Here is a 72,089-nt window from a genome sequence, read left to right on the forward strand (position 1 = left end):
ATGACCGCTAAGTCTTGGGTTCGAGTTACCTTGGAGGGGAAGTGTGGAAATATAGAGTTTTGATGGTTCCGATAGATCTGTATGGTGATTTTGGTCTTAGGAGCATGTCCGGATATTGAATTGGAGGTCCGTATGTCGTTTTGGCATGAATTGGAGAAAGTTGAAAAAAAAGAAAGATTTTGAAAAGTTTGACCGAGAATTGACTTTATTGATATCGGGGTTGGATCCCAATCCTAGAAGTTGAAATAGGTCCGTAATGTCATTTTTGACTTGTGTGCAAAACTTGGAATCAATCGGAGTTGTTTTGGTAGGAATCGGCGCTGGTTTTAGAATTTAGAAGTTAATAGGCTTGAATTTGGGTTGCGATTCATAGAATTTGTGTTTTTTGATGTGATTTGATGCTTAGAAAGTGTTTGTATGATGTTTTAGGACTTGTTGGTATGCTTGGTTGAGGTCCCGGGGGCTTCGGGTGTAATACAGACCATGTTCGGCGCATGTCGGATCACTGAGGAATGGCTGAAGTTCTGGTGCCTCTCAATTCTAGTTTCCTCTTATGCGATCGCGAAAGAGGGGCCGTGATCGCGAAGCTCTGAGACTGGAAGGCGTGGATTGGTTCTATGCGATCGCGAGATGGCTTATGTGATCGCAAAGCTTATAAGGTCAGTGCATCGCGAACGCGTGAGTGGTGCCGCGTTCGCGATGAAGGAAGGGGAGGCCTGGGATGCAGATGCATTGCTCTATGCGGTCGCGAATTGGTGCACGCGATCGCGTTGCTTTGGAAAGTTTCTCACCGCGTTTGCAACCAGTCTTTCGCGTTCGTGTATAAGGGTTTTGAGTTGATGGAAGTTTTGTTCTTCGCGACTGCGAAGGGAATTCCGCGATCGCGATGTGTAAATCACTGGGCAACAGACTTAAGTTTCTAAATCGAGGGTTTACTCCATATTTCACATTTTGGACTTAGAGAGCTCAGTTTGAGTCAAAATTTCGAAGGATTTTCAGAGAGATCATTGGGGTAAGAATTCCTAACTCGTTTTTGGTTAATTCACATGAATCTATTGTTAATATAATCATTAAATTAGTGTCTTGGAGTTGGAAATTGGGGAAAAGTGGTAGAACTTCTTAGACTAAATTTTTGTGTTTTTGAAGACGAATTGAGGTCGAATTTGGATAATTCTTGTATGTTGGACTCGATATCGAATGGGTATTCGGATTTTATAATTTTGGTCGAGTTCCGAGATACGGACCCGAGTTGACTTTTTGGATCAATTTTTTAATTCTTTGCAAAGATCTTAATTTTATTTTTTGAATTAGTTTCCTATAGTTATATTTATAGTATGAAATTATTTTGGCTAGATTCGAGCCGTTCGAAGTTTGAAAATTGAGGGAAAGACCTTCTAGTTGATTGATTTAGTGTGGTTTGAGGTAAGTGGCTTGCCTAACTTTGTGTGGGGGAATTATCTCTTAGGACTGGTGTTGTTTGTGATAATTGCGATATGTGAAAGCCGTGTATCCAAGGTGAAGTGTGTGTACACGGGCTAAATATGGAAATTTCTGGTTTTAGCTATGTAGACCCCTTCCTTGCCTTAATTGAGTTGCCTTAACATATTATAGTCATCATTTTTAGTCTAATTTCACATGTCTACCTGCCTTATCTCTTACTTGCTAATTGACCTACATATTTAGTTGAAGTACTTGCTTTTTTTATTTCATATTCATTATTTAACTGTTAAATTCCTTACTTGAAATTGCTATTCTTGGAATATCTTGTTGTTGAATTTGGTATTGAGTTGCAAAGGCCGTGATTGCTATTGAGGCAAAGTGTTTAGTTGTGAAATATCATTTTATTGAGTTACTCTTTGGTTGTTATTGTTGAGACTTTGTGTACATTGTGGTTAAGCCGTGGACTCCTTATTGTGAAATTTTGTTATTGTTTGGTTTTTTTTCCGGCAAGTTGTGATATTGGGAACTTGAGGTACAAATTGTGATACGTTGTGTTATTAATATGCATGCAATGGTATAAGGTCTGGGTGTTGAAACGCATGCGGTGAGATAAGGTGCGCTTGATACGAGTGGCTAGTAGGGTAACTACTAGAAGCCATGCGGTTTGATAAGGTGGGCTAAAACACGGAATGCTATTTCGGAAAAAATAATTTTTAAAACTAAGTGTAAAGGCTCCCGCGGTGATATAAGGAAAGATTATGATTTATTTTGTGATTTGAGACTACGAGGCGGTACCTCGGTAGTGACTCTTATTGACATTTCCTCATTCTTTTGTACTTGTTTTTTATCGTTGTTTCCTTAGCATACTATTAATTGTATTTCTCCGTGTTGTACTATTTGCTTAGTTCTGTGTAGCTAATCTTGTTATACTATTCATTGTTTCAATTTCATTACTGTCTTTATTACATTGCCTACATTTGTTCAGTCTTTTATTATTTCCAGTAGGGCCCTGACCTAACCTCGTCACTACTCTACCGAGGTTAGGCTTGGCACTTACTGAGTATCGTTGTGGTGTACTCATGCTGCTCTTCTGCACATCTTTTTGTGCAGATCCAGGCACTTCTTACCAGTCCAGGAATTAGTTGGGATTCTACTGCAGAGACTTCAAAGTATACCTGCCGGCGTCCGTAAGCCTCGGAGTCCCCATCTCTCTAGATCTCTTATTTCTTTATCCTCTATATATAGACATGATGTTTATGATTATCTAGTATTCATACTTAGAACCTGTGACTTGTATTACGCCGGGTCTTGGGATTTGTATATGCTGAGTCGTAACATTATTTTTATACAGTTGTTGAGTTTGAGACTTATAACTATTGTTATTTCAATTATTCTGTAAGTTGTTAGGCTTACCTAGTCTTAGAGACTAGGTGCTATCACGACGTTCTCAAGAGGAAAATTGGGGTCGTGCCAAATCGGGAGGTCTTTGAGGGCCTCGTCCTGCTGCTCACTAAGAGCCGTGTACATATCCTACTTTCGGACCTGCTCTATGAGCTCGAACTCGAGTTGGCTAATCTCCAAGTGATACTGGAGGAAGCTTTCATGGTGAAGCACTGAAGCCTAAAAAACAATGAAGTTAGTAAAGGACATCAACAACCAAAGTGAGATTCACAAAGGGGGTACAAAGGGTTGACGCCTTACCCGGTTCAGTGACTGTTGCGCCTCGTTGAAGAGGCTCGACGTGCCCACCTCGTGCATCTTTGGCTGGTCCTCCTTATTCACCGGGCATCGAAGGTAGCTGGCTATGCCCACTAGAGCAGATAGGACCCAAGCATCCTCCAGAATTGTGAGAACGACCGTTCTCTTGCGCTCGGGGTCCACACTCGGAGCAGGAAATTGCTTCACTAGTTTTGGTCCAGAACTCGGTCCGCCCGCTCCCGATGGCACATCCTTCTTCGGAACCTCCAAGTGATCAAGCTCGGAAAAATCCTCCAGTGCGGCCATATCCATGCCATCGAAGAACGTGTTGAGGGCGTCGTCTGGGCTCTGCGCCACCTCGCTTGACTTCTCTTTGCCCGCTTGGGTCTCTTCGGTCATGGACTCGGTATAGGAGGGTGTCTCCACGATGTCAATGACATCGGCTACCTCCTTCGGGATAGGAGCAGTTTCTTGGGGGGGCACAGCCTCCGTCTCTCCCTCTGGTTCCCGAGTAAGAAGGGGATCGACCTAATGGTCCTCTTTCTTGGTCATCGCCTGCTCCCCCTTGTTAAGGGTAGACCCATGAGAAATAAAAAGGTCATCATCCTCGGGCTCATCCCTAAGCCGGTAGAGAGAATCATGGTCTGGTACGCTAGACTTGGTGCTCTTTTTGGGTTTCTGGACCCGGATGGTCACTTTCTTCTTCTTTGCCTTGGCGTCCAAAGAACCCGAGGACTTTCTTTTCTTCGTTTTCTTCTTCTCCTCCTTCGCGGCAGCCCCAGGCTGCCCCGAAATGGAGGGTTCGGCAAGCAAGGACAGATCCTCATCCTCGTGTAACGGTCTAAGTTCGGTGGTCTTAGGTAAACCTGTAAGAAAAGAGAAAAGGTTAGCATTGTGTAAGTTAAAAGCATGGTGGTAATTGTTAATGACAAATCCTCACCATGAGAACGAGCCTCCCATTTGCCCTTCGAAAGCTTGCGCCATGCGCGCTCGGAGTACGGCATTTGATTGTAGATCCCCTCGATCTACTCCTTGAATCGGGGAACTGCATTAGGGACTTAGGCAATAGCTGCACGACAACAAACACAGACAATGAGAGAAGGAATAAAAAGAAGTGAATACTCAAAGAAGACAATACTTACGTGATGTGTTCCACTTCTCGGGAATGGCAGAAACTATGAAGGGATCAGGTCTTCGATTTTCACCCAAACGAACCTCCCATGCCAGCCTCGGTCTTGGTCTTCGTCTATTCTCGAGAAAGGAGCCTTGCTTGCTCGGTGAACTAGCTTGATCAACCCCCCTCAAAATATTTGAGGACTGTATAGGCAGAGTAGATGGTCGAGGGTGAATCGGGGGGCTTCAGTATTGTTCACGAAATGGCGTAAGAGGATCATGATCCTGTAAAAGGACAGGTAGATTTGCCCAAGGACACCTCGTATCTTTTGCAGAAAGCAAGAACTATGGGATCTACTAGGGCGAGCGTGAATGGGTAACTGTAAACACTTAAATACCCTTTTACATGAGTAGTGATGTTATCATTGGGCCCGGGGACGACCACATCCTTACCCTCCCATTTATAGTTCGCTCGGACTATGGGTAGGGTTTCTTCTATGATGGAGCATATATATCTCCATGCTCCCTCGCCTCAGTCCTGTTGACTAGAGGCCTTCTCGACGTTGAAGTCTCTCCTGAGAGAGCAGGCCCCAAGTACGAAGCTCTTCGTGGGGGGCTACTGAGCCACTTCGGGAATGGCCACCTCGGCATATGTGGCCGGGTGTAAAGATGAAGGAGTGGCTTGCTGGGGCATTAACTTGGAGGTTTTTGCTATTGTAATCTGGGAAATATGAAGGTTTGAAGAAGAATATTAAGGTTTGAAGAAAAATATGAAGATTTGAAGATGGTATGAAGGTCTAGGTTGAAGCTTCAAAGAAAACTTATGAGGATTGAAGATGAAGATATGAAGGTTCAAAGGGCAATGTATGAAGTTTTGGAGAAGTTAAAAGCCGTAAGAGAGTTCGAGGGTAAAATCTAGAATCGAAAAGTTGAAGAAGTGAAAAAGGTCGAAGCTTTTATAGGGGATAAACAGTCAATGCACGATGTTTCGCATTCGAAGGCAGTCAGCCGATGACTGACACGTGTCCGAAATTAGAACGACGTGACTGATGAGATATTTCGATTTACCCTTCATCTCAGTTGTAACATACGAAGGAAGAAAACAGGGTTCATCTATCGTTTCGGCAAACCTACTCTCCGAAAAAGGGAACTATCTGTATAAGGGTAAAATCAGAGATAATGCATACCCCGATTTCCCAGTGAAGAAAATGGAAGAAGGGCATGGACGCACGAGATTGAAATCGAGGATGGGAGCTCTTCGTATTGAGATCCATTAAAGGTGAACGATGTGCTCATCATCGGGCCTGATAAAACGACGCGCTCCGGACCCAGGGCGAGTTCTAAGACCTCAAAAAATATGGTAAACGGATACACACGACGGATAGAGGGCCGTGATATTCGCACCCAACCTGATATCACAGCGCATATCTCGCTCGATGTCGGTTACAGATCAGTAATTGACGAGAACGGAAGATTTTTACCTTTTTTAGACTTATACTAGTGATAAAACTTTTCTACTATATAAAGGGGAAGTTTTTCTTTTGTAACACGCGAATCAAAGCAATACAAATTCATTTTCTCCCTTTTAGCTATTGTTAAAGTTCTTGTTCACTTAACCTGTTCTTCATTCACGATTGAGCTCGAATCGAGGATCCAATCGAGGATGAGGTCATTATTTAATTTAATTTTAGGCTTGGCCACAATGTCACAATTGGTTTGATCATTTAATTCGTCTTTAATTCATTTATCTAATATAATTAATTGTTTGTGTTGAATCAAATTGCGTATCCTTAAAATTATATACAAATTAATTGTTATCCGATTTAAGAGTAAACACAAACATTTTGAGGCATAATGATCCGAGCTAACTTATTAGTTATTCAACTTTTAGAATCCTTAACCATTTTTCTTATAATTTAACTGTAAATAAATGACGTTGGAATAGTTTAGGTTTTAAAAGTATTCTCAGTTATCAATCCAGTGAAAAACGGGCATAAGAGTATTTGGTTAAATGAGTTTTATTATTAAAAATAGGGTTTTAATATGACGTAGCGTGTCAAATTCTGTGGTATTTCAGTTTTTGAGTCAAATAACAATAGTTGGGTGACTTTGTTATTCTTAAAAAATAAAAATAACTTTAATTAGACCTCTTTATAAGTTATCAGAGTAATTCACTCAATAAATGATAGATAAAGAAAGGTCTATTGCTAGCAAATTATCAGGAATCGTATACCTTAAAAATGGAGGGCAAACCGATTTTTGAAATCCAGAACCCATTTGTGGTTCTTTTGGATAAGTGTGACGAAAATGTGTTTTTAAAAAAAAGAGTAACATTTTTATATATAGCGCTCTTTTAAAGAGCGCTATGCTTTAACGGAGTTTTGGCCGTTAAAGTATAGCGCTTTATATATATATATATATATATATATATATATATATATATATATATATATATATATATATATACAAAAATCTTTTAAACCGCGCTATACCTATTTTGTGGGCCCACCAATAAGTCCCCTGCATTTAACTGACATAACAATAATTCAAATGGGTATAGCGCTCTTTAAAAGAGCGTTGTACCTAAAATAATTCAGCCCACCGAGCTAGGCATTGCCTTATTTAAAGGCGTTAGGATTTTACAAAAATCCATTCAAAAATATTCCTAACTCTCGTTCAAATTTTTTTTCTTGTTAAATTCTCAAGCATTTTTTCATAATGTCTGAAGAGCGAAAAGTAAGAGTTTCATTATATTGGGGGAGGGGGGGGGGGGAGGTTGTGGTGGCGAATAACTCTGTGAGCTATAGTTTATCTCCACAGTGTCATGTTAAGTTGCCACTTATAATGGAGTACGATAGATTAGTATCGTTGTTATGTAATAAAATGAATGTGAGGAAACGTTCGGTGAACCTTAAAGTAACCGGAAGATATCTGTATTCCGTCACTCCGCAAGGGGTTGCTTGTTACGCTGAGTTTAACATCGACGATGATGAAACTTTGAGGGATTTTTTGAGGACTCCGGATGAATACCGGAAATTTCTTGTGATAAAAATGTTGGAAATGTACGTCAAGGTCGAAGACGTTCGCAATAATGAGGTTGCGCATAGTAGGGATAACCCTCAGTCATCGGGTGGTTATTCTGGAGTAGTTTTACCGGACAGGTTCCAGATGAAAGAGTTTGCCCTGATTTAAACTTATCACCACGGGCGAATGAGAAGCGAGGAAATAATTTCTCACCTGCTTTACATAATCTACAAGACGAGTGGTAAACTTTAATTTTTCTTAGTGTTACGATGTATATTTTTGTTGTATTGAATTTGTATTAACACTCATATATTCCACAGGGGGTACCGTCCAGATATGACTTTTACAAGTTATGAACCCACGCCCAGTTGAAATATGCGTAGTTCTGGTGTGTTGGATCATGGTGGTCCATCCGGGAGTCATCACCAACATGATAATGTCCATCAAGGAATGTCAACACGTTACGACTTGTAAGTGAAGTGATACAGCTATATGGAAAGTATTTATTAATTTCAGTAGCTTATGATTTTGTTGTTTGTGTAGTTAAAATGAGCAAGTTGAACCACCTGTCCTCACTCAATTTCCCGAAGACGACATATTAAATCGGAATCTGGAAGATGCACAGAGCGAGGAAGAGAACAGTGATTATGACAACAATGCTGATGATTCTGGAGACGACACACCCTTCCCTCGTGAGGATGGTGAAGAAGAGGAAGAGAATGAAGGACCTGATTTGACGAGGGAGTATGCTCCACCCCCCGTTAGACCAAGAGTGTACGAGTCCCAAGTGTCATTTCATTCAAGAAAGATTCCCTACCTTGATAACTTGCCAAGTATGCCGGATGTGGATGCTCTCACAAGGGATTTTGATGAAATTCGGACAGCAATGTGGGATGATTCTAGACCAACGGTGCTGGCAAAGGGCATGCTTTTTCCTGATAAAGTGTGCCTAAGTAGGGCGGGAAAAATGTACAGCGTAAAAGAGTGTCATGAGATGACGGTATGGGAGTCAAGTCCGGATATATACAAGGTTGTTTGTCGCAGATGGTTTACGGGTTGTCATTGGATGCTGCCTGCGAGAAAGAAGAATACAGGTCTGTGGAAAGTGGGTAAATGTATTCCCACTCACAGATGTGAAATGGACACATTCAATGGGAATCACTACAACTTGGATATTGACTTGATTTCTCTTGTCCTTATTCCACACCTTGAAGCGTCCATAAGGTATAAAATCAAAGAGTGCATTACATCAGTCCACCAGGAATATGGTCATACCATTACCAAAAGAAAGGCATTTATCGGGCACAAACGTGCGTTTGAAATTGTTTATGGTAACTGGAATAAGTCATTTGTAGCTCTACCCAAGTACATGGCCGCACTGCAACACTTTAACCTAGGGACGATTGTTGAATGGAAGCTTGAGCGTAGTCCGGGAAAATAAGAATATATATTCAATTACGTGTTCTGGGCATTTAAACCAGCAATTGATGGTTTTCCGCATTGCCGGCCGGTAATATCCATAGACGGCACTCATGTCTATGGAAAGTATGATATCAAGTTGTTGATAGCCGTTGCAGTAGATGCTAATGGACAAATATTTCCTCTAGCGTTTGCTATTTGTGCCAATGAAAGCCAAGAGACGTGGACGCTGTTTTTGAACCATTTGAAAGAGCACGTTGTCAAACAGTGTTCCGGCATTTGTCTAATATCTGATCGGTATGGTGGTATCTTAAGTTCTGTAGAGAACTTGCCTGCATGGCAAGAACCTTATGCGAAGTCCCTGGAGTGAGCTGTATCCCAAGGCTGTATGACAGAATGCGGGTGGGATACTCGTCCGGCTCATGTAGGTCACCCGGCAGATCAGCACCAACATCATCAATAGGGGCCTCAATGCCCCCTTGCTGGGGACCACCTCCTCGCCGCCCACCACGACCCTGTGTGGCAGCCCTGCCTCGTAGAGCACCCCTACCTCGAGGGGCACCCCTGCCTCGTGGAGCACCCCTCCCTCGTGCGACACCCCTACCTCGCTGGTATTGCTCTAGCATCACATAAGCAGGGTTGTGTCCCAAGCGTTGATCCTCTCGAGCTCGCTGCAGTGTCGTGGCAGCCACCTCTGCAACCTATCGGTCGTAATCGTGTAAAGCAGCCGCTCCCTCGCCGGCATGCTGCTGCATCTGCAGTCCCATCTGGTAGACTATATGTAGGCCAATAGCCTGCACAACGTATAAAATATAAACTACAGAACACTAAGTTACAGTTATATAATTAATAATAACAGAAAACATACCAGGGCCTCGTGCCGCCCGGCGTATGGAACGTACCGACCGCCAGCTTGATGAATGGGATTCCCGATAAAAAGTCGGGTAACGCGGCGGTACCAGGGCATATAGAGCTAAATAGTCTCCTTCTGGATCTGTGAAAGGGGGGGCGGAATTAGGTTAGCTCGTCCGTCCCAAGTATGGACCTACGCCTCTAGCCATGCTACATATGCGTCGTCCGCCCTGGAACTATCATCCCACTGATAATGTGTGGCCTCCCATGTAGGCCCCCTCGGTATATACTGCGGACGGCCAAACTGGCGAAGTACCCGCTCCATGGCATGATGCTCCACAACATCAAGGCATATGAGCGGGACGGAAGTGCTCCAAATCAGTCGGCCGGTCGAGCAATAATCGGGAAGGCCACCTATCAAGTCGTCGCTGTATGGCGTCCAGATGAACTATAAAATAACAACAGAAAATGTGAGTATGCGCAACACATGTGAAGCTATACCAAGTAAGTTTAGGTACACATTTACCTGTGTGCCCTCCAGCATATCCAACACATCCCTGCAAAGGGGGAGATTATGCTGAGCCTCGTAATCTCGTACATATCCAAATCGGAGAACCCATCTCCTAGCTAGAGGGAGAAATAGAGGTGGTACATCCGTAGGTAATGGTGGTAGAGGTGGCTGCAACTGCAGGAACCGCTCCCACGCCCAAACCTAACATACAAAGTTGACATAAAGTTTAAGAAAAATTTTGTCTAGATAGAATTGGAAGGAATGAACAGAGTCTTCGAATATGTTATCACCTGTAGAAGCGGCAAAAATCCACATACGTCATGCTGGGTGCCCATGCTCGCCCGGCACAGATGCCTGTACAAGTAGGCGAGAACAGCAGCACCCCAGTTGTACTGGGGTAAATCATCTAGCAGCTGAAGATGATGAAGAAATCGATAGCTGACTAGGTTCCCCGAAGTGTTCGGGAACAAGACCACCCCCAAATAGAAGGAGCAGCAGCAACCTTATATACTGGTGAATATGCAGATCATTTGTCTCCCCGGTGATGTTGGGGTGCAATATCTCCAAATGTTGTCGAATAGCTGTCAAACTCATGCGACTGGCCCCTGAGTGTGCAGTCTCATCCTGTGGCCTGAAACCAGTGAGCTGCTGCAGCATGTCCAAATACTGCCCATGCTTCATCTCTCTCATGGCCTGAGGCAGTGCAATGGGCAGTCCATCAACAGGAATCCCATATAAAACCTCCACGTCCTGCAGCGTGATGGTGGCCTCGCCAATGGGCAGGTGGAAAGTGTGTGTCTCCGGTCGCCACCGCTCTATCAGGGCCGTGCTCAAAGACTAGTCGAGCTGCAGCCGCCCGATCTCCAAAATCCTGTAGAAGCCCGTATCCCGCAGGCGCTGGACTACACGGGGGTGGAGATCTCTGTCCTTCATAAAATCCCACATGTCGTCCACTCTCTTGGCACGGAGAGTCTGGGCCAGTAACTCTCCCTTCCATACGTAGGCGGACCTATGATCGCCCTGTAACACTAATAGCTCATCGGAGACAGGTCCGGGATACATAGGCGGCACGTCTATGTCGTATACTGTAAATTAAACAACATTAATTGTATGTTTGATCTGTAAATTAAATAATTATTTTTTATAATTATATAATCTTTAATTGGACCAGGCTATTTAATTGGTCCGGGATCCAGACTCGATATTTGATGCCCAGTAGGACCAAGCTATCCTGAGTTCTTGTGTGTGTCAATTTTATTATTTTCGTAATTTTGTATGTTTGTTTTGTAAATTAAATAATTAATTTTTATCACATTTAATTGGACAGATTCTATACCTATGGGTTCCAGGCTCGATATTTGAGGCCCAGTAGCAACAAGCTATCCTGAATTCTTGTGTGTGTCAATTTTGATATTTTCATAATTTTGTATGTTTGTTTTGTAAATTAAATAATTAATTTTTATCATATTTAATTGGACAGAGTTTGTGTTTGATCTATCAGTATAAAAGATACTTAAACTACATGGATTCTACGCTAAAAGGCTCTACATTTTACTACGCTAAAAGGGCACTAGTCTTTAAGAAAATAAATAATCTAAACTAGATAAAAACAACAAATACATTTTAATCACAAAACAAACACAAAACACTAATATCTTAGTCCGGATAAAAATAACATACTAGTTTAATCGCAAAAAAAAAATACAAAACAACATGGAAACACATTCAAAACAACTAGTATGCATTATTATACGAGTTTCGACATAAACTAAATCGGAATACCTCGATTTATGTTTTTCGGAAAGTCGATGAATTGAAAATTTGAGCCTGAAACGAGGAAACCACAACAATAGAAAGCTTGGCTAGGATGTGGGACCTACAATCTTATTTTTTGTGTGACGGGTGGGGTCCACTATAATTTTTTTAGAAGGAAATTTGGGGGTGGGGGGGTTCGATTAAAAATGGGAGGCTCTGGTTTTTTAATTTGGGGGAGGGGGCGTCTGGTTTGAGTGTGGGGAAGAAGGAGGGGGACCGTTTATTTATCTATGTATAGTGCGGTATATAACTGCACTATGCATATATAGCACGGTTATATACCGCGCTATGCATAGCTGTCTTATCAGCCTTGTATAACGCGGTTTAAAAGAGTGTATATATATATATATATATATATATATATATATATATATATATATATATATATATATATATATATATATATATATAATGCTTCTCTTTAACGGCCAAAACTCCGTTAAAATAATACTTTTTTTTAAATACATATTTTCGTGACACTTTTTTAGAAAAACCACAAATGGGCAAGAAAATAACGGGGCACACCTTCCGTAGAAAACCAGAGGATAGTGACCAAGGATTAGTAGTCAAACTGGCAATCCGTGTACATCATATTCAAAAAGGTCAATTTTGTCCCTTTACTCTTAAATTGGATTTGGTTGGACTCGAAAGATGTAGTGGTAGTAGTCATTGGGGCGGATCTAGCAACTTACGTCACTGTCCGCTGTCAAATTACGTCTTTTTTCAACTTTGCCATATCCTTAAAGCATGTACGGTTAAGTTTTTAAAATTATCTTATTTTGAGAAATATTTTTAAAAAAAATATTTTTGATGAAAAGCAATTTGTGTTTGACTAATGATAGATAGGAGTTAATCAGTAATGGGAAGGCATTCATTTCAATATCTATAAACGGTGACAATTGCTCAGTCTATTTGATCGAATTGATAGATACGAAACCTTCCTCATTCTTTGGATTTTATCAATCAGATGAAATAAAAAAAAGAATAAAAATTAAAATCTTACCTTATATTAATCTTTTTTATATCCATCTCATAAAAAAAATTGAATTTGTTGTTTGGTGTATTTATCTATTTTAGATCATTGAAATTGTTGATGATTCAATTAAAAAAAGAAAGACTAATCTTTTTTCCTAAGATTCCCCCTCATCTTTTTGCAAAAAGCCGCTCCATGGTGGTAAAGTCTCATCTCGTGTGTTGGCCGAAGATAAAATAGTAACATTGAACCCTCGAATATGTTTGAAGATCTAGAAATGATCTTCCAGTTCGGGGGAGAATTCGCAAAATTCCGTTACCATCGAGAATTGAATTGACCTTTCCCTTATTTCGACCGGAGAATCTAACAGAGACATTACTGTGAATATTGTAACAAAAAAATAGATATTCCATGCCCTCGGAGAGTGCTTTGTCATGCTAGGTCACTGACATATTCTTTTTAGTCTTTATTTAACCCCAAGAATGGATTGGATCTAAACGACTTTCGCTTTACCAGGCGGAACCAGTCGGGGGTATTCGGCATGGGTGGAGAGAGCATCTGAAGGGTTACTTCACCTTTGGTGATCACACACCGACTCAGGCAATCATTAGCTACAATCGATGGAATTTTGATTGAAACTATTCATAAAAAATTAATTTGAAAAGCACTTTTGAGCAATAATTAGTGTTTGGCCAAACTTTTAAAAACTGCTTCTAAGTGTATTTTTCTCAAAAGTGCCACTCAGCAAAGTGCTTTTGAAGAGAAGCTATTTTTTTCTGCTTCTCCTCAAAAATACTTTTTTCCTTCCAAAGCTTGGCCAAACACCTCAATTTTTGGCTAAAAAAGTACTTTTGGCCCAAAAATAAGCTTGGCCAAACAGGCTCTTAGACTTCAAAATCTAATCCTGCTCTGCTCCCTATGTATCCATTGATATATACGCAATTTAATTGGACGTAAATTTAAGAAGTGTTCTTAAATATAATATAATATTTGTGTATTAAATAAATTTAAAATTTATGATCTTAAATATTTCATAATATTTATCCGATTATAAAAATTTCTTATTAAAAAGTTTCACATGTAAAAATATGTTTTTTTTTAAAAAAAAGTATGCTAAAATAATACTATCACGTAAATTAAAATCGAAAGAATATATATCTTATAGTGTTATTTGACTACTATGTACAAATGTACGAGGTACAAAGTTATTTTTACTATTTTGAAGCTCATGAATAGAGACGCTAGTCGCGACCTAGGAAGATAGACAAAATTGCTTATAAAAAGTTAGGGGAAGGGCAAAAAATCTACTCCCTTCTGTCCACAATAATTGACCATTTTATCTTTGGCATACCCATTAAGGAAATACGAACTCCTAGAAAAAAAAGATATATTCACTAAATTAACCTAAGTTAATTATTACCTTGACACATTGGTTAACCTAAAATTAATTCATTCTTGATTATGTAAATGGACACTTATTTTAAAATAAAATAAAAAGGTAAAATGATCATTTATTGTAAATGAGAGAGAGTATTTAAACTCAATGTTGGAGAAGGTGCTCACCTTGCACTAATTAATAGTACATGAAATACTGTTACTTTGATCGTATAAATTCATTTTGTTCCAAATCGGACATTCTATTTTGACTTGAAAAATGTGGCACAAATGGAATTCGAGAAGTATATTGTTGATCACATATAAACGGGTTCAATAAATTAAAACTTTTTTAACATAAGAGAATTACGCAAATGTTTTGTTGTGTATATATGAAAGACTTCCATTTTAGGACAAATATCTGCATATGATATTGTAATCTAGAAAAAATGAAAAAAATTAATATTTAATTAGAATTCAAAGAGTATTACATAGTAACCTTTTAGATATGTGGTGAAATGGGTGGATCGTAGATAGAAAGAAAAATGGAGTACATATTAGAGTATTAAATGTAAGGATAATGTCACATAGGAATTATTGAAGTATATTTTGTATAGAGTTGGTGCAATTGTTATCTATTAGGAGTTCTAAACAGAGACTACTTTGAAGTCTTATTCTCCAAGAAACTCGTATATATTTATGCATCTCCAACAAGACTAGTGTGCAGAGAAAGTGTGTTCTGATCTATTATGGTATCAAGAGCCATCAGAGGTTAAACCAACCCAGAATCCTTTTTTTTTCTACCAAAAAAAAGGAGAGAGACCAACACGCTTCCATGGGTGAAAACACCGCTCTTCCATGACTTCAAGCCTATCTATAGTCTCATCTTCTCCAAACCACGCACATAAATTAATTGCCTGTGAAACTCACATCTGTTAGTTTTAAGTTTGTTAGAGCTTAAAATAGAGTGAATAGAAAATTGAGAGAAAATAAAAATTTTAGATTTTCTTCTTTGACAAAGGGGCATTGTCCCATATTGAAGAAGGAAAAGAGTTTTGATGGGTATATATACAATTGCACATCTTCTATCTCTCAAAGAGTTGAGAAGAAGGCAAGTCTCACGCCGTAGTTGTGCTCGCTCGGCTTCGACTTCGAATTTGGTCAAATGATCTGATTAATTAATTAATTTTTTGGACCAAATTTATTTGTTAATATTAAAGATTAACGTAATATTATTTTAATCCAAGTAAGCCATTTTTTGTAACGGTAAATTATTTTTCCTCCGTTTTAAATTTCCCATCAGAATTTAAATTTGATGGTTTGCATAAATGGCCATTTTATAAAACAGTCATTTTAAGTTGCAGCTTTACATGAAGAGTTGCAACTCTTCAGTATTACCCAACATTTTGGCTATAAATACATGATCTTTCCCTCAGATGTTTCTTACGAAAATTCTGATTTCTCCTTCTTCCTTCTACATTATTTTTAACAGAAAGAAAACAGTAAGTATGATTTGCTACTGATCTTTGAGTTCGTTGGTCACTAGTGTTTGAAGTACAACTACACCAGTGAGGGTAATCCATTCTATCTTGGGAGGAAATAATCTTAAACCTTGGATACTAGGAGGAGATTAAGTTCCTTAAGAAAATACTGTGAATTCAAGGGGTCAGATTAATTTTTTGTTTCTTCTACATTTCTGTTTTTCTGTTGCTAGTGGTTTTTGAATATATTTTCGAATACAGATTACTAACAATATCTTCCAAATTTCTACTGTTTGTTGATCCTACTCGTCCAGATCATATTTGTTTACTTAAACGATCTCTCTACGAACTCAAGCAAGCTCTACACATGTGGAATAAACGTTTAGCTGATGTACTTCTTTTTCTAGCCTTTGTGGGATCCAAAACTAATAGTTATGTGTTCTATATGTTGAATGCCGGCGAGAAGTTATTCTGTTTAGTATATGTTGATGACATTCTGGTTTTGGGTTCCAATTCTGCTCATATTGCATCTCTCATTTCCGAACTGCAAACTCAATTTGCTATTAGAGATTTGAAAAAATTATCTTATTTTTTGGGCATTCAAGCCAAATGGACACGAGAAGGATTGCATTTGTCACAAGGTAATTATGTCACAGCCCTCCTTAATCGTGTGCAAATGGGTTCGTGCGCTCCTGTCTACACACCAGCTTCATCATCCAAGCTTTTCATCACTGGTGGTTGTCCATTTCATGACCAAACTCTATATAGGTGTACTGTTGGAGCTTTACAATACTTGACATTTAATAGAACCGATATAGCGTATGAGGTAAATAAAGTATCACAGTTTATGCATTGTCCTATGAATTCTCGCTAGGTTTCCGTCAAACGTATTTTCCGCTATGTCAATGCTATTGCCTCCCATGGTTTATTTCATCTACCTTTATTCATGGTTATAGTGATTTTCCATTTTTCTTGATTCCTATTTGATTTCATGAGCTTCTCGGAAGCAAAAAGTTGCATTGTGGTCGAGCACAGAGGCTGAATATCGTGCATTAGCTGATGCTGCATCTGAGATGACATGGATCGAGCTTCTCCTTCAAGAGATTGGCTGTTTCACCTCCTCTATTCTCATTCTTTGGTGTGATAATCTTAGTGCCACCTACTTAACTGATAATCCCATTTTTCATTCTCGGACGAAACATATGGTAATCCATTTTTATTTTGTTCGTGACAAGATTGTGGAAAGTCCTTGTCAGTGAAGTATGTGAGTTCTCATTATCAAGTGGTCAATGCTCTCACCAAGCCTTTGTCCAAGGTCCTATTCATAGACTTGAAGCGTAAGTTGACAATTGTTCCACACCTTGCTCAACTTGAGGGGGTGTATATGGAAATGTCACGTAGGAATTGTTGAAGTCTATTTTATATAGAGTTGGTGCAATTGTTATCTCATTAGGAGTCCTAAGCAGTGATTACTTTGGAATCTTATTATCCAAGAAACTCATATATATATTTATGTATCCACATACAAGAACAAAGGCTTGAGAATTCTTTTTTATTTTATCATAGAGTCAAGAGTCATCAGAGGTTAAACCAACCCAAAATCATTTTTTTCACCAAAAAGAGAGAGAGAGAGAGAGAGAGAGAGAGAGAGAGAGAGAGAGAGAGAGAGAGAGAGAGAGAGAGAGAGAGAGAGAGAGAGAGAGAGAGAGAGAGACTAGCAATCCTCCATGGGTGAAAACAATCGCTCTTCCTTGACTACAAGTTTTTCTATACAGTTTATGCATTGTCCCATGGATTCTCACTAGGTTGCCGTCAAACATAATCTCTGCTATGTCAAGGCTACTGCCTCCCATGGTTTATTTCATCTACCTTGCTTTATGGTTATAGTGATTCGGATTGGGGAGGTGATATTGATGATCGCAAGTCCACCACGAGATTTGCCATTTTTCGTGACTCCTATTTGATTTCATGATCTTTTCGGAAGCAAAAAGTTGTATTGTGGTCGAGCACAGAGGTTGAATATCGTGCAATAGCTAATGCTGCATCTGAGATGACATGGGTCGAGCTTCTCCTTTCTAGAGATTGGCTATTTCACCTCCTCTATTCCCATTCTTTGATGTGATAATCTTAGTAACACCTATTTAACTGCTAATCCCATTTTTCATTCTCGGACGAAAATATATGGAAATTGATTTTTATTTTGTCCATGACAAGGTTCATAGAAAGTCCTTGTCAGTCAGGTATGTGAGTTCTCATAATCAAGTGGCCGATCGATACTCTCACCAAGCCTTTGTCCAAGGTCCGATTCCTGGACTTGAAGTGCAAGTTGACAATTGTTCCATACCCTGCTCAACTTGAGGGTGTGTGTAGGGAAATGTCACGTAGGAATTGTTGAAGTCTATTTTATATAGAGTTGGTGCAATTGTTATCTCATTATGAGTCCTAAGTAGTAACTACTTTAGAGTCTTATTCTCCAAGAAACTATGTATATATTTATGTATCCGCATATAGGAATAAGGTTTGAGAAGCATTTTTCTGTTCTATCATTAAAAACATTTATTCATGACTGTCAATATTATGCTTTAGAAGACCAGCCAGACATTTTGTTTAGAGCATGTTTGAAAAGTTTTCTAGGAATTGAATTTGTGTGTGCATAATTACATAGTGCGATATGCTTGTGTGGGCAAATAATTATTTGGTCAACATAAAATTAAGTGTAATATAATTGATGAGAGGATATAATTACACGCTTCAATTCTCAAGGGATGAGCAAAAGTTGGCGATAATTACGTTATATAATCACAAATTAATATAACTTTTCTAATTCTCTTTTATTATTCTTTTCTCAAAGAGAATTATCAACATCTGAATTCAAATATATATTAGATGTACCGGTGCTAGAACCTTTGTCATTGTTTTTGAGACAGGCAGTAGTCTGAAAATTTTATATGACATAGTTATTTTCTAGAAAGCTTTTTTCACTAGGACGTTTTTTTAAAATATTTTTTATAACGGGAGGTTATTTTTCATAAAAAATAATTTTCTTCATAAGGATAATTATGAGTTCCTCACTTATGGGTGGAAGTCCACTTTTTTATAATTATCATAATTTTTAACTTCGTAAACTTGATTCAATTAGTATTTAGGCATTATTATTTATCTTTATTATTCAAAAGTTCCACCAAAGACTATTCCATTTGGTCATACTATTATTAATCTTTCATATAACTTTTAGCAAAAGAATTTCACTGACAAACCAAGAACCAAAATATAATTCTAAAAAATAATTTATTTTAATAAACAAGTACTTTTTGTCGCACCAAACACATTCTTAATGACATTATGTTGATTTACAACATATGTAGTTGTCTTTTGTTGACGGGATTGATATCATGGAAGATCATAAATAGGCCGGTTGAGCTTCTATCTGCGTGGGCCGCACCTGAAGTCCAATAACACGAAGAAGTCCACAACTGTCCTCAAACAATAGCATACCTTCTTAGGAAATTTTTTCTCCTATAGCAAAGGTATATACTCTATTTATTATAGAGGAATTTTCAGAAACTACTATTGTTTAGTGGCCAATAACTTCCTATAGCTACCATATACATAATTACTTCATATAGCTATTATTCAGTTGTTACGATAGTGTATTCACATGTATTCGCGCCATGTATTCATGAATACAACAACAAAAAATGCTTAAAATCAGGGCAGTTCAGATGTACGCGCATGTATTCACATGTATTCGCGCCATATATTCGTGAATACAACAGCAAAAAATACCTAAAATCAGGGCAGTCCAGCTGTACGCGCATGTATTCACATGTATTCGCGCCATGTATTCATGAATACAGTAACGACAATCCCATAAAAATAGGTATGTCCAACTGTCTAAGAGAAAGGAAAAACATAAATAGCGTATTTCATGCCTCAATAGTAGTATATACCATAAAATACTTATTTTGCTATAAAATATAAAAGGTAGCTATAGAAAATAATATTTTAAAATAATTTTGGTTTATAATAAATAGGGTGTATACCTTTGCTATAGGAGGTAAAATTTCCTTTATTATAAACCAAAATTATTTTAAAATATTATTTTTTATAGCTATATTTTATATTTTATAGCAAAATAAGTATTTTATGGTATATACTACCATTGAGACATGAAATACGCTATTTATGTGTTTCCTCTCTCTTTCTTTTAATTAACACACGATTCTCTCTCAGAATTTTTCTTCTTTCTCTCTCTCTTCAAACAAAATACCTGCTTCTAATCTTGAATTCTCTAGCCGAATCCTTTAGAGTTACTGCAATTGAAAATACTTCTAAACTGTTGGGAGAAAGAGGGGAAAAACGGACCTTTTCTTCAAAATCAGATTCCTCCATAGCAAGGAGGGGTTTGTCGCTCTGAGGCTAGGGCCACTGTGCGGGGAGCAAAAATTATGTCGGAATAATCCGAGTAGAGCATGGGTACTGTAAGATGAACGATGGATACTGCAATATTTTATACGCCTGAGAAGATTTGAAGGCCAGGATTTTTGTTCGTCTCCATTTTTTATTTTAATACACTGTATACAGTATTTTGCTTGGCCGAAAAAGCCATCTCCGACTAACTTTCTTATCTTCTTTGCTATTTAGTAACATATAATGATACAAATACATCGTATTCTATACAAATTCACTCAAACACATTATATTTTTGTATAAATACATTATTTTCTTTCCTAGATTTATGTATTTCGAAGGTCTGTATTTTTTAATACAACTGAATACACCTATATTCATGCATACTGTACATAGAATATGCAATATGCATGAATACATGATATAAATATTAAAATACACTGAATACAAATATTGAAATAGAATAAAATATAAACAGTGAATACATTTAATTTTAAAATATAGTGAAATACAGTAAAATACACTAAATACAAATAGGACTACAATGAATACATCCAATAAAATATACTAAATATAACAGTAATAACATGTATTAAGAATAACTAAAATACTGTTAATACAAATACATTTGAATACACTGAATACAAAATAGTGAATTGTAACGATCCGACCGGTCGTTTTGAGAATTAGCGTCCCGTTCGGCAGCTTAAGGTCTCGAGAAACTTTGTATTATGTATTATGACTAGCATGTGTGGTTGAGTTCGGATTTCGGATGATTCAGGATTAATTTAGAAGAAAGATTCTTGTTTTAGAAGCTTAAACTGTAAGAGTTGACCGGAATTTGACTTTTGTGTAAACGACTCTGGAATGGAGTTCAATTTTTGGAAGGGTGAGAGGTTTGACCGAGAGTTGGCTTTGGTCATATCGGGGTCGGATTTTGATTCTGAAAGTTGGATTAGCTTTGTTATGTCATTTGGGACTTGCATGCAAGATTGGCGTTATTCCGGGTTGATTTGATATGTTTCGGCGCGAGTTTTAGAAGTTTGAAGAATTGAAACTAAAAATAAACCAAACCAATTAAGTCGGTTTTTCAAATATTGGAACCAAACCAAACCAAACCAATTGAGTCGGTTTTTTATCGATTCGGTTTTTGTCGGCTTTTGTGTTTTTCGGTTATTTATCAATTTTTTTCTTAAATATGAGACATACACTACCAAACGCATATTCCGGTGACTACATTTTCAACGTAACACTATCAAATCAATTGCTCTTTGAAAAATCTATCATTTTCAAGATATATTGATGATAATTGAATCAAATGGTGATGAAGAATTTAAGTACTCAATTAAAAATCGATTATTTTTAATATGAAATAAATTCTTGTACTTAGTAAAAGAAAACTACCAATCAAACTAGAATGTAAAGGCAAAGAATTAGATTATTATAATAGCAAAGAACTAGACTAAAAATACAAATGAATAATATGTACCATAAAAGTTTAGAAACTTTATATAAAAATATACATATATATAGGCATAATAATAAATTTAAATAGCTACTTTTATAGTCAATTTTTTGGTTATTTTTTTTATTAAAACCAAAACCAAACCAAATTTGATCGGTTTTTAAAATTCAAAACCAAAACCAAATCAAACCTAAAAAGTATCGGGTTTTTTGGTCAGTTTGATTCGATTTTCGGTTTGGTTCGGTTTTTCGGGTTCTCATGAACACCCCTAGTTCTGGTACTTCGAACCTGCGACATTTTGGAGCGCAGGAGCGGCTACGCTTCTGCGTGAGCCTGGTCTCTCCTGCGATCATAGTGGCCTGGGAGGGAGGGAGCTTCTGCGGAGATTGGCACGCAGGTGCGATGGCCGCTTTTGCGGCCCAGCGATCGCATATGCGAAGTTGCTCGCTCCTGCGGTTCTTTTGGCGCTTCAGCGATGTCGCTGGTGCGACTGTATTTCCACTGATGCAGATTCTGGCCTGGTAAGTTGAGTTCACAAATGCGAACTTTTGCTCGCAAATGCGAGGCCGCAGGTGCGGCTTTTTCGTTTGCAAATGTGAAGGGCGCTGGGTAGAACACATATATATCGAGAGTTTGATATTTTAAACATATTTTGAGTTGTAGACCTCGGTTTTGGGAGATGTTTTGTGGGTGTTTCAAGAATCTTATTGGGGTAAGTGTTATCTACCCAAATCTTGTTATATTTCATGAATCCATTATTATTTTTATCATTTAATTAGTGAATTAAGTTGGAATTTGGGGAAAGGTTTGTAAATTCTTTCAAAAATATAAAATAAAGATTTGGAGGTCGAATTGTTGTCGGAATTTGTTAATTTTGGTATGGTTGAATTCGTATCGGAATGGGTGTTCGGGTTTTATGAATTTTATCTGGTTCTGAGGTGCGGGCCCGATGTTTAACTTTTGGGTTGACTTTTTAGTTTTAATTAAAAATTGAAGCTTTATTATCCGGAATTGTTTACTATGAGTTTTATTTATGAATTGAAGTTATTTTCGTTAGATTTGAGCCGTCTGGAGGTTGTTTCACGCGAAAAGGTTATTTTAGTAACGGTCTAACTTCTTTGAGGTAAGTATGTTGCCTAACTTTGTGTGGGAAAACTACCCCTTAGGATTCGAGTCTTTTGTACTAATTGTGTTATGTGAAGATCGAGTACGCGAGGTGACGTGTACGTGCCCGGACTTATTTGTAGAAATTTGACCGTCTAGTGATCTTAGGTTCATATGTCCATTAAATATGAAGTTGTTTTATCATGATAAATTTCTCATTTACTAAATTCACCCTTACGTGTCTTAATTGGAATTAATTGCTTCATGTTATACCCTTACTGCCGATTAAACTCTTATGTGACTTAACTAAAATTGTTGCCTCTTTTATCGTCATGCTATCTTTCCCTAATTGCTTAACCTTAGTTAAAATCATTGTTATCTTTCCGTAATTGCTTAACCTTAATTGAAATTATTATTATCTCTTCCGTAATTGCTTAGCCTTAATGGAAGTTTGTTACCCCTTTCATTGTTAATGTATTCATATTTGGGGTCATTGATTCATGCTATTTCCCTTGTTGTCGAATTGCACTTTCGTGGAATCACTGTTATACATTACTTCTCCCTTGTTGAACTATTCTTGTTGAGACTATTATTTCCCTGTTGTGTCTTTCTCTGTGAGTTCTTTCTTCCATTTCTTTGTGTTCTGAAGTTCTTGTGTTGATTTACTTGCCGAATTCTCGTGTTGTTGTTGTTGTTGTTGTTGTTGTTATTGTTGTATTCAGTGTTATTGAGCCGAGGGCTATACGTGGTTGTGATATTAAAATTGGTTTGAGGAAATATTGTGAAAGTCAATTATTTGAGTTGTTATGTTTCTGGCATACGTGTTTTGTTGAGAAAATTGTTATGTGTTTGCATGAGGTTTATGTCGTGCTGTTGTTGTTGATACGAATGCGGTGGTATAAGGTATGAGTGTTGAAACGCATGCTGTGAGATAATGTGGGCTTGAAACACGTGGCTAGTAGGGGAACTACTAGAAGCCATGCGGTGTGATAAGGTGGGCTAAAATGTGGGATGCTATTTCGTGGAAATGATTTTCAAAAACCAAATATAAAGGCTCTCGCAGTGATATAAGAAAAGTTGTGATTCATTTATGATTTGAGACTATGAGGCGGTACCTCAGGAGTGCTCTTGTTGTCATTTCCCCTTTTCGGTGCACTTGTCATTGATTGCTATTTTCCTTAACATACTATTAATTGTTTTCCTCCGTGTTGTACTGTTTGCTCAATTGTGTGTAGGTAATCTTTTTGTGCTGGTCGCTGCTTCAAACATCATTGCTTCTTCTATTACACCACACATTTCGTGATGATCATTGCTTATGTGCCATTTATTGACTCTACTCTTATTTGTTGACTGAAATTATGGTAGACCAATTGCACAAGTATGCACGTGCTATTATTATTGTTGTTGTTGTTGTTGTTGTTGTTGTTGTTGTTGTTGTTGTTGTTGTTTTTGTTGTTGTTGTTGTTCTTGTTGTTGTTATTGTATTCAGTGTTATTGAGCCAAGGAAATGTTGTGAAAGTCAATTACTTGAGTTGTAATGTTTCTGGCATACGTGTTTTGTTGAGAAAATTGTTATGTGGTTGCACGAGGTTTCTGCGTGCTGTTGTTGTTGATACGCATGCGGTGAGATAAGGTGGGCTTGAAACACGTGGCTAACAGGGGAACTACTAGAAGCCATGCGGTGTGATAAGGTGGGCTAAAATACGGGATGCTATTTCGGAAAAATAATTTTCAAAAATTAAATATAAAGGCTCCCGTAGTGATATAAGGAAAGTTGTGATTCATTTACGATTTGAGACTACGAGGCGGTACCTCGGGAGTGCTCTTGTTGTCATTCCCCCTTTCTGTGCACTTGTCTTTGATTGTTGTTTTTCTTAATATACTATTAATTGTTTTCCTCCGTGTTGCACTATTTGCTCAAATCTGTATAGCTAATCTTGTTGTGCTGGTCGCTGCTTCAAACTTCATTGCTGCTTCTGTTACACTGCACATTTCGTGGTGATCGTTGCTTATGTTCCATTTATTGACTCTACTCTTATTTGTTGACTAGAATTATGGTAGAACACTTGCATAAGCATACACGTAGATAAATCACCCATATTATAAAAGGTGAATCCTGACGACATTAACCATTATACGTACTCTTGCCTTCTTGCCTTATGAGTGAGGATTGTTCTATTGGCACGTGAGTCGTCCATGCAGTTATGAGTTGTAATGTGGGCACAACTTGCCAAGTGATTAGGGTTCATGAATTGGGACCCGTGAGCTGTGATTATGAGGTTCGGTACCTCGTGGAAATGCTTGAAAAAATTTATTGTGAAAACGGTTGTCCTAATTGAGTTATTGTTGGTCTTCCATTTATTTGTTTTCCCCGGACTTAGACTGTGATTATTACATGCCTTCTTGCTGTTGAATATTGAGGCAGCTGTAACTGGAATGCAGGTATGTCTTATCTAGTTTCTGTAATACACAGCAACATCAGCATCCAAAATCTGCATGCAAGGTACAGAAATGTAGTATGAGTACAACCGACCCCATGTACTCAATAAGTAACAAACCTAACCTTAGGTTGAAAGTAGTGACGAGCTGGGACAAGGGTCAGAGTCCAACTCCAAAAACCAGTAACAGTTCATAACAATAAAATAAATATGGTACAAGAAATAACTCAGCTCATGCACAGTTACGAAAAAATAGGAATGCTTTTCAAGTATACAGTAGATCCCAAATCTTTCACCAAAAATCCCAAAAATATATGAGTAAGTTTGAAAACCGTAAAGTTTTCCCAAAAACCTTTCAACAATAAATAAGATGTTTCAGTTTCAGATAGCATGAGGAAAGTAAATCTCTATGCCTACATGTAAATGTGCAGGTGAAATCATGAGTGTCACCAAAACCGAGTAGCAGAAAGAAATGCATCTCTATGCATGTATCTCAAGTACACATGTCAATGCAATGTATCTTAGAGATGAACTCATGAACTCACACTCTCAGAGTACTCAATCTCACTGCCTCACACTTTCCACTCATCATGCTCAATCACTCGACACGCTCAGTCACTCAGTACTGTATATGGCTAATCCAGCCCAGGGAAGATCCATCCCAAATATATATATATATATATATATATATATATATATATATATATATATATATATATATATATATATATATATATATATATATATATATATCAATTGATAGTCAGTCACTCAGTATTATATAAGGCCAATCCAGCCCGGGGAAGATCCATCCCCAAATATAAATGATTCGGGCAAGATCCATGCCCAGGGAAGATCCATCCTTCAATATAAATCAATTGCGCTCACTGGGGGGTGTATAGACTCTGGAGGGGCTCCTTCAACCCAAGCTCTATAATCACCCAGATCCAGGCATAAATCAATAAAAACATGCGGCGGCGTGCAGTTCGATCCCATAATACCACTCACAATCAGTCCCTCGGCCTCCCTCAGTCATCAATCTCTCCAGTCTCTCGGGCTCACAATACCATGAAACTAGCCCAAAAATGATGATATGATGTGTCAATAAATAGCAACTAAGACTGAGATATGATATGAAATGAATGAACATTACTGAGTATGATTCAATGTAAGCAAATAACTAAATAACAGAAATGACCTCAGTGGGTCCCAACAGAATGAGCATGTAGCCTAGACATGGTTTCTAACGTGTATTACATCTCAATAGCTCTAGTACGTAGAGATTTCATGGTTACAGATAAGATCAGGTAACTACACAGTACCAAAAAAATAATGGTGTCGTAATTCACACGGTGCATTCCTACACTCCCGTCACCTAGCATATGCGTCATCTCAACATCCAAACATATAACACATATATTCAGGGTTCATACCCTCAGCACCAAGTTTAGAAGTGTTACTTACCTCGAACAAGCCAAATCCAATATTGAGCAAGCCAAGCGGTGCTCCAAAAATGCCATCCCACGCGTACCGATCTTCGAACGGCTCGAAACTAGCCAAAGGCAACTCAAATACATCAATTAACGCCAAAGGAAACAAACCCAATCGATAAAGATCGAATCTTTAATCAAAAGGCCAAAATCGACCCAAAAGCCCAACCCGGTCCCGTGCCTCGGAACTCGACAAAACTTATAAAATCCGATAACCCATTCAATTACGAGTCTAACCAAACTAGTTTCACCTAATTTCGACTCCGAATAGATGTTCAAAACTCAAAAATTCCCTCTATGAAACTTTAGGCCAAAATCCCTAATTTTCTCTTTAAAACTCATAATACAATTACCAAAAATGAAGATAAAATCACAAAATATAATCAAAACCGAGTGTAGAACACTTACCCCATTCCTTGTGATGAACTTTGTCTCCAAAATCGCCCCATTCCGAAGTCTATAGCATAATATGTGATAAAAATGACCAACCCTCGAATTTAAAACATTCTACCCAGCTTCATCGCATTTGCGATCAAATCGTCTCATCTGCGACCACCGCTTCTGCGGTAAATATCTCGCTTTTGAGAAAACTCCCAGAACCAGCAACCATCGCTTCTGCGATCTTCAACCCGCTTCTGCGCACACTGAACCGCATCTGCGGTCGCGCAGATGCGCCCATGCACCCACATCTGCGACCCTCATGCCCAACTGTCCCTATCCTCTTCTGTGATGGGCTTCTGGCTTATGCGGAGTTGCTTCTGCGACCAAGCTTCTGCAGAAGCGGTTGCACCAGCAACCCAAAATTTCCAGCAACTTCAACAAGGCTTCAATCAATCCGAACCCAATCTGAAACTCACCTGAGCCACGCGGGACCTCGTCCGAATATACCAATAAGTCACATAATAAAACACAAACCTACTCGAGTCCTCTAATCACACCTAACAACATCAAAATAACGAATCGCACCTCAAACCAAACTTAAATGAACTTTGAACTTTCAACTTTAAAAACTCGCGCCGAAATATATCAAATCAACTCGGAATAAACTCAAATTTTGCACACAAGTCCCAAATGGAATAACAAAGATATTCCAATTCCTGAAACCACAATCCGAGTCCGATATCCACAAAGTCAACTCTCGCTCAAACTTATGAACTTTTCAAACCTTCAAATTTCCAATTTTTGCCAATTAGTGTCTAAACCTTCTAGAAATATCTAAAAGCAAATTAGGGCATACGCGTGAGTCCAAAATCACCATCCGGACCTAACAGACCCCTCAAAACTTTGCTCCGGGGTCAAATTCACAAAAGTCAAACTTCATCACCTCTTCCAACTTAAAGCCTTAATCATGAAATTCATCCCTCCAGATTGATTCTGAATAATCTGAAAATCAAAACCGATGATTCACACAAGTCATAATACATCATATGGATCTACTAATGAGCTCAAACTGCCGAGCGAAGTGCAAATGCTCAAAACGACCGGTCGGGTCGGTACACTAACAAACTCAGTAGGGCTTATGACTTGTACTATCAGTTTTGGAAATTGTAATTTGTATAATATATTTATCTCGTATTTATCATTCGATGGTTGAATTTCTTCTATTTATTTAGTAAGTGTTAGGCTTACCTAGTCTTAGAGACTAGGTGTCATAATGACATCCTACGGAGGGAAATTGGGGCCGTGACAAGTTGGTATTAAAGCTCTAGGTTCGTAGGTGCTACGAGTTATAAGCGCGTTTAGTAGAGTCTTGTGGATCGGTACAGAGATGTCAGTAATTATCTTTGAGAGGCTACAAAACTATTAGGATAGTTTCACTTCTTTCATTTCTATCGTGCGAGTTTATTGATCTCAGAGTTTGAACCTTGTCATTCTATTTTCTCACAAATAGTGAGGACACGAGCTGCAGTTACCGACAATGCTGCCCCCAGAACTGGAGTTGCTAGGGTCCGAGGCAGAGGCAGAGGCCGAGGAAGAGCACGTACTATAGCTAGAGCACCCGTCAGAGCAGCCGTTGAGGAGCTACAGTAACTCTTGTTGGGGTAAGATACCGGAGGTGCCTGTGGTTCCCCTAGGATTTCAGGACACTTTAGCAATGTTCCTGAGCATGTTTGGTACATTGGCTCAAGGGGGAAGTTGATTTCGGTTGCACAAGCTACTTCACAGATCGGGGGAGGAGCTCAAACTCCTGCCGCACGTACTCCAGGGCAGCGAGCGCATGTTGGTCAGGTTCCAGGGGTCATGCCGACACATCGTGTTGTCCCAGTTCAACCCGTGGTTAGAGCAGCAGCATATGAGGAGTAACAGCTTAGACTCGCAAAGATCAAAAAGTATTATCCTCCTACTTTTGGTGGTTTGTCTTCAGAGGATGCGTATGGGTTCCTAGGGTAGTGCTACTATATTCTCCACACTATGGGTATTGTGGAGACGAGTGGAGCTACTTTTACTACGTTCCATCTTAAGGGAGCGACACATCAGTGGTGGCGAACGTATAAGTTGAGTAGTTCGGCCGACGCAACTTCACTTTCATAGGTTCCGTTTTCAGAGGTGTTCTTGATAGAGTTTGTTCCCCAGACCCTTCGGGATGCATGGCATATGGAGTTTGAGCAGCTGCGCCAAGGCACTATGTCAGTGTTAGAGTATGCCGCTATATTCAATAAATTGTCCATACATGCACCTACTTTGGTTTCTACAATTGGAGAGTGAGTCTGCAGGTCCATTGAGGGGCTCAGTCATTATATTCGGTTTAGCATGGCTCGGGAGTTGGAGTCAGATGTTCCATTTCAGCAGGTGGTAGAGATCGCTCGCCTATTAGAGGATATGAGGGACCAGGAAGGAGAAGTCATGCGGGGTTAGGAGATAGAGGTTAGGGAGGTTAAGAGGCCTCGTAGACCAGAGAGATCTATTGGTTCCTATTTTGGAGGCAAGGTACGACATTGTAGAGGTTTTGTGGGTCAGCCAGTTCAGTTTGCACTTCAGGTTTCGTACAGTGTTTCACGTACCCATGGGTCTCAGGGTACTCGTACCGGACAACTTCCATAGCCACGTCAGCTGAGAGGTTGCTTTGAGTGTGGAAATACTAGCCACATGGTGGGTGACTGTCCCAAACTCCATACAGATATGTCACAACGGGGTATTCAGGCTATGAGTTCTACTTCAGTTGATGATATCCCTACACCGCCAGCTTGGGGTACAAGTCAGGCGAGTAGAGGGCACCTAAGAGGGGGAGGCCCGACCCGTTGATGTGTTTTCTATGGTAGGGTTGAGGCCTCTACACCAGATGATGTCGTATATTTATGTTTTCGATTTGTTATAAAAGAGCATCGTTCGCATCTTGTTCCAATTCTTCTTATCGGGGCGAGTCCTTCTATTTTACTTCACATATGGGTGAGTTTCGTGATTTTGTACTCTGCTTATGTGCTTACCCCTGTTAGGAGATTTATAGTGGTAGCATGTGTCTATCGTGTTGTTTTAATTCATTATTGAGAGCTATGAGACTAGAAGTGAATTTAAGTTACTCATTACGGTAGTTTTGATGTGATTTTTGGATGGTTGGCTACAATTTATGGTTTAGATGTTCTACTAGTGTGGGAGTTTAGTATGTGTTGTAATTTTGTTGGCGGAATTTAATTAGTTTAAGGTTTCGGTTGGTATGATGTGTATACTACTTTTGATTCAATGTTGAGGGCATGATCTTCGCGTTTTCATGTGATTTGATATGTTTGAGCCGGGCTACGGGCCTCGATGGAGTTATATCAGGATGAGATCCTTGTTATTTATTCATATGCTTCGATTCTCCTTTTGTGAAATTAATTTGTAGTATGATACCGATAAGGAGTGGTGCCTGTCGAGCTTGTTTAATAGTTCTCTTATGTGTTTCTCCTTACATATTCAGTCATGTTCGTGCTATGTTTATTGACTTTTAGCTTGTGAGGTGTGTGCCCCGGTACGTTAGATGTGACTTGTTGATTCGGGTGAATAATTACGAGGTCTTCATGTTCTTGTATCATTGTCAGTGTTGTGAAGGTTTGAAATAGGGTTCTAACGGATATGAGGCTAGTTGCCGGTACTAGATTTGATTATGGGCAGCTACTGTGGCTAGAGTTGTTGTTTAAGGCATATGTGTGATGTGTTACGATGTGTGGTTACACCTGGTGGGTCTAGGCATAAGTTTTTGCAACTGGTTGAAGTTGGTACCTTGTGTTGATGTAGGAATCGGGTCTTTTGGAAATGATTGGATGGTGAGAAATTTGGTTCTAAGGTTTGCAAGTGTGGGTGGAAGGAACAATATTCAGTTGAAATGGCGTTGTCGGGCCTTTGTGGATTGGGGTGACGTGGAGTCACCCGCGAGTATATGTATGATGAGTACATTTAGTGATTTGATGACCTCGGAGTGGTACTGGGCATGCTCGAGGACGAACACTTGTTTAAGAGGGGGAGAATGTAACGACCCGACCAGTTATTTTGGGAATTAGCGTCTCGTTCGGTAGCTTAAGGTCTCGATCAGTTTCGTATTATGTATTATGAATAGCGTGTGTGGCCGAATTCGGATTTCGGATGATTCAGGATCGATTTGGAAGAATGATTCTTGTTTTAGAAGCTTAAACGGTAAGAGTTGACCAAAATTTGACTTTTGTGCAAATGACCCCGGAATATATTTTTTATGGTTTCAATAGCTTCGTATGATGATTTTGTACTTAGGCGTGCATCCGGATTTGGATTTGGAGGTCCATAAGGTAATTTGAAGCATTTCGGCGAAAGTTGAAAAATCGAAGTTTTGGAAGGTTGAAGCGTTTGACCGAGAGTTGGATTTGGTGATATCGGGGGTTTGATTTTGATTCCTAGATTTGGATTAGCTCCGTTATGTCATTTCGGACTTGCGTGCAAAATTTGGCGTCATTCCGGGTTGATTTATATGTTTCGGCGCAAGTTTTAGAAGTTAGAAGAATTGGAAATTTATATGTTCGATTCGTGGGGCGATTTTTAGTTTTGACATTATTTGATGTGATTTGAGACCTTGAGCGGGTACGTGTTATGTTATAGGACTAGTTGTTATATTTGGACGGGGTTCCTAGAGGCCTGGGTGTGTTTCGTACGAGCTTGAGATCATTTTCATGTTTTGGGACAGGTCTGGTTTTGGTGCTTCGCACCTGCGACATTTTGGAGCGCACATGCGGCTGCGCTTCTGCATGAGTCTGGTTGCTTCTGCAATCATAGTGTCCTGGGAGGGATCTCACTTCTGCGGAGATTGGCACGCAGGTGCGATGGCCGCTTTTGCGGCCTAGCGATCGCATATGCGAAGTTACTCGCTCTTGCGATTCTTTTGGCGCTTCTGCGATGTCATTGGTACGACTGTATTTATGAAGATGCGGATCCTAGCTTGGTAAGTTGAGTTAGCAGATGTGAACTTTTGCTCGCAAATGCAAGGCCGCTGGTGCGGCTTTTCCGTTCACAAATGCGAAGGGCACTGGGCAGAACACATATATGTCGAAGGTTTGATAGTTTTAATATATTTTGAGTTGCAGACCTAAGTTTTGGGAGATGTTTCGTGGGTGTTTCAAGAAACTCATTGGGGTAAGTGTTCTCTACCCGAATCTTGTTATATTTCATGAATCCATTTTTATTTTCATCATTTAATTGATGAATTAAGTTGGAATTTGGGGAAAAGTTTGTAAAATCTTTCAAAAATATAAAATGAAGATTTGCAGGTCGAATTGTTGTCGGAATTTGTTAATCTTGGTATGGTTGAATTCATATCGGAATGGGTGTTCAGGTTTTGTATTTTTTTCTGGTTCCGAGGTGTGGGCTCGGGGTTTGACATTTAGGTTGACTTTTTAGTTTTAATTAAAAATTGAAGCTTTGTTATCCGAAATTTTTTTCTATGAGTTTTATTTATGAATTGAAGTTATTTGGTTTAGATTTGAGCCGTTTAGAGGTTGTTTCACGCGAGAAGATCATTTTAGAGTAACAGTCTAACTTTGAGGTAAATATCTTGCCTAACTTTGTGTGGGAGACCCACCCCTTAGGATTCGAGTCTTCTGTGCTAATTGTGTCATGTGAAGGCCGAGTATGCGAGATGACGAGTACGTGCCTTGACTTATTTGTGGAAATTTGACTGTCTAGTTCTCTTAGGTTTATATGTCCATTAAATATGAAGTTGTTTTATCATGATACATTCCTCATTTACTAAATTCACCCTTACGTATCTTAATTGGAATTACTTGCTTCATGTTCTACCCTTACTGCCGATTAAACTCTTATGTGGCTTAACTGAAGTTGTTGCCTCTTTTATCGCCATGCTATATTTCTGTAATTGCTTAACCTTAGTTGAAATCATTGTTATCTTTCCGTATTTGCTTAAACCTTAATTGAAATCATTATTGTCTCTTCCGTAATTGCTTAGCCTTAATGGAAGTTTGTTACCCTTTTTATTGTTAATGTATTCATATTTGGGGTCATTGATCCATGCTATTTCCCTTGTTGTCGAATTGCATTTTCGTGGAATCACTATTATACATTACTTCTCCCTTGTTGAACTATTCTTGTTGAGACTATTATTTCCCTGTTGTGTCTTTCTCTGTGAGTTCTTTCTTCCGTTTCTTTGTGTTCTGAAGTTCTTGTGTTGATTTACTTGCCGAATTCTCGTGTTATTATTATTATTGTTGTTGTTGTTGTTGTTGTTGTTGTTGTTGTTGTTGTTGTTGTTGTTGTTGTTGTTGTTGTTGTTGTTGTTGTTGTTGTTGTTGTTGTTATTATTGTTGTATTCAATGTTATTGAGTCGAGGGCTATACGTGGTTGTGATATTGAAATTGGTTTGAGGAAATATTGTGAAAGTCAATTATTTGAGTTATTATGTTTCTGGCATACGTGTTTTGTTGAGAAAATTGTTATGTGTTTGCATGAGGTTTATGTCGTGCTGTTGTTATTGATACGAATGTGGTGGTATAAGGTATGAGTGTTGAAACACATGCTGTGAGATAAAGTGGGCTTGAAACACGTGGCTAGTAGGGGAACTACTAGAAGCCATGCGGTGTGATAAGGTGGGCTAAAACGCGGGATGCTATTTCGGGGAAATAATTTTCAAAAACCAAATATAAAGGCTCTCGCGGTGATATAAGAAAATTTGTGATTCATTTATGATTTGAGACTATGAGGCGGTACCTCGGGAGTGCTCTTGTTGTCATTTCCCCTTTTCGGTGCACTTGTCATTGATTGTTATTTTCCTTAACATACTATTAAATTGTTTTCCTCCGAATTGCACTGTTTGCTCAATTCTGTGTAGGTAATCTTGTTATGCTGGTCGCTGCTTCAAACTTCATTGCTTCTTCTATTACACCGCTCATTTCGTGATGATCGTTGCTTATGTGCCATTCATTGACTCTACTCTTATTTGTTGACTGGAATTATGGTAGACCAATTGCACAAGTATATACGTGTTATTGTTGTTGTTGTTGTTGTTGTTGTTGTTGTTGTTGTTGTTGTTGTTGTTGTTGTTGTTGTTGTTGATGTTGTTGTTATTTTATTCAGTTTTATTGAGCCGAGGAAATGTTGTGAAAGATAATTACTTGAGTTGTTATGTTTCTGGCATACGTGTTTTGTTGAGAAAAATGTTATGTGCTTGCATGAAGTTTCTGCGTGCTATAGTTGTTGATACGCATACGGTGATATAAGGTGGGATTGAAACGCGTGGCTAACAGGGGAACTACTAGAAGCCATGTGGTGTGATAAGGTGGGCTAAAATACGGGATGCTATTTCGGAAAAATAATTTTCAAAAATTAAATATAAAGGCTCCCGTAGTGATATAAGGAAAGTTGTGATTCATTTACGATTTGAGACTACGAGGCGGTACCTCGGGAGTGCTCTTGTTGTCATTCCCCCTTTCTGTGCACTTGTCTTTGATTGTTGTTTTTCTTAATATACTATTAATTGTTTTCCTCCGTGTTGCACTATTTGCTCAAATCTGTATAGCTAATCTTGTTGTGCTGGTCGCTGCTTCAAACTTCATTGCTGCTTCTATTACACTGCACATTTCGTGGTGATCGTTGCTTATGTTCCATTCATTGAGTCTACTCTTATTTGCTGACTAGAATTATGGTAGAACACTTGCACAAGCATACACGTAGTTAAATCACCAATATCAGTTTTAAAAGGTGAATCCTGACGACATTAACCATTATACGTACTCTTGCCTTCTTGTCTTATGTGTGAGGATTGTTCTATTGGCACGTGAGTCGTCCGTGCGGTTATGCGTTGTAATGTGGGCACAAGTTTCCAAGTGATTAGGGTTCATGAATTGGGACCTGTGGGCTGTGATTATGAGGTTCGGTACCTCGTGGAAATGCTTTAAAAAATCTATTGTGAAAACGGTTGTCCTAATTGAGTTATTGTTGGTCTTCCATTTATTTGTTTTCCCCGGACTTAGACTGTGATTAGTCCCTCTACAACATTATTGCATGCTTGCTTCCTGTTGAATATTGAGGCTGCTGTAACTAGAATGCAGGTACGTCTTGTCTAGTTTCCATAATACACAACAACATCAGCATCCAAAATCTGCACGCAAGGTGCAAAAGTGTAGTATGAGTACAACCGACTCCATGTACTCAATAAGTAACAAACCTAACCTTAGGTTGAAAGTAGTGACGAGCTGGGACAAGTGTCAGAGTCCAACTCCAATAACAAGTAGCAGTTCATAACAATAAAATAAAGATGGTACAAGAGATAACTCAGCTCATGCACAGTTACAAAAAAATAGGAATGCTTTTCAAGTATACAGTAGATCCCAAATCTTTCACCAAAAATCCCAAAAATATATGAGTAAGTTTGAAAACCGTAATTTTTTCCCAAAAACCTTTCAACAATAAATAAGATGTTTCAATTTTAGATAGCATGAGGAAAGTAAATCTCTATGCCTACATGTAAATGTGCAGGTGAAATCATGAGTGTCACCAAAACCGAGTAGCAGAAAGAAAGACATCTTTATGCATGTATCTCAAGTACGCATGTCAATGCAATGTATCTCAGAGATGAACTCATGTACTCACACTCTCAGAGTACTCAATCTCACTGCCTCACACTTTTCACTCATCATGCTCAATCACTCGACACGCTCAGTCACTCAGTACTGTATATGGCTACTCCATCCCAGGGAAGTTCCATCCCAAATATATATATCAATTGATAGTCAGTCACTCAGTATTATATAAGGCCAATCCAGCCCGGGGAAGATCCATCCCCAAATATAAATGATTCGGGCAAGATCCATGCCCAGGGAAGATCCATCCCTCATTATAAATCAATTGCGCTCATAAAGGCTCCCGCAGTGATATAAGGAAAGTTGTGATTCATTTACGATTTGAGACTACGAGGCAGTACCTCGGGAGTGCTCTTGTTGTCATTTCCCCTTTTCGGTGCACTTGTCATTGATTGTTATTTTCCTTAACATACTATTAATTATTTTCCTCCGTGTTGCACTGCTTGCTCAATTATGTGTAGGTAATCTTGTTGTGCTGTTCGCTGCTTCAAACTTCATTGCTTCTTCTGTTACACCGTACATTTCGTGGTGATCGTTGCTTATGTGCCATTCATTGACTCTACTCTTATTTGTTGACTGAAATTATGGTAGACCACTTGCACAAGTATACATGTAGTTAAATCACCCATATTGGTTTTAAAAGGTGAATCCTGACAACATTAACCATTATACGTACTCTTGCCATCTTGCCTTCTGTGTGAAGATTGTAAATTCTTTCAAAAATATAAAATAAAGATTTGGAGGTCGAATTATTGTCGGAATTTGTTAATTTTGGTATGGTTGAATTTATATCGGAATGGATATTCGGGTTTTGTAAATTTTATCGGGTTCTAAGGTGTGGGCTCGGAGTTTGACTTTTGGGTTGACTTTTTAGTTTTAATTAAAAATCGATGCTTTATTATCCGGAATTTTTTTCTATGAGTTTTATTTATGAATTGAAGTTATTTTGGTTAGATTTGAGCCGTTCAAAGGCTGTTTCACACGAGAAGGTCATTTTAGAGTAACAGTCTAGCTTCTTTGAGGTAAGTATCTTGCCTAACTTTGTGTGGGAGAACCACCCCTTAGGATTCGAGTCTTTTGTGATAATTGTGTCATGTGAAGGCCGAGTATGCGAGATGACTAGTACGTGCCTTGACGTCACCTTCTGATATTTTCATTGTACTATTTAATTCCATCCGAACAGTTGTATTTAGGGATTTTCTAGCAAACTCAGTAGAGCTTTTGACTTGTACTACCGGTTTTAGGAATTGTAATTTGTATAAGATATTTATATCGTATTTATCATTCGATGGTTGAATTTATTCTATTTATTTAGTTAGTGTTAGGCTTACCTAGTATTAGAGACTAGGTGCCGTTACGATATCCTACAGAGTTATATTGGGGTCGTGACATGAATATAGTAAATACAAATATTGAATCTAATGAATGTAACAGTAAAAAATAAATATGAAACACACAAAATACAACAGTTATATACAACTAAAAAATCATTATAATTAATTGGGTTGATAATGAGACGTGTTAGAATTGATTTTGTTGAGTTATAATAGGAGTGTATCACACTAATTGATCCTTTTTTTTTTAATTATTAGACAGTTGTACAGACCTATTTTTAAGGTGATTGTCGTTACTGTATTCATGAATACATGGCGCGAATACATGTGAATATAGTCGCGTACAGCTGTAACCCCCTGTTTTTAGGCGACTTTTGCTACTGTATTTATGAATACAGTAGCGCGAATACACTACTGTAACAACTGAATAGTAGCTATAAGAAGTAATTATGTATATGGTAGTTATAGGATGTTAATAGCCACTAGACAATAGTGGTTTATGAAAATTTCTTTTTTTAATCTATAGTTAAATATAAAATTATTAAAATAATATTTGAATATTTAAAAACTACATAAAAAATACTATAAATTCCTACAATTAATAATTCAAATTATTTAAATTTTTCATACAAAAATCGTGATTTAAAAAAATCTTGTTTGACTTCCCAAACTAGTAATAAGTTTATCTATACTATATTAAAAGTACGAAAACCCTTAGTGAAATGTCATTCGCCTTTTTTATCCTTTAAAATAGATTTTATATTGGAAAAAATTATATTTAAATTATTTTCCTAATATTTAGGACCTTAAAATCAATTAAAACTTTAGTTATTTAAATTATTATTTTTGAAACATTTATAAAGTCCTAATATTTATGACTTTAAAATCGATTAATATTTACCTTACATAATTTTTTTTCCTAGTTAAAATATTTATAATTAGTAGTGCCAAAATTAGAAAATTTTAAGGCTAAACATTAACTACCACTACTTGTCAAGAAGACACGTAGAAGGAGTTCTAGGGCATAATGTTTTTGAAAATTAAGTATAAGTTTTTTATGTTTTTTCCCTAATATTTAGTATCTTGAGATGAACTAAAATTTTATTTATTAAATTTATCCTATTTATTTGAACTAAGTCCTTATATTAAGGTTTTTTATATCAATTAAAATTTAATCAAAATCAATTAAACTTTTATTTTATATAAATTATATATATATATATATATATATATATATATATATATATATATATATATACACGAAGCCTTTGTGGAATGTCATTCGCCTTTTTTACTCTTTAACTAATAATATATAATATACTTTAATTTTTTTATTAACATATTATAATATATGGACATATTAAATCACAAACTCAATTACAATATTTGACAAGTGAAACATAGATAAGATACTTAAATTTGTATATTGAAATTAGTAGTAAATCGTACTCTAATTTATAAGATCGTATAGAGTGAAATATGATATGACACGTGGTCGTCTAAAGGGAGGACACGTGAAACTCAAGACAAGGATGGCCGAAGACCGAACGCAGCCATTCCGCTTGTCACCGGAAAGGATAACGTTCATAAAGGTGTGTTAAATGCTCTGCGCCCGATAACATTTAATCGGGAATATTTTGCAACATTAAGAGCGATGGTCCATTACAGAGAATTTGGCAGAGAATTTGGCATTTATGTTCACCGTTATATATTCATCAATGATCCTCATAATTGACATTAAAGGAGGACATGATCCTAGGACTTCCTTCCCTAGAGATAACTATAAATAGTGAGCTCAGTTGTCATTGAAAATGATACGAATTATCTGTCAAAACATACACTCTATTCTATACAAAGCTTTCTACAATTCTACTTTCTTGCTTTTTGGTCTCATCATCGCTATGCCCGGAAATCGTGTTCACAAAATCATCATCTTTGTTATTTTATTTACATTCTAAGGCTAAGCATCATGTATTTCTTCAATTATTACATTATTTCAGGATCGAATTAGTTCACTTGTCTAGAAATTACGTATAAATTCAACTGTACCATTTTACGGGTAAATAGTTTGGCATCAACCGTGGGGCCTAGACAGTCGTGCAATTAAATTGATTCTTGCCTTTTTTATTGACGTGTTTTGATTACTTTTTCGTAGAAAAACATCACGAAAAATGGGAGATAACATTGTTAACGGCACACGCAACCCTGAAATTCGAGGAGATCAGCCTCATTTCGAGGATTCAATCAGTGACATCCGCAGTGAGGGGAATGATGCCACGCTGGTGCATGACAGGGGGTACCCTCAACAGGTTCGGGATACAACTCCTGATGATGTTGATGAGGAGCATGTAGCGGATGCGGTGAGGGTCATGCAAGAGCAACATGCAATCATTCTAGGCCATCTTATGCGGCAGGATCAGGTTATGACGGAACTGAAGCAGGCGCTATCAGGTGCTTCGAATAATGCAAATAGACTAGATCCAATTTCTCCCATTGTTCCCGCATAACAAACAACACAGAGAGTCGACAACAACACTCCCATGGGTGAAGTTGGCTCCGATGGTGCTGGGGGGAGTAGATCCAATCTCAACAACGATAACGATCCATTCAAGGATGAAATTTTACGGTTCATGAGGGAAGTAAACTCCCGCATGGTTCAAATCCCGGGTGCGCCACCATTATTGAAAGGCCCGAACTCAAAGAAGTATATTCAATTACCGTACAAGCCGAGTGCGGCACCAGAACTAATCCCGAAGTGGTTCAAAATGCCTGAAATTCCAAAGTATGTTGGAACTTCAGACCCACAGGAGCATATTACTACATATACAACGGCGGTGAAAGGAAATGATCTAGATCCTAACGAAATAGAATTTGTGTTGCTAACGAAATTCAGAGAAATCTCACAAGGGGAGCTCTAACGTGGTATTCATTATTACCTGAGCATTCCATAGATTCCTTCGAGATGCTCACAGATTCTTTCATTAAGGCTCATGCTAGGTCCAGAAAAGTGCAAGCCCGGAAGGCCGACATATTCAGGATTGCATAGGGAGAATCTGAATTATTATGAGAGTTTGTTACTCGATTCCAGAAGAAAGAATTCATCAAGGGATTGAATCCAAGAAGTTCAGACGCTTCCCGAAAGCTGAATGAGAGCCCGTTTGTGTTTCAAGCAACAACTTGGGCAGATGTACATAACTGGTACGAGTCAAACATAAGGATCGAAGATGACCAGGTCGGTTCTACATCATCGGCCAAAGGACGGGAGAAAGGCAGAGAAAAATCAAAGGATGATTACGACGCGGATAAACGGACTTTGAGGGGCCGGTTTTTGCCCTACAAGCGGACCGAAGCCGTGGCAGAAACTTCCGGGCAGCAAACAAGTTCATCAGTGATAGAGAAACTAATCGTGGTCGAAACAATAGATCACTACAGGATAAGGAGACGTCGGGGTCTCGGGATCCTTCTTACCCCAAGTTATCAGAATATAACTTCAACATCAGTATAGTGTAGTTGGTGTCAGCCATGAGAAACATTAAAGATGCACGATTTCCGAGACCTATGAGATCCGATTCTAGCCACAGAGATCCCAACTTATGGTGCAAGTATCATGGGGAGAACGGTCACCGGATAGGGGACTGCCGATACCTCCGAGAGGAGGTGGCAACATTATTGAAGAATGGTCACCTCAGAGAATTCTTGAGTGACCGAACCAAGAATAATTATGGTCGTAATAGAGACAACGCGAAACTTCCGAAAGCAGGAGAAAAACCCCTACGCCAAACGATCAATATTATCTTCTAGGGGAATGAGATTAACGGGGTCACCTTCTCGGCAGCAAAGAAGATGAAAATATCGATAACTCATAGTAAAAGACTCCGGGAAGACGATATCACTTTCACGGAGGAGGACGCATACGGACTATTGTTACCACACAACGACGTACTGGTAATCTCTTTAAATGTATTAGATTTTAAGATTAAACGTGTTCTAGTGGATCCAGGAAGTTCGGCTAATATCATACAATGGAGAGTATTGGAGCAAACTAAACTCACCGGAAGTATTATTCCGGCAACAAAGCTCCTCGCTGATTTCATCCTTGCAAGTGTGACAACACGGGGAGAGATGTTCCTGCTCACAAATGCTGAAGGAGTAATGAAAACAACTCTCTTTGAAGTAGTAGATGGTGACATGGGATACAACATTATCTTGGGAAGGCCATGGTTACACGAGATGAAAGTTGTACCTTCAATGTATCACCAATTGCTGAAGTTTCCAATGCCCGAAGTGATCAAGAAGATAAGTGGTGATCAACCAGTAGCAAGGGAGATGAATGCAATCTCAGTTTCTAGAGAAAAGGAAGGGAGTGCACGACATAGCAATTACAGGAACTAACGCCTTTTCCCAAGTTAGAAGGAGTTAGCCTAGGAGCAGAGTCGTCGGAACAATATCAGGTGACGAGATATTTCCAAGTTCCAGAAGAGACGGATGCAACGAAGTCCACGGTGGAGGAACTTGAGCAAGTGGCATTGTTCGAAGAATTCCTAGAAAGAAAATTTCATTTGGGGACAGGACTGCACCCCGAGCTCAGGTCTGGTGTTATTGAATTCCTTAAACTTAACGTCGATTCTTTTGCATGGTCGCACGAGGATATGATAGGAGTCCCAATGGAAATAGCCATGCACAAGCTGAGTTTGGATCCCAACATACCTTTGGTAAGGTAGAAGAAATGCCCTATTTCCGAGGCCGGGAATAAATTCGTCAAAGAAGAGGTAACCTGCTTACATAAAATCGGTTCGGTCCGAGAGGTAATATATCCGGACTGGATAGCCAATGTAGTAGGAGTTCCTAAGAAGAACAATAAATTTTGCATGTGCATAGACTATAAAGAACTTAATAAGGCATGCCCGAAAGACTCGTTCCCACTGCTAAATATCGATCAAATAATTGATGCCACGACCTGGTACGAGTTGATGAGTTTCCTCAATGCTTATTAAAGGTACAACCAGATTAACATGAACTCGAAAGATCAGGAAAAAACTTTGTTTATAACAAATTTCGGTATATATTGTTAGAATGTAATGCCCTTCGAAAAATGACGGAGCCACTTATCAATGGCTCGTAAATAAGATGTTTGAAAAGAAAATAGGAAAGACAATGGAAGTTTATATACACGATATGCTCATTAAGTCATTGAATGCAGGTGACCACCTTAAGTCTTTACAAAAAACATTCGACATCCTGATGAAGCATAACATGAAACATAACCCCGAGAAGTGCGCGTTCGGGGTCAGTTCTGGTAAGTTCCTGGGATTTCTGCTCTCACAAAGGGGAATTGAGGTAAACCCCGACAAACTCAAGGCCATAGAGGATATCCTGGATCAATTGTCGAACGTAAAGGAAGTTCAAAGGCTCACATGAAGATTAGCAGCTTTGATCAGGTGCGTTTCCCGGTCATCGAAAAAATATCATCGCTTTTTCACACTGCTCAAAAAGAAGAATAATTTCGAATGGACACTGGAGTGCCAACAGGCTCTGAGGTATCTAAAGAAGTACTTATCGAGCCCTCCATTGCTCTCAAAACCAAAATAAGGTGAAACACTACTAGTCTACCTCGCGGTTTCAGAAGTTGCGATAAATGCGGTTCTTGTCCGGGAGGATGAAGGTACGCAATTTCCATTTAATACGTTAGCAAAATTTTAACCGGAGCACAAACTCACTACCCACATTTGCAAAAACTGGCCTTAGCTCTCGTAGTCGCGGCTCAGAAGCTTAGGCCCTACTTCCAATGCCACCCGATAGCTATGGTGACTACTTTCCCTTTTGCGGAACATCCTCCACAAACCCGAGATCTCTGGTAGATTGGCCAAATGGGCCATCGAAATGAGTGAATTCAACATAGAATTTAAACCAAGGACTGCAATTAAGTCACAAGTCTTGGCTGACTTCGTGGCCGATTTTAGTCCGGGACTACTACCTTTGGCAACCAAGGAGGCAGTAATGGTGTGGGAATCAACATCAGGGGTTTGGACCTTATTTACGGATGGAGCTTCGAACGTAAAATTGTCCGGGCTCAGAAAAGTCTTAATCACGCCTTCAGGGGAAACCTTAAGGCAGGCCATAAGAATAATCCATTTAACTAATAATGAAGCGGAGTATAAAGCTTTTATTGTAGGGCTCGACTTGTCCCAGGGACTTGATTCCGAGGTTATCGAAATTAAATGTGACTCACACCTGGTGGTAAATCAGGTCTACGAGATCTTTGATACCAAAGAAGAATGTATGCAACAATACGTGGTAAAGGTCTAAGCTCTTTTAGCACGATTCTGAGAGTGGTCAATTACTCATATCCCGAGGGAGGATAACACAGAAGCGGACGCATTAGCAAACTTAGGATCGTTGACAGAAATAAAGGGATCAGAGTCCGTAACGGTGGTACAACTGATGAGCTCAGTCCTGGATACGGATGGTTACTATGAGGTGAATTCGGCTAATATGGTCTGGGACTGGAGAGATGAAATAATCAACTACCTCAAGCACGGGAAGTTGCCCGACGATCCCAAAGCATAACGAACGTTACGCGCCAAAGCTGCACGTTATAGCTTCAGGAAAAGCCAATTGTATAGAACATCTTTCCAAGGCCCGCTGGCCCGGTGTTTAGGAGCGTCAGAAGCTGACTATGTCATGAGAGAAATCCACGAAGGGATATGCGGCAATCACTCAGGCGCATAGGCTTTGGTGCTAAAATTGGTACGGGCAGGATATTATTGGCCTCGCATGGAACAAGATGCCAAAGCTTTCATACGAAAATGTGATAAGTGCCAATGCTACGCATCACTAGTATATCAACCGCCAGAACCCTTACATTCGGTTCTCTCCCCATGGTCGTTCATAAAATGGGGGATAAACATCGTCGGACCGCTGCCACCGGCTCCTGGAAAGGTAAGGTTTATTTTAATTTTGATAGATTATTTTTCTAAGTGGGTGGAAGAAGGTTCTTATCAGAAGATCAGAGAACGCAAAGTGGTCGATATTCAGTGGGAAAATATAATTTGCAGGTGCCAAAATACCAAAAGAGATAGCATGCGACAATGGGCCATATTTTATTGGTGCAAAAATTACAAAGTTCCTCCAAGACTTAAAAATAAAGAGGATCACATCCTCTCCTTATCATCCGAGCGCAAATGGTCAAGTAGAGTCAACGAACAAAGTGATTATTCAAAATCTCAAGAAAAGGTTTGAAGCAGCGAAAGGCAAATGGCCCGAAGAATTGCCCGGAGTTCTATGGGCCTACCGAACGACGGCCAAATCGAGCACAGGAGAAACTCCTTTTTCCTTTGTTTACGGTGCTGAAGCCCTAATCCCAGTAGAAGTGGGCGAACCCACTTTGAGATATTCTCATACAAATGTAGAATCGAATGACGAATCAATACTAATCAACTTAGAACTGCTCGAGGAACGCAGGGACTTAGCGCATGTAAGGATGGCAGCTCAAAAGTAGAGAATGAAGCGATATTATAATTGAAGAGCCAACTTCCGTTATTTCAAAGTAGGAGACTTGGTTCTAAGGAAAGTAACCCAAAGTACCTGGGAGCTGATCGCGGGGAAGCTAGGTCCAACGTCGGAAGGTCCCTACCGGATTTCAGCTATTACTGGGAAAGGTTCATACAAGTTGGAGAACCAGAATGGAGTCAAGTTGCCCAGCAACTGGAATGTGGCACACCTCAAAAGATATTATTGCTGCTGAACATTATTCAAGCGAAAAGTATGTGCTGTACTCTTTTTCCCTTCGTTCAGTTTTTATCCCAATTAGGTTTTTCTGCCAAAGTTTTTAATGAGACAGCGACAGAAAGCATACTACGAAGACATCATCAATAAGACCTTTGATAGCAAGGCAAACAAACAAGTTTCCACTCGGGGATGATTAGATAATCTTTTGTTCGATAGCAAATGCCCACTGGGAAGTTAAGCTTGCTATCGAACGGAGGTTACCCGACCGTTCACGAGCACAAACCACTAGAGTACTATTAGGTATTCTTTCGCTCGATAGCATGGATTCCTAAGGGGAAGTAAGGTATGTTGCCGAGTGAAGGATTACCTAGCAATTCATTAGTAGAATCTTCGAAGATACAAGACTTCTAATGTTCCAATTCGCACTCCTCGCATTCGAACACTAGGGGAAATGATATGAGGATACGACAACAATGAATGCCACATCAACAAGGGACCAAAACTTCGGAAACTAAATGCATCATCGGGATCGGGGACTGCACAGCTAGCCCCATAGAAACAAGTTGTACAAGATAGCTGTAAGGCCCCGTAAAATTTCGTAAAGGAATTTAAGGTTTCGTGGTGCCAAAGTAGGCTTACATGCTTGAGGATTGTAGAAATTCTCCGCGGCTCGGACTTTTTAGGTTGAACAATGCACTGGTGAGTAAAGGAAAATTTTAGGCAGAAAAATACATTTCTGCGACCCACTATGGGGTCGTATAATCACTATGCGAACTGCATAATAGCAGTAGAGTGAAGTAACTTAGGCAAGTTTGGCGAGCAGGTTTGCGGCGCATTATGAGACATTATACCAGGTCTGCGATGCATTATGCGATCGCAGAACAGGTCTGCAGGCCGCATAATAACCGCAGACTGAGTCAGTTTTGCCCAGTTCCGGAGGGCAATTAAGCAGTCCATTTCGCTGATCGCAGATCCTGTTCCGGAGCTTCATTTTTTGGATTTTTATAACCTGACCCTACTTCATTAAATAGACAATATGTACCATCTTTTAAGAAAAAACCTAATATTTTGAGGGTTAGAGAACGCCCTAGAGTGGGAGAGAGTTCTTCAACAAATATTTTTTAATTCTTACTCGAATCTTGGAAGATTATCAAGGAAAGCACACTAGGTCTTCATCCTAGAGGTAACATTCTACACCCTAAACCTCAATTTCAAAATTTAACTAGGAATGGGTAATTGGTAAGATAATTTTTGGGTATGGGAGTTGTTTATTTTGCATGCATGTGTTATCAAGGGATGTAGGGAGATTGTTGAGCTAAAATGGTAAAGAATGGGTTGTGGGATGAAGGGATCCTCCATGAAAGGGCCTTGAAACCTTAATGCACACCTAGTATTTGATAAAATGCTCAAAGGAGCTAGAACCATGAGTATCTTCCTAATTTTGGTTAAATTTGTTACATGTCTACAATAGATTGAAGTTTCTAAGATTTCCGGAACATTTTAGAGTTTAAGGAAGCTCAAGTGAGGTATGTTGGCTAAACCCTTTTCTTAGAATTGAACCCCGCAATATCCTTGTAAGTCTCGTGATGCCCTTTATAAATTGAATTTCTATCTAATAAGCCTTGTGTCAAAATAATTATGTGTTCAATGTGTATTCCAAAGATTCTTGTTATGTTAAGTTAATGTTTGAGGATGTGGTTTAAGTATGGGTTGTGTGTTACTATGTTATGATTTGAAAGCGTGAATTCTTATGAAAGCTACCATGTCAATTGTGTAAGAAGTAATATGTGCCTAAGATCCTAATTTGCTCAAGTATGTGATTAAAGTCTTAATGTTGAAAGGCCTTGTTGTTGATTATTCATGATAACGATTGAAAATGGAATAATGAGCTGAATTATGAAGTACGACCAATGTGCCAAGAAAGGTATTACGTTATTGCCAATGATGTCAATTAAATGAATGACATGTAAAGGAATATGAATTGAGTGGTAAATACTTTTAATAACAAATTCTTTGGGAGTATCAATTAGCCACCGAGGAAGGGTAGGTCAGAACAACCTAACCCCGAAAATACACATGCCGGTGTATGAGTGATTGAGGGGTAAATCCCCGTGTTAATCTGATGAGACTGTTTCCCCTTATATGGGATGACATTGGTGTGTTGAGATGTTTTCCCCTTAAATGGGATGAGATTATTGCTAGCTAGATGTGATGCAATGTCAACCAACACGAAATTGTGGTGAGACGGTTTAGACGATCGGGCTGAGATCGGAAGCCATGCCACGCACATGGTGGTATTGTGAGTGTATGTCTCGGGGTGAGACGGTTTAGCCGGTCGGGCTGAGATCAGACTCCGTGCAAAAATACAGTGGTATATCGGTGCTAATGATCTCCCAACTTAAATTATCGAAACCTACGTGAAATTTACGTTTCCCCTAATGTGGCACTTTGATACCGTTTGAGTCTCTTATTTATATCATGTTTATTCTCCATTTACTATTGCTCATTCTATTGAGAGGGTGTTTAGTTTTACATACTTGTACTATTCCATATGTACTAACATCCCTTTTGCTGGAGGCGCTGCATCTTTAATGGATGCAGATGGTTCCATAGCAGGTGGTATTGATCAGTGATAGTAGCACACCCTCTCCTCAGCTGATTTGGTGAGCCCCACTTCATTTCGGGGTTGTGTATCTTCTATCCTTTGAAAATAGCATTTTGAGGTATAGGCGGGGCCTTGTTGCCAGCACTGTCATAACACTTTTCTGTTACTGTTAGAGGCTCCGTAGACATAGTGTGGGTTGTATCTATTTTTGGGAAGGTTAAACTTAAAATATTGTAATGGTATTATATGTTCCACCTTAACTATGATTGTACAACGTACTATTTTCAAGACTTGTTAATGACGTAACTAATGGAAATGAACCGGTGTTGTTCGCATGAATCTTATTGACTTATTCTTCGCTTTATGGGTGGGTGAGTTGGGTAGACGGCACTGTGCAGGCTTGATCGACCTAGGTAACTCTGTTGAGTGGCAGTCGCGCTCCCCGAGGTCGGGGTGTGACAAACTTGGAATTAGGAGGCTTCCACCCGGTCTCTACAAAGATGAATCATGATCTTAGGGAAGAATATTGGTGGAACGATATCAAGAGGAATATAGAGGACTATGTGGTGAGATGTCCAAATTGTAAACAAGTAAAGGCCGAACAAAAGGCCCGGTAGGTTAGCATAGAACATAGAAATTCCAATGTGGAAGTGGGAAATGATTAACGTGGACTTTGTGGTAGGGCTACCTTGCACTCCTCGCCAATTCGACTCAATTTGGGTGATTGTGGATCGACTCACGAAATTAGCACACTTCTTGCTAGTTAAGGCTACTGACACAGTGTAACAGTATGCTCAGATGTACATCAAGGAAATAGTCAGGTTGCATGGCACTCCGGTTTCTATTATCTCAAATTGAGGGGCACATTTCACGACCAATATTTGGAAGAAATTTCAGCAAGGTTTGGGTATTCAGGTGAATCTCAGTACAACCTTTCACCTGCAGACTGACGGGCAAGCAGAACAGACTATTCAGAAGCTTGAGGATATGTTGTGTGCTTGCGTTATTGACTTCAAAGGTAGCTGGGATGATCATTTGCCACTCAAAGAGTTTGCCTACAACAACAATTATCATGATAGCATTCAGATGGCACCGTTTGATGCTTTATATGGTAGGAGATGTAGATATCCCATTGGGTGGTTCGAGATTGGTGGAGCAGTGTTGATAGGGCCAGACCTAATGCATCAGGCTATGGAAAAAGTTAAGATCATTAAGGAGAGATTGAAGACTGCTCAGAGTCGTCAGAAGTCCTATTCAGATGTTCGTCATAGGGATTTGGAGTTCAAGGAAGATGATTGGGTATTCTTGAAGGTTTCACCCATAAAGGGTGTAATGCGATTTGGTAAGAAAGGGAAATTGAGTCCGAGGTATGTCGGACCGTACAGAAGCACCCAGAGGATCAGTTAGGTGGCGTACAAGCTTGAACTACCACCTGAGATGTCATTATTGCACCCGGTGTTTCATATGTCTATGTTGAAGAAAGTAGTTAGAGGACCGAAACTCATTGTTCCGGTTGAGACTATTGAGGTTAATGAGAAATTGACTTATGAATAGATTATAGTTTCTATTATTGATCGGCAAGTTCGAAAGTTGAGAAAAAAAATATTGCTTCCGTGAAAGTGTTATGGCGAAACCAGTAGGTTGAAGAGGCCACCTGGAAGGCCGAGGATGAAATGAAGAAGAAGTACCCTCATTTGTTTGAATAGCTATGTAATAGTTTCTATGAAATTACTTCCTATGAACTATGTATCACTTGTACAGTTTATGTTCAGGATATTTCCTTTATAGTAATATATTGCTTATGAGACCACGGTTGGGGTTGTTTTATATTATGTTGCACCGTTGGATTACAAGGTAAACTCTGCCGAAATGTTTGGGAATTTAGAGAGTTAGCCAAATTTTGAAACTACAGGTGTGTGTGAATTAACAGTTGGGCCACATTGAATGCTAATGACAGATTTTGACCCTCATTCGAGGACGAATGATCCTAAGTGGGGGAAAATGTAAGGCTTCGTAAAATTTCGTAAAGTAATTTAAAGTTTCATGTTGCCGAAGTAGGCTTACGTGTTTGAGGATTGTAGAAACGGCTCAGACTTTTTGGGTTGAATAATGTACTGGCGAGTAAAGGCTTGGGCAGAAAAATACATTTTGCGGCCCACTATGCGGACCGTATAATGGCGGTAGAGGGAAGCAGCTTAGGCAAGTTTGAAGAGCAGGTTTGCTGCGCATTATGCGACCGCAAACCAGGTCTGCGATGCATTATACGACCGTAGAACAGGACTGCGGGCTGCATAATGACCGTAGACTGAGTCAGTTTTGTCCAGTTCCAGAGGGCAATTATGCGATCCATTTCGCGGACCGCAGATGCATTCCTATTCAGGAGCTTCATTTTTTGTGTTTTTATAACTAGATCCTACTTCGTTAAATAGACAATATGTACCATATTTTAAGCAAAAACCTAATATTTTGAGGGTTATAGAATGCCCTAGAGTGGGAGAGAGTTCTTCAACAAATTGTTCTTCAATTCTTGCTTGAATCTTGGAAGATTATCAAGGAAAGCACACTAGGTCTTCATAGTAGAGGTAAAATTCTACACCCTAAACTTCAATTTCGAAATTTAACTAGGAATGGGTAATTGGTAAGATACGTTTTGGGTATGAGAGTTGTTTATTTTGCATGCATGTGTTATCAAGGGATGTAGGGAGATTGTTGAGCTAAAATGGTAAAGAATGGGTTGTGGGATGAAGGGATCATCCATGAAAGGGCCTTGAAACCTTAATGCACACCTAGTATTTGATAAGATGCTCAAATGAGCTAGAACCATGAGTATCTTCCTAATTTTGGTTAAATTTGTTACATTTCTACAACAGATTGAAGTTGCTAACATTTCCAGAACATTTTAGAGTTTAAGGAATATCAAGTGAGGTATGTTGGCTAAACTCTTCTCTTAGAATTGAACACCGCAATGTCCATGTAAGTCTCGTGATGCATTTTTTAAATTGAATTTCTGTCAAATAAGCCTTGTGTCTAAATAATTATGTGTTCAATGTGTATTCCAAAGCTTCTTGTTATGTTAAGTTAATGTTTGAGGATGTGTTTTAAGTATGGGTTGTGTGTTACTATATTATGATTTGAAAGCGTGAAGTTTTATGAAAGCTACCATGTCAGTTGTGTAAGAAGTCATATGTGTCTAAGACCCTAATTTGCTCAAGTATGTGATTAAAGTCTTAATGTTGAAAGGCCTTATTGTTGATTATTCATGATAACGATTGAAAATGGAATAATGAGCTGAATTATGAAGTACGACCAATGTGCCAAGAATAATATTGCATTATGGCCAATGATGTCAATAAAATGAATGACATGTAAAAGAATATTAATTGAGTGGTAAATACTTTTAATAACAAATGCTTTGGGAGTATGGATTAGCCACCGAGGAAGGGTAGGTCGGAACAACCTAACCCCGAAACTACACGTGCCAGTGTAGGAGTGATTGAGGGGTAAATCCCGGTGTTAATGTGATGAGACTGTTTCCCCTTATATGGGATGAGATTGGTATGTTGAGATATTTTCCCCTTAAATGGGATGAGATTGTTGCTAGCTAGATGTGATGTAATGTCAACCCACGCGGCATTGTGGTGAGACGGCTTAGCCGATCGGGCTGAGATCATATGCCATGTCGCGCACATGGTGGTATTGTGAGTGTATGTCTCGGGGTGAGATGACTTAGCCGGTCGGGCTGAGATCGAACTCCATGCTAAAACACTGTGGTATATCGGTGCTAAATATCTCCCAACTTAAATTACTGAAACCTACATGAAATCTACGTTTCCCCTAATGTGGTACTTTGATACCGTTTGAGTCTCTTATTGATATCATGTTTATTCTCTGTTTACCGTTGCTCGTTCTATTGAGAGTGTGTTTAGTTTTACATACTAGTACTATTCCATATATACTAACGTCCCTTTTACCGGAGGCACTGCATCTTTATTGGATACAGGTGGTTCCATAGCAGGTGGTATTGATTAGTGATAGTAGCACACCCTCTCCTCAGCTGATTTGGTGAGCCCCACTTCATTTCGGGGTCCTATATATATTCTATCCTTTGTACATAGCATTTTGAGGTATAGCCGGGGCCTTGTTGCTAGCACTGTCATAGCACTTTTCTGTTCCTGTTAGAGGCTCCGTAGACATAGTGTGGGTTGTATCTGTTTTTGGGAAGATTAAACTTAAAATATTGTAATGGTATCATCTGTTCCACCTTAACTATGATTGTACAACGTACTGTTTTGAAGACTTGTTAATGACGTAACTAATGGAAATGAACCGGTGTTGTTTGCATGAATCTTATTGACTTATTAATGAAATGTATTCTTCGCTTTATGGGTGGGTGAGTTGGGTAGACGGCACTGTGCAGGCTTGCTCGACCTAGGTAACTCTGTTGAGTGCCAGTCGCGTTCCCCGAGGTCGGGGTGTGACAAACTTGGTATTAGAGGCTAAGGTTTTAAAGTGTCATAGGATATCTCGGAGCCGTGTCTAGTAGAGTCCTTTTTATCGGTGTGTTTTTGACCACATATATAATTAGGAGGCTACTTGGGCATTTAGGAATAATACCCTTATTTGATATTCTAGATCGTGTGATAAAGATGATTGTAAGATTGTTCATCCTTTAACTAGTGCATTGCTCTAATTTTCAATATATGGCACCTAAAAAGAAAGCAAGAACTGGCCAAGGAGCCAATGCTACCCCATGAGTGGCAGTTGACCCTTTACTTGATGATGCGGGTGAACACCCGAGGGGTGAGAATATTCCCCCGACTGCCATACTGCCTGATTCCACTACACCTGGTCAGACCGCACCAGTTCCTGCACCTACTGAGGGTGCAATGATCCCTCCAACTAATATTCTAGAACCACCTCCAGCCCTAGCTTCCGATCCCGATGTATCTGATGGGGATCTTAGTGGAGCCATACAGATTTTGGCTCAAATAGTGGCTTCCCAGACCCAGAGATCAGATGTTGTACCTACTTCTTCTAATCAACCAGGGGATTCCACTAGTTCCAGAGTGAACAAATTTCTCCTGTTGGACCCTCCACTGTTCACAAGTACTGATCCTGAGGAGGACCCCCAGGATTTTATTGACGAGATGCACAAGACCCTCCGAGTTATGTGTGCTACTAAGATAGAGGGATGAGAGTTGGACTCCTACTGCCTGAATGGGGTGGCCTATTCTTGGTTTGAGATGTGGGAGGATTCCTGTGAGGAGGGAAGCCCTCCAGCGAGATGGAGTGAGTTTGTCCAAGCCTTTAATTATCATTTCCTACCTGCCGAGACTAAGGCAGCCCGTGCCGCCGAGTTTGAGAACCTGAAACAGGGGAGCATGTTTGTGTGGGAGTATCATATGAGATTCGCGCGCTTGTCCAAATATGCCATCTACATGTTGCCTACTATGGAGGCTAGAGTGCGCCGGTTTGTACAGGGCCTTAGCCCCTCAGCTATTAATGAGGCTGCTATAGCTACCTTGAACTCTGATATGAATTATGGTAATATGGTGGCATTTTATCAAGCCACAAAGACCCACAAACTGAAGAATAGAATGGAGCGAGAGAGTAGCAATAAGGCTCGGTCAGTGGGCAACTTCAGTGGTACTTCTGGTGGTGGTGGTGGTGGTAGAACATTTTTCAGGAGAGGGTCATCAGGGCCTTCTCAGTATTTTGCTCAGTCGCCAGTCAATGCTCTGCCAATGGGGCCCAGTTAGCAGCAGGTGAACCATTTTAAGCCCAGCAAGGGCAATAGGGGATCCTACCAGCAGGGTCAGTCCGCTGGGAGATTTCAGCAGCAGTGGAGGCCCCCATGCCCTAGGTGCGGGAAGATGCACTTTGGGACATGCTACATGGAACAACCCATATGCTACGGGTGTGGTATGAGGGATCACATTCAGAGGGATTGTCGTTCGTATCACCAGAGCATGGGTAGGGGTACAACACATCCATCCAGTTCTGCAGCTACTACATCCGCAACATCTCCTCTAGCTCGAGGTTCCCCAGCACCCGCAAGGCATGGTACAACTAGGGGTGGCACACAGAGTTTGGGAGGACCCAGCCGTTTATATGCTATGAGGGGTCGCCAGAGTTCATAGGCTTATCCAGATATTGTCACAGGTATATTGACTGTCCAATCTCATGAGCTCTTATTGATCTTGGTTCCACCTTGTCTTATGTCACTCCCTATGTCGCTATCGAATTTGGGATAGAACCAGAACAACTCCATGAGCCGTTCTCTGTATATACTCCAGTTGGTGAGACTATTGTGTCCGCGTGGGTTTATATGGATTGTGTTGTGACGGTGCGTGGTCGAGACACCATGGCCAATATCATTGAATTGGGGATGGTCGATTTTGATTTAATAATGGGGATAGATTGGCTTTACTCATGTTTCTCTAAGCTTGACTGTCGAACCAGAATCCTTAGATTTGAATTTCTAACTGAGTCAGTGATTGAATGGAAGGGGGATAATGTGGTGCCTAAAGGTAGATTTATTTCTTACCTCAATGCCACAAAGATGATTAACAAAGGGTGTATCTACCATTTGGTCCGGGTTACGGACACCGATACTGAGGCACCCACACTTGAGTCTGTGTCTATTGTGAATGAATTTTTGAAGGTCTTTCCGGATGAGCTCACTGGGATCCCGCCAGATAGGGGGATTGATTTTGGGATTGATGTGATGCCAGACATATAGCCTATATCTATTCCACCTACAGAATGGTACCGGCAGAATTGAAAGAGCTAAAAGAACAATTGAAAGATTTGTTAGAGAAGGGTTTCATCCAACCGAGTATGTCGCCTTGGGGCGTACCGGTTCTATTTGTAAGAAAGAATGATGGGTCGCTAAGAATGTGTATTGACTATCGGCAACTCAACAAGGTTACTATCAAAAATAAGTACCCACTACCAAGGATAGATGACTTGTTTGTTCTATTGCAGGGTGCTAAGTACTTCTCCAAGATCGGTTTAAGATCCGGGTATCACCAATTGAAGGTCAAGGAGCAGGATATTCCGAAAATAGATTTTAGGACCCGGTATGGGCACTTTGAATTTCTGGTAATGTCTTTCGGGCTAACAAATGCCCCCACATCTTTTATGGATCTTATGAATCGGGTATTGAAACCTTTCCTCGACTCCTTCGTGATAGTGTTCATTGACGATATTCTTATTTATTCACGGAGTAGGGAGGATCATGCCGATTATCTCAGGGCAGTTTTGCAAACTCTGTATCAGCACCAGTTGTATGCGAAGTTTTAAAATGTGAATTTTGGCTAGAATTTGTTACATTCTTGGGTCATGTCGTATGTAGAGAAGGACTTGAGGTTGATCCTCAGAATATTGCAGCTGTGAAGAATTGGCCTAGACTTACTACCCCAACAGAGATTCGCAGTTTCCTAGGCCTAGCTGGATATTACAGGAAGTTTGTGGAGGGTTTCTCTAAACTTGCCTCTCCGTTGACCAAATTGACACAGAAGGCGGTTAAGTTCCAATGGTCAAATGCTTGTGAAAGGAGCTTCCAAGAGTTGAAATCAAGATTAACTACGACATCGGTGTTAACTCTACCAGAGGGTACGGATGGATTTGTGGTATATTGTGATGCTTCAAGGGTCGGGCTTGGGTGTGTATTAATGCAAAATGGAAATGTGATAGCGTATGCTTATAGGCAACTCAAGAATCATGAAAAGAACTATCCAACACATGACTTAGAGTTTGTAGCGGTAGTATTTGCATTGAAGATTTAGCGTCATTATTTGTATGGATTCCATGTGGATATATTCACGGACCATAATAGCGTTCAGTATATTTTCAGACAGAAGGAATTGAATTTGAGGCAGAGAAGATGGCTTGAGTTACTCAAGGATTATGACATCGACATCATGTATCATCCGGGAAAGGCTAATATTGTAGCGGATGCTCTTAGCCGGAAATCTATGGGAAGTTTGGTTCACTTGGAGGCATATCAAAGGCCGTTGGCCAATGAGGTTCATCGGTTGGATAGTTTGAGAGTTCATCTTGCAGACTCTAGTGAAGGAGGGGTGATTGTGCAAAATAGGGCTGAATCATCGCTTGTGGTGGAAGTCAAGGAGAAGCAATTCAATGATCCATTGTTTGTACAATTGAAAGAGGGGATTCAAAAATATAAGACCATGTCCTTTTCTCTTGGCGTGGATGATGGTACCTTAAAGTACCAAGGGCGACTATGTGTTCCAAATATGGATGGTCTCCGAGAAAGAATCATGACCGAGCCGGTGGGTTAGCACAGAACATAGAAATTCCAATGTGGAAGTGGGAAATGATTAACATGGACTTTGTGGTAGGGCTACCTCGCAATCCTCGCAAATTCGACTCAATTTGGGTGATTGTGGATCGACTCATGAAATTAGCATACTTCTTGCCAGTTAAGGCTACCGACACAGTGTAACAGTATGCTCAGATGTACATCAAGGAAATAGTCAGGTTGCATGGCACTCCGGTTTCCATTATCTTAGATCGAGGGGCACATTTCATGGCCAATTTTTGGAAGAAATTTCAGCAAGGTTTGGGTACTCAGGTGAATTTTAGTACAACCTTTCACCTGCAGACTGATGGGCAAGCAGAACAGACTATTCAGAAGCTTGAGGATATGTTGTGTGCTTGCATTATTGACTTCAAAGGTAGCTGGGATGATCATTTGCCACTCAAAGAGTTTGCCTACAACAACAATTATCATGATAGCATTCAGATGGCACCGTTTGATGCTTTATATGGTAGGAGATGTAGATATCCCATTGGGTGGTTCGAGATTGGTGGAGCAGTGTTGATAGGGCCAGACCTAATGCATCAGGCTATGGAAAAAGTTAAGATCATTAAGGAGAGATTGAAGACTGCTCAGAGTCGTCAGAAGTCCTATTCGGATGTTCGTCCTAGGGATTTAGAGTTCAAGGAAGATGATTGGGTATTCTTAAAGGTTTCACCCATGAAGGGTGTAATGCGATTTGGTAAGAAAGGAAAACTGAGTCCGAGGTATGTCGGACCATACAGAATCACCCAGAGGATCGGTGAGGTAGCGTACAAGCTTAAACTACCACCTGAGATGTCATTATTGCACCCGGTGTTTCATGTGTCTATGTTGAAGAAAGTAGTTAGAGGCCCGACACTCATTGTTCCGGTTGAGACTATTGAGGTTAATGAGAAATTGACTTATGAAGAGATTACAATTTCTATTATTGATCGGCAAGTCCGAAAGTTGAGAAAACAAAATTGCTTCCGTGAAAGTGTTATGGCGAAACCAGCAGGTTAAAGAGGCCACCTGGGAGGCCGAGGAAGAAATTAAGAATAAGTACCCTCATTTGTTTGAATAGCTATGTAATAGTTTCTATGAAATTACTTCCTATGAACTATGTATTACTTGTACAGTTTATGTTCAGGATATTTCTTTTCTAGTAATATATTGCTTATGAGACTAGGGTTGGTGTTGTTTCATATTATGTTGCACCATTGGATTATGTACATGTTGTTAGGATTGGTTTCTGGGATTCTCTGATAGGTGGATAGGCCCAATTACAAGGTAAACTCTATCGAAATGTTTGGGAATTTAGGGAGTTAGCCAAATTTTCAAACTACTGGTGCGTGAATTAACACTTGGGCCACATTGAATGCTAATGACGAATTTTGACCCTCATTCGAGAACAAATGATCCTAAGTGGGGGAGAATGTAAGACTCCATAAAATTTCGTAAAGGAATTTAAAGTTTCATGGTGCCGAAGTAAGTTTACGTGTCTGAGCAATGTAGAAATCCTCCGCGGCTCAGACCTTTTGGGTTGAACAATATACTGGTGAGTAAAGGAAAATCTTGGGCAGAAAAATATATTTCTGCGGCCCACTATGCGGACCGTATAATGGCCGCAGAGTGAAGTAGCTTAGGCAAGTTTGAAGAGCAGGGTTGCTGCGCATTGTGCGACCGCAAACCAGGTCTGCGATGCATTATACGACCGCAGAACAGGACTGCGGGCCGTATATTGGCCGCAGACTGAGTCAGTTTTGTCCAGTTCCGGAGGGCAATTATGCGGTCCATTTCACGGACCACAGATGCATTCCTGTTCTGGAGCTTCATTTTTGGGTTTTTATAACCAGATCCTACTTCGTTAAATAGACAATATGTACCATATTTTGAGCAAAAACCTAATATTTTGAGGGTTAGAGAATGCCCTAGAGTGGGAGACAGTTCTTCAACAAATTGCTTTTCAATTCTTGCTCGAATCTTGGATGATTATCAGGGAAAGCACACTAGGTCTTCATCCTAGAGGTAAAATTCTGCACCTTAAACTTCAATTTCGAAATTTAACTAGGAATGGGTAATTGGTAAGATATGTTTTGGGTATGGGAGTTGTTTATTTTGCATGCATGTGTTATCAAGGGATGTAGGGAGATTGTTGAGATAAAATGGTAAAGAATGGGTTGTGGGATGAAGGGATCCTCCATGAAAGGGCCTTGAAACCTTAATGCACACCTAGTATTTGATAAGATGCTCAAAGGAGTTAGAACCATGAGTATCTTCCTAAGTTTGGTTAAATTTGTTACATTTCTACAACAGATTAAAGTTGCTAAGATTTTCAGAACATTTTAGAGTTTAAGGAATCTCAAGTGAGGTATGTTGGATAAACTCTTCTCTTAGAATTGAACCCCGCAATGTCCTTGTAAGTCTCGTGATGCATTTTTTAAATTGAATTTCTGTCAAATAAGCCTTGTTTCTAAATAATTATGTGTTCAATGTGTATTCCAAAGAATCTTATTATGTTAAGTTAATGTTTGAGGATGTGTTTTAAGTATGGGTTGTGTGTTATTATATTATGATTTGAAAGCGTGAATTTTTATGAAAGCTACCATGTCAATGGTATAAGAAGTCATATGTGCCTAAGACCTAATTTGCTCAAGTATGTGATTAAAATCTTAATGTTGAAAGGCCTTGTTGTTGATTATTCATGATAACGATTGAAAATGGAATAATTAGCTGAATTATGAAGTACGACCAAGGTGCCAAGAACGATATTGCGTTATGGCCAATGATGTCAATAAACTGAATGACATGTAAAAGAATATGAATTGAGTGGTAAATACTTTTAACAACAAATGCTTTGGGAGTATCGATTAGCCACCGAGGAAGGGTAGGTTGGAATAACCTAACCCCGAAACTACACGTGCCAGTGTAGGAGTGATTGAGGGGTAAATCCCCGTGTTAATGTGATGAGACTGTTTCCCCTTATATGGGATGAGATTGGTGTGTTGAGATGTTTTCCCCTTAAATGGGATGAGATTATTGCTAGCTAGATGTGATGTTATGTCAACCCACACGACATTGTGGTGAGACGGCTTAGCCGATCGGGCTGAGACTGGATGCCATGTCACGCACATGGTGGTATTGTGAGTGTATGTCTCGGGGTGAGATGACTAAGCCGGTCGGGCTGAGATCGGACTCCATGCTAAAACACGGTGGCATATCAGTGCTAAATATCTCCCAACTTAAATTATCGAAACCTCCATGAAATTTACGTTTCCCCTAATGTGGCACTTTGATACCGTTTGAGTCTCTTATTGATATCATGTTTATTCTCCGTTTACCGTTGCTCGTTCTATTGAGTGGGTGTTTAGTTTTACATACTAGTACTATTCCATATGTACTAACTCCCCTTTTGCCGGAGGCGCTGCATCTTTAATGGATGCAGGTGGTTCCATAGCAGGTGGTATTGATCAGTGATAGTAGCACGCCCTCTCCTCAGCTGATTTGGTGAGCCCCACTTCATTTCGGGGTCATGTATCTTCTATCCTTTGTACATAGCATTTTGAGGTATAGTCGGGGCCTTGTTGCCGGCACTGTCATAACACTCTTCTGTTCTTGTTAGAGCCTCCGTAGACATAGTGTGGGTTGTATATGTTTTTTGGAAAGTTAAACTAAAAATATTTTAATGGTATCATATGTTCCACTTTAACTATGATTGTACAACATACTGTTTTGAAGATTTGTTAATGACGTAACTAATGGAAATGAACCGGTGTTGTTCGCATGAATCTTATTGACTTATTAATGAAATGTATTCTTCTCTTTATATGTGAGCGAGTTGGGTAGACGACACTGTGCAGGCTTGCTCGACCGAGGTAACTTTGTTGAGCGCCGGTCGCGCTCCCCGAGGCCGGACATGACAATAGCCAAAAGTAATGGCAATTTCTTTTGTGCATAGCAAAATACCTATGTATGTTTTGAAAATAAAAGAAATAAAATGAAATCCTTTTGCTTTTATCTTGTTTCTAGTCTGAACGATGAGCTAACTTTGTCATTTGAAAGTTAAACAAGTACTTCAAATATTAGTCCCATAATGAACATGAAACGTTCTCTTCAAGAGCACCGTAAACATAAGAGGGCCCTCTCTTATAAAAACCCTCACGTTAAAGGGTTGGTTCCGGAAGATTCGATGCCCGATATCTAAAATGCTATTGGGAAAAAATACACCCGAAGCCGCATATGAAAAAGACGCAAAAAGCAAACTTGCGCAAGTATTCATAGAAACCCTCACGTAAAAGTGAAACTTGCGCAAATATTTATAGAAACCCTCACGTAAAAGGGATAATACTCGGAACCAAAATGCTTTGAAGCAAAGGCATCCGAGACTACACATAGTAAAGTGCGAATAGAGCAACATGTGCAGAATGCTTGAGCAAGTGCAAAATTTAAAGACTTGCATGGATATTCAAATGAAAGTAAGACTAAAATGATACTTGAGCAAAAATATGTCTTTATTTACAAGAATGGGCCAAAACGATAAAAGTACAAAATGGGAAAATAAAGAAAAACTAAACTGCAATGCCTCCAGAACCAAGAGGAAGAGTAGAATCCGCATCCCCGGGAATAGTAGGTGTTTCCTCCGATGGCTCAACGTTTTACCCAGTTTGGTCTTCGGCATCACCACCTTTCGATCCCGCTTCAGTTTCTGAAAACTCAGAATCGAAATTAGAAGAACCTAGAGCATCAGACTGCGCCGGTAGTCCATTTTATGCAGCCAACTCAAGCTCTCGGGCTTTAGCAATTTTGGCATCAACATAAATGATACCATCTTTGGCCTCTTCTAAGGTTTTTCTACTCATGTTGTACATGGCATAAGTTGTTTCAACAACGAGGGAAGCCGCTCAGTGCTTAAGTTCATCTTTGAGTTAGGAAACATCGGCAAAAAGGCTTTCCCCAGCGGACCTAACAGACTTGAGGTTGATGTCAAGGTTGCGAATAATTGAACTAAAGAGCTTGTTATGCTCCATAGTTTTCCTGTAATTCTCTTCTAGTTGGGTGTGTTTCTCCCCCACAGCAGCAAACTCTTTGATTTTGGAGTTCAAGGCTGCTTCTAAGTTGGTTACTTTTTCGGCAGCAACAGCCTTGCGCTCGGTTGCAGCAAGAAAGATGTCCTGGACTTCAGCCCATTTGGCCTTGGCTTCATCAAATCTAACCCTCAATGACCCAACTTCTTGGATAAGGGTTACCACTTCTTGCTCACTTTGCTACAAACGAGCCTCCAAAACAACAGCCTCAGTAGCATTGATTTCCAGTTCTGAGAGGCGGAGAGCAGTTTGGTCCCGTTCCACTACATCCGGTAGAGACCAAAAGAGTAACATTCCTCCTCCTCTGTGGATCTTCAGAAGGTGCAGCGTAATTTTGCCCCAAATTCCCATGAACTGGGGACTGTGGAATAGGAACACCTTCATCATGGTCAGGTGCGACCGATGAAGGAGATGTAGCAACTGCTGGTGGAAGAGCGGATGAAGATGGAATTGATGTAGCAGTTGCTAGTGTTGGTGAAGGTGGAGATGAAGCTGATGGAGTTAAAGAATGAGAAGCAGCTGCATCAAATGCGGTACCGGCTGGTGGATGCTCGCCAACCAAAAATGGCAAGGACCCAGTACTCAGCCCTGCAGCACCGGTTACAGCAATTGGGGCTCGAAAATGTGAGTTGGCATATTCTACCAAATCAAATTCTCTACCAAGTGTCGAGAAATCATCTTCAATTGGTGTAACTATCTCAATAGGTCGAGCATCCTGTTGAGATGATGAGGATCGCCACCTTCTGTGTAAAGAAGCTCCCTCATCAACAGCTTATTCATCATCATCAATCATCATAGTGTCTATGACCGGCCCAGAAGGAGGACCAGTCATCATCGCCACTGGAGATGAAGCGAGGGCATCAGTCTTTGCCCTCTTATTGTTTTCCCTAGCCGTGGAGTAACGTCTTCTCTTTGGTTGCTTATCATATGTCCGGGGACTCCATAAAGAAGTGTTTGCACCCAAAACAGGCCCGGAGATACCTGTTCGAGAAAGTGCTTCCTGAAGCAGCCTCGCTGCATCAGCAGGATTAGCCAAAATGTCCTCCTCGGGGACATCAACAGAGCCCGCAGGTTGACCTAATTCCATGAATAATTCAGAAGGGTTCAACCAAGTACTTCATATACAAAAAATGGAGGCAAGGTAAATTAAAATTACCATGATTTTTGACATTCCACCTGTATTTAAGAGCCAATTCTTTCCACAAACGAGTTTCGAGCGTTGTGACATGCAGGATCTTCTGAACCCACCGATGGAATCCATCGAGTTGCTGAAACATACGAAGGGTGAAGAGTTGATACGACCATAAAGGAATATCTAGTAAAAATAAATATAAAACAAAGAACTTACGAGTGTGGTTCCAAGTGACCGGAAAGGATGAAGTCGTTGTCGGAATGATGTCGTTGGTGGAAACTACAATGAATCATTCCATCCACCCACGGTCGTTGTCATCATCCATGCTATACAACAAAGCATGGTGGCCATGCTTGCAGAGGTTTATTATTCCCCCACGAAAGATTTTGGGGGAATAGAGATTCATCATATGAGCTAAGGTTAACTCCTCTCTAGTTTCCTGGCATAAGCGTCGAAGAAAGGCGGCCTTCCTCCACACTGAAGGACTTACCTGTGCCAAACCCACTTGGTAGCTACGGCAAAACTCCGCAATCATGGAATCAAGTTCTCCACTCAAAGAAGACGCACCCAAAGTAAAGGGATACGCGTTAAAGTATGCAAAACCTTCCTTGGGAAGGGTCACTCGCTCCAATAGGTCAGGAGCGATAATATTCAACTCATGGCAGCGATAGTCTTCCTTCATAGCAGGAATACTGGAAGGATGAATGGAAGTAGGGTACTTACTAACAGCCCATGTACGAGGGTTAGCAGTAGGGAATTTCTCTTCAAGGTAATTTGTGGTACCGAGTTTTCTTGGGATGATAGAACCTAGCATTGGAGGAACAGAGTCCTCGGTTTAATTCTTGTTCTTTATAGAACCAACATGTTTAGAGGAAGAAGCCATTGAAAAAGAAGATGGAAAAGGTTTTGTGTTTGAACAGAACTAGAGAAAGAATGGAAAGCAAATATGCAAATCAGGAGTTTGAGAAATTATGAAACGCAAAGGAAAATAATGTGGCGTATAAGTGAATTTTTGGTGGCTAAATTCATGGCCATGATTACCATGATAATCGGCAAAAATTGTAGTTGTATCATGGGATGACGTGTGTTCGGGGCATTAAATGCAGAGAAACGTGCGTCTAATCAACTGTCAAGGACTTTCAGAGGGTGTTATAGTAATTTCCGACAAAAAGGTGTTTCTACCGATTTCTCAGTAACACCAAGTTATGTCACCGGAAAGCAGGGGGACTCTCTGTATAGGGTGAAATATGATATGACACGTGGTCGTCTAAAGGGAGGACACGTGGAACTCAAGACAGGGATGGCCGAAGACCGAACGCAGCCATTCCGCTTGTCACCGAAAAGGATAACGTTCATAAAGGTGTGTTAAATGCTCTACGCCCGGTAACATTTAATACGGAATATTCTGCAGCATTAAGAGCGATGGTCCGTTAAAGAGAATTTGGTATTTATGTTCACCGTTACGTATTCATCAATGACCCTCATAATTGACTTTAAAAAAGGACATGATCCTAGGACTTTCTTCCCTAGAGATAGCTATAAATAGTGAGCTCAGTTGTCATTATAAAGGATACGAATTATCTGTCAAAACTTACACTCTATTCTATACAAAACTTTCTACAATTCTACTTTCTTACTTTTTGGTCTCATCATCGATGTGCCCGAAAACCGTGTTCATGGAATCATGATCTTTATTATTTAATTTACATTCTAAGGTTAAGTATCGTGTATTTCTTCAATTATTGCATTATTTCAAGATCAAATTAGTTCACTTGTCTAGAAACCACATATAAATTCAATTGTACCTTTTTATGAGTAAACAAACATTTAAATTATAACTTTCTAAATAATTTTTAAAATCTATGCTTATTTAAGTAATATAGCAAGTCAAATAAAATTATTCATGTAATTTTTTAAAATTTATTCCCATTGATAAGGATTCACGTGTAACACACGTACGCTAAAACTAGTATAAATTGAAACATAGGGAGGTTCTTACTTGCCTAGCCGATATTGCACCAAATTGCGAAAATAAGTACCACCAACTTTAATCACTCCCAATAGCAAGAACCCCGCAGGTTACTAATGGAGTACTGGACTATAGATTTAAAATATCGAAGAGGTTATTCTTTTAAGTCTTGTATATATTGATTCTATATAGGGATTGAACAATATAAATATGTTCTTAAGTGGATTGTCCAGTTCAATCACAATCACAAAAGCTAATACGATTGACTGCAACTGAGCCTTACGAGGGACTTAGCAGTTTGAAGAATTAATCTAAATAGCCACTCATTTAACTGCTTATATTAAAAATAGGCGGGGGATAAATAAAATTTGTGTAATTCAAGTATAATATATATAACCATGTATAATTATAACAACAACAACATACACAGTATTATCCCACACCGCGCGGTCTGGGGAGGGTAGTGTGTACGCATACCTTACCCCTACCTTATGAAGATAGAGAGGTTGTTTCCAATAGACCCTCGGCTCATGAAAACATAAGAACCACATTAATGAAAATATATACAAGAAGGGACAGTACCAAAAAGCCATATAAAAGCAAAATAAAAACAACAAGATAGTAAGGTGATCAACAATGAAAGAAAACAACGATTAGTCATAAAAACCTACTACCAACAGAAAGCGAGACTTTGTGCCAATACTACTATTATGAACACTCTAGATTACCTACTCTACTACCCTAATCCTCGACCGTTATACCTTCCTATCAAGGGTCATGTCCTCGTTCATCTGAAGCTGCACCATGTCTTTCCTAATCACCTCTCCTCACCTCTTCTTTGGCCTACCTCTACCTTTCCGTAGGCCCTCCAATGTCAACCTCTCACATCTCCTCATCGAAGCGTCCGTGCTCCTCCTCCTCACATGACCAAACCACCTAAGACGCGCTTCTCGCATCTTGTCCTCAATAGGGGCCACACCCACCTTGTCGCGAATAACCTCATTTCTGATCCTATCTAACTTGGTGTGGCCGCACATCCATCTCAACATCCTCATCTCTGCTACCTTCATCTTCTGGACATAAGCGATCTTGACTGGCCAACACTCAGTCCCATACAACATCGTTGGTCTGACCACCACTCTGTAGAACTTACCCTTACGTTTCAGTGGCACCTTCTTATCACACAAAATACCGGAAGCGAGTCTCCATTTCATCCATCCCTCCCCAATACGACATCTTCATCAATCTTACCATCCCCATGAATAATAGACCCAAAGTATTTAAAACTCCCTCTCCTAGGGATGACCTGCGAGTCCAGCCTCACTTTCCCTTCCCCTCCTTGAGTCTCGCCACTGAACTTACACTCCATGTATTCTGTCTTGGTCCTGCTCAACTTGAAAACTTTTGATTTTAGGGTCTGCCTCCATACCTCTAATTGCGCGTTCACACCTTCTCGCATCTCGTCAATCAATACAATATCACCTGCAAATAGCATGCACTATGACACCTCCCCTTGGATTACGTCCATCACCAGAGCAAACAAAAAAAAGTTGAGTGCCGAACCCTGATGCAACCCCATCATAATTGGATAACCATGTATAATTAGGGTAAAATTAATGTATACTGTCTAAAAAAATAAAATGAATCCAGCCAGTTTTTTATGTAAAGATCTCATAGCAGTTTCATGGCTGCTATTTAGTCAGTTATGAGACCAAGATGCAAACAATTGATAAAAAAGAGTTAACAACACCTCAAGTACTCGAAGTTTGTCCTAATTAATTTTACAGAGAAATATTAAATGTTGTTTTGAGATTGTAATGTGATATACAAAAGAAAACTTTTAATATAGAAAACATAGTATACTAGTGCCATGAATTGCTTGTGCTTATAAAGTAATGGCGTATAAAATTACCCGAAAGAATAGAGCCTTCGCCAATTTAACTATTAAAAATGATGGAATGTATTTGATTTTGAAATGCATATTGTATACGATCGAGATCGAGTTCACCTACGACATGAAAGGATAGGCTCGGAACATGACAATGCAATACTGAAGATGAGGCCATGATTGCAGGTCTCGAACTAGCCAAAAGCTTGGGGGCAGAGGTGATCGAAGCCAAGTGCGACTCCCTCCTCGTGGTAAACCAAGTTAATGGGATGTTCGAGATCAGAGAAGAACGAATGCAAAGGTACCTGGATAAGTTGCAAGTAACATTACATCGGTTCAAAGAATGGACTTTGCAACACGTACCTCGGGATCAAAACAGTGAGGCCGTTGCCCTTGCTAACTTATGATCATTGGTCGAGGATGACGAGTTTAACTCGGGGGCAGTCATACAACTTATGAGATCGGTAGTGGAAGAGGGCAATGCCGAGATTAACTCAATGAGCCTAACTTGGAACTGAAAAAATAAATATATAGAATATCTGAAGACCAGAAAACTGCCCTCAGATACAAAAGAATTGAGGGCCATGCATATAAAGGCAACCCAGTTTAGCCTGTCCGAAGATGGAACCCTGTTCAGAAGAACATTCGATGGCCCACTCATGATATGTCTAGGACCAGGGGATACCGAGTAAATTTTGGAAATCCATGAAGGCACCTGTGGAAATCATTCAGGCGCCAAATCATTGGTTCGGAAAATAATCAGAGCTGGCTACTACTGGACCAATATGGAAAAGGATGCGAAGGAGTTCGTACGAAAATGTGATGAATGTCAAAGACACGCTCCGATGATTCATCAACTTGGGGAGCTACTGCATTCGGTTTTGTCACCATGGCCATTCATGCAGTGGGGAATGGATATCGTTGGCGCCCTTTCGTGGTACCGGGTAAGGCTCAATTTATATTGTTTATGACTGACTATCTTTTTAAGTGGGTGGAAGCCTAGGCATACGAAAATGTTAGGGAGAAAGAAGTCATCGATTTCATTTAGGAACACATCATATGTCGGTTCGGGATGTCGGCCGAGATAGTATGCGACAACTGAAAATAATTCATCGGCAGCAAAGTAAGCAAGTTTCTCGAAGATTATAAGATTAAAAGGATCCTATCGACACCCTACCACCCTAATGGGAACGGACAAGCAGAATCGACCAACAAAACCATACTCCAAAACCTCAAAAAGAGGTTGACCGACGCCAAAGAAAAATGGAAGGAAATCCTACCCTAAGACTTATGCGCATACCGTACGACATCGAAGTACAGTACTGTGGCCACCTCATTCTCACTGGTTTAAGGTGACGAAGCTCTGATACCGGTAGAAGTCGGAGAACCATGTCTCAGGTTCCGATACGCAAACAAGGAATCAAACAACGTGGCTATGAATACGAGCCTAGATCTATTAGATGAAAGGCGTGAAGCAACTCATATCCGGTTGGCCACCCAAAAATAGTGGATCGAGAGATATTACAATCGAAGGGCCAACCTTTGATATTTTAATATCGGGGACTTGGTGTTAAGGAAGGTCACGCCAAATACTTGGAACCAGAATGAAGGGAAGTTGGGACCAAACTGAGAAGGCCCTTATCAAATTATCGAGATCATCAGTAAAGGATCGTACAAACTCGGAACAATGAAATAAAGGTCTCATGATGAAGCACTGAGGCCTGCAGACACAAAGACAAATGTTAAGATTATCTACAAATTAGTCTAAGTATGAATTGAAATCATCAAGAGATATTTGAATTTACCCGTTTAGCGCCTGTTGTACTTCATTGAACAGGCAGGGCGCGTCTACCTCATTCATCTTATCTTGGTCCTCCTCGGTCACTAAGCGCTGAAGATAGTTGGCCACCCCTACGGGGGCGGAAAGGATCCGGGCATCCTCCGGAACAGAGATGACGATCGACCGCTTCCGGTCGGGATCCACACTCAGAGCAGGAAACCAGTTGACCAGCTTGGGCTTGAAGAAGGCCCGCTTGATCCCGAAGACGGACTTTTCTTCGGAACCTCCAAGTCACCCAACCAGGTGACGTCCTCCGTGGTGGTAGAATCCATGCCATAAAAAAATCCGTGAAATGGGTCGTCTCCTCCGAGGACCCCCTCGTTGGGACGTTCTTTCACCGTCTAAGCCTCATTGTACATGGACTCAGTGAACGATGGAGACTCGGTGATGTCGATCACACCGTATGCATCTTTGGGGGCGTCGCCCACATCCCGAGAAGCTTCGGCCATGGCCTCCTCATAGGCCTCGCTAACTTGAGGCAAATTGGCCTCATCTTTCTCTGGTTCGGATGCCCCTTGCCCTTCGAGTTGTGATGATACGTAGGCCATCAGATCGAAGACTTCATCTTCTTCTTCGGATTCATCCCTCAACCGATGGAGTGAATCCGAAGACGGTGCTCGAGCGCTGGTGCTTTCTTTAGACTTGCGTACCAGCCTTCTCTTTATTTTCTTCTTCTCCGAGCTCGGAGAACTCGGAACCCTCTTTCTTTTCTTCTCTTCAGCCTGTCTCGGGGCAGGGGACTCGGCAGTGAGGTTCTCGCCACCGGATGTAGGCTTTAGTGTGACATCCTTGGGTAAACCTGCAAAAAGAAGTAAAATAAGTGAGAACTTAATAAAGCAAAAAGGAACTCAAGTATTATTTACTCATGAAAGCGATCTCACCATGGGAACGAGCCTCCCATCGACCCTTTGAAAACTCGTGCCACGAACGCTCGGAATAAGGACTTTGTAATACGATGCCCTCGACCCACTCTTTGAGTCGAGGAACTGCATTTGGAACCCGAGCAACAGCTGCACCACCACATAACACCGATAAGAAGGAAGGAAAAAAGTGATAAATTAAATTTTGGAAGCAAAACTATACTTACGTGACATGTTCCACTTCTCAGGGAACGACGTGTGCTCGGCCGGGATCAAGTCTGAGGTCCTTATTCGGACAAAACAATCTAGACAACCTCGATCCCTATCTTCATCAATACTCGAGAACAGGGCTTTCCTGGCCCAATGGGTGAGCTCGATCTGTCCCCCCGATATAGTCGGGGACTGTATAAATGCATGAGGTGGTCGATAGTGAAAGGGCACCCTTTGATCTTGCTTACAAAGAAATGGAGGAGTATTACGACCCTCCATAAAGAAGGGTTAATTTGACCGAGGGTTACCTCGTATCTTTTGCAAAAGTCGATGATAACCGGGTCCAAGGGGCCCAACGTGAATGGATAAGTATAAACACATAAAAATTCCTCGACGTGGGTGGTCATGGCTTCGTCAGGTTCGGGAACCACCACATGTTTGTCAACCCAGTTACAATCCTTTTTGACTTCGGAGAGAATATCCTAGGTGATCGAGCAGATGTACCTCGAAACCTCCTCGCACCGGCCTGGTACGAATGAGGGATTCTCGACCTTTAAATCAGCGTTGACCAGGCACCCTCCGGGACGAACATTTTCAGAGGAGATTCCGGTACTGGTTCCTCGACAATGGTACGCGAAACGATCTCTTCGGTATCTGGCCGCGAAGTAGAAGGAGTTTCTTTTTGGGGAACGGTTTTTGAAGTCTTCGCCATTTCTTTGAAAATTAAGGAAAAAGGAGAAAGAAGAGGAAGTTAAAAGAGTACACTTGATGATTTGGGATGAAGACGAAATAAAAGTTCTTATAAAAAGATCTCAAATAACCAAAATATAAGTGCCTAAAAATATTAAGATTACTAAGGTACAAGGGCAGAAGGTTTGAATGTAAAGTTTGAATGAGCAAATGAGGGGGTATTTATAGTGTTTGAAATGACGGTTCGCAACCAGGATTGGCCGACCAGCGACTGACAAACATTTAATGCCATTATGACTTGACTGGCGAGACGTTTCGACTGTTTTGTCGTTTCCGTCATGTGGTGTCGAAGAAAGAATCAGAAGCTCATGTCGTTTCTCATCATCTACTCTCCGAAAAATGAGGGGACTATCTGTATACGGTCGAGATCGAGTTTGCCTACGACATGAAAGGACAAGCTCGAAACATGACAATGCAAGACTGAAGATCGGCCCCGAGTCACACCCAGCTAGAACCTAAGGTCAGGACACCTGCCTTCGAGAACATTGAGTCCAAGACCCCGAATTTGACCCTAGCCCCAAACAAGCTCGGAGAAACATTGTTAGCATAACCAACGAAAGACCGAAATATCTGTAACCAGGCAGATATTGTAGTAGGAATCTCGGCGTGTATCAGTGAGGAACTGGCAATCAACAAACCAAGAGATTTTTACCTTTTATAGAATTGTACCTAAAGTAGGGCTCATCTACTATATTGAGGGGGGTCTGACAATTCATTGAAGACATTGTAACACGTATTCTAAAGCAATATATCATTATTATTTCTCTTTAAGCTCTTGTTCTTTTGTGTCTTGACACCGATCGAAGCGTACCTGGCCGAGGGTGATTAACCTTCCAAGGCTAAGACTGTTCAATTCGTGTGATTTGCATTTACTTTATCATTATTTATTTCAATCACAAAGTAATTTATCGTTCTGTGTCAAGTTAGTACACGTATCCTTAAAGCCACTTACCAATTCAATTGTTATCCGATTTTGAGAGTAAACACATATGTTGGAATGAATTCCGATAGAGTAGATTTGTTTTACAATAAGGTTTGAGAGTTATCATGTGCATCTCTAAACTAGAATACTTTTTCTAGAACTTATGGTATTAAATAATTCATGACATCCGAATAAAATGAGAAATTTAAAATTAAATTATTTATAAATACAAAAAGGGTCTTTCTTTTAGAACAAAATAAAAAGAAAAAAATATCACATAAAATGGAACAAGTTTGATATATAATTACTATACCTCTTATTCATGGAATGGAGATCACAAATATGATCTAATCTTTCTATTTCCACCTACAATGAAAGCGTTCAGAAATGATTAGTCTGAGTAATATGCGACAATTACTCGTAAAATGCCTTTGAGCTTTCATTACATTTTCCAAGTCAAAAAGAAAGAATCAATATTCATCTTCCAGCCACTAAAAGGACTTCGAATCTGATATTTCACAATCTACAAAAGAGAGACTGCTATTCGGGAAACCGAAAAGCCACAAGTAAATAAGAACAAAAAAGATACTTAAATGAAAATGTGAAAAAAAGAAAAGAAGAAAAGGAGAGAATATTACGAAGGATATGCTGTTAATTTGACGGTCCTCACCTTGGTCTCATGGGACACACATATACTACAATTCATGGGCTATATCTTGCAAAGCATCTCCTTTAATTTCCACAACTTTTTTCTATATCCATCTCACTTACAAATTTAAATTCATGGACACCCGAAGAGACGGAATATATCTTATATTCAACGGTATGGAAGAAAATGATAGGATTTTGTTCTGAATTTTTTTTTTATATTTAGATTCTCGAAGAAAGAAAAAATATTTATCATAATTGATTGTACTATTATGAAAAAAAAAATAAAATAAAATATATATATATATATATATATATATATATATATATATATATATATTTCATATTTGACGGATCTATTTCTTGTAGAAAACGTTATGAACCTTTAAAAATTGAGGAACCCTTCTTCATACACAATACAATAACATCCACATTAACAACTTAACATGACCTAGCATCTCTTGCTTCACCCTTTTATTTTTTGATGCCGCATCATGGATTGAGTGAAGCAGTAAATGCTGAACACAAAGGGTGTTTAAATTTAATCGACCAATTTACTTTAATAGTTAAAAACTAAGGTGAAAATATAAGGGGGGGGGGGGGGGGGCGAAGCTAAACTTTCTTTAGAGTGTTTTATTTAGGGGGAGAATTTGCTCTCAATAGGATCTTATGTTTTCTTTTCATATATGTAGGCCAATTGGCCAAATCATATTTTTATACATATTTTATGATATTTTTCTTAGTGTCTGATTTATCGCCGTCTAAGATTTACAATTATTAGCTTCCGCATGACGCTTTCCTATTTTCTATCCTAGCAGAATGAGCTTTTTTTAAGAAATGAAATTGGAAAAGATAAGAAACTTACCCATCTCTTACCAAAGAAAAAAGCAAAGTGAACCCCTCTAATTGGCATAAAAATACCAGGAGGATATGCCAATTCTTCCTTTGGTTTATTCCGTCTCTTAAATCGAGACGAAATTAACACTCTACTATATATAGCGTGAAAGTGTTCAGTTCTTGATGAATAAGAAGCAGCAATAACTCTTTGTGTATTGTAAACAAAAACTTGGCTCGAATGATATGAATTCAAGAAGGGTAAATGAAGGATGGTTCCGATCGATCATAAGCGAAAAAGTAATAGGGTTACTCTTTATTGGCATGCAATAATTTAGTGA

Source organism: Nicotiana tabacum, chromosome 9 (genome assembly GCF_000715075.1).
Source record: "Nicotiana tabacum cultivar K326 chromosome 9, ASM71507v2, whole genome shotgun sequence".
NCBI lineage: Eukaryota > Viridiplantae > Streptophyta > Magnoliopsida > Solanales > Solanaceae > Nicotiana > Nicotiana tabacum.